Genomic DNA, 68,749 nt, shown 5'->3' with positions numbered 1-68,749 from the left:
TGTTGTCGCTTTCCCTACTCAAATTAGTAGTAGCAACAACTTTTGCATCTAGGATACCATGCACAACATTAAAGATACGAAGGTACGCCGAATCGGCGGCCTCCCAGCGCGTTCACATAAGCTTCATTTGAGTGGTACGTTGGATAAAAACTGCACAGCCTAGATGCATCACCATGTTATCCATCCATGCAGAACCAACTCAAGTAGGTGCATGCACATTGAATGCAACAGGTGAATAAATGAACAGCATGTACTTAAGCCATCTACTAGTCTGTAAGCGGTCATGTCACTAATTTCTACCCCCACTGTCCACCCGGCACTGACATTGAATGAAGCAAGTGGACAGATAAATGAACAATAGGTATTTACATGCAGAAATTTACTACCAGTAAATTTGAAAATAGGACGCCACGTCTAAAACATGCAATGCCATTTTCCCATTACATACAAGAATTGACTATCAGCCTTTTCGCTTTACATACAAGAATTTACTATCAGTAAATAAGTGCATACATAAATGAACAGAAGGTATTCGCATGCAGAACTTCACTCACTAAATTTGAAAACATATCGCCACGTCCAGGACCATAGTATTAACAACACGTGTGGATAGATCAATGGACAACAGTTATTTACATATAGAAATTCACTGCCAGTAAATTTGGAGACATGATGCCACATCCAGAACCATAGTATTAGCAACACATGTAATGCCTTATTCTCTTTATATACAAGAGTTTACTATCAGTAAGCAAGTGGACAGATAAATGAACAAAAGGTATTTACATGCAGAAATTCACTTAGTAAATTTGAAACCTGCTAGCTCGAAAGCAGGTGGGCACATTTAATGCCCCTCCTCCTTACTATCATCACATCAAAACAAGTTGGGCAAGTGGACACATTTAATGCCTCTCGGCCTTACTACTCTCTCCATGTATGGACGGCGCACATTTCTCTATCCAAAAACAATTTGCCACTTCCAGGACCATGCATGGATGGTGGACATTTGTACTTGCACGTAAAGAACTTGCAAAGTGTTGCTTCAGACAAGAACTCGATTAAAAAACTTCACATGCGCCGCGTAGGTCAAAAGTAGGTGGATGCATTTAGTGTCTCTCCTAGATGAAAAATAGCTCCCACTTCAAGGAACATGCATGGTCATTTGTACTCTCACATGCATCCATGCGTGCAGGTTGCTTAGGTTGGGCCCCATTGCCATTAATGAGCTACTTGCACCCAGTCCATTGATGAGGTCTGAAAGCATCTAGGCCCCTAGTTGGGTTTCGGTGATTAATGACAATATATGATTACTGTGACTAACGTGTGTTTTGTAGAGGCAATTAAGTTAGGTCACGGTAATGGAGATCGATTGGGCTATCATGATGGTCATGCCCCTACGATGGAAATCGTTTTGGTTTTCAAATGATGGACAACAAGGTTAAGGATGGACTAGTTCTAAGTGTCGATCGGAGTTGGAGTGACACTTAGAGTAGTTTAGGACTTTGTTTTTTCTTTGGCCGTACTATTAAGGGGGGTACGGACGGGTAGCTTGACCTAGGTGAGTCTAGTGGGTTAGGTGTGGTGCACACTTGCTAAAACTAGCGCTAGGTAGCTCCAAAATAGTCCTTAGATCCAATGGAGCAAACTTCATTCACATATGATCGAAAGTTGGAAGTGAATGGAGGGTCAAATACTGACCGGACGCTGGCTTCAGTGTGACCGGACGCTGGCTCAGAGTCCGGTCAGTTCATTTGATCAAGGTGAAGTCGTTTGGATGTGACCGGACGCTGGGAGGTCAAGTGACCGGACGCTAAGGGCCAGCGTCCGGTCGACTCCAGTAAGGTCCCAGAGAGGGAGAATCCTGATCGGACACGTCCGGTCAGTGCTGACCGGACGCTGGTCAGGTGCCGGCTACTGACCGGACGCTGCTCAGCAAGTGACCGGGTGCTAGAGGTCCAGCGTCCGGTCGACATCAGTAAGGTTCCAGTGAGGGAAAATTGCGACCGAACGCTGGCCAACGTCCGGTCACACTGTAAACACTGGAGTTTGGGGTAAGCTGACCGGCGCGTCCGGTCAACATGACCGGAGCGTCCGGTCACCCCGCAGAGGCACATAACGGTCGTTTTTTAGCCCATGTTATAAATACCACCTCCATTCATATGTGGGGGTACTTTTGCTTATTCCAACAACTGAGAAACACCTTAGAGAGTGCCAAGAAGAGCAAGGTCCTAGTGAGGTGATTGAGATTTGAGAATCCCAAAGAGAGCCCTCATTAGTGAGATCAAGAGTAGCAAAGTGTGCATCCACCCTTCTCATTAGGCTTATTGTGGTCAAGTGAGAGTTCGTGCTTATTACTCTTGGTGATCGCCATCACCTAGACGGCTTGGTGGTGATTGAAGAGCTTGGTGATCATCCGACGGAGCTTGTGGATGACCCAACTCAAGTTGTGAGCGGTTGTGGGTGATTCACCGCGACGGAGTGTCGAAGAATCAACCCGTAGAGAGCACTTGATCCTTGCATGGATCAAGGGGGAGCTACACCCTTGCGCGGGTGCTCCAACGAGGACTAGTGGGGAGTGGCGACTCTCCGATACCTTGACAAAACATCGCCGTGTTCCTTCTCCTCTCTTTACTTTAAGCATTTACTTTGAGCAATTCATTACTTGTCATTTATATTCCTAGAATTGCCATGCTAGAGTAGGATTAGAACTTAGGGTGTTAAACTTTTGTGCGTTAGATCAATAGAAACACTTTCTAGACACAAGGGGTTAATTGGGCTAACCATAGGATTTGATTATTGCAAAAAAATTTGTAATTAGCCCAATTCACCCCCCCTCTTGGGCATCTTGATCCTTTCAAGGTCGTTGCACCTGGTGGTGGCAGAGGCACCCATGCCTCGTCCAAGCCTCCAGCTCTTCCCTATATAAGCATGTGGTGTGTTGCCTGGTGCTTCATCGCTTCCTACCGTTGCTTGCAAGTGCCCTCCTTGTAGTTCATATAATTCACCCCTACAGTAGCTTCTATTGTTGTTACTAGCCTTTGTTACACTCAAACAACCAGCATAGATACCGTGGCATTTCTCAGGCACGGATAATGGCGTAACCAGAGCAGACCGCATAGGAAGCACGCCACACTAGGTCTGTGCTATGAAACTGTCCTAATGAAAGATTTTATAAAATTAACGCCTAGCTATGAACATAGCGAGTGGCTAGACAGACCTTTGAATTTGAGCTAACTTAGTTAGCCTATGTATATGAACATAACAGGCACACTTTGTGCATATACACGTGTCTTGATGATGTTCGACCAAATCGTCCCGCTGTGCCTACATGTGTTTAGCGCGTGATCTCGATCCTAGGAAGTGGCGTCTATAGCCTTGTTCATGCCCTTGCTGCTATATAGCTGACTGCCTATTCTGTTATTTTCTTTTCCTTTTGTTTGCGTCAGTCATCTCCTCTCCTAACCTTCGTCTCGTCAGTATGTAATTTTTCTGGTGCTCTGAACGTGTACAGGCACACATTGATGGCACATGGAAGGAGTTTCCTCTAGCCGGCGAAGGAAGAGGCAGCGTGGGGAGAGTGCAGCTTCAATTCTAGGTGTTGATTGTTTACCTTGTGCAGATTCCTGGGTGTTGATAAAATAGATTCCTAGGTTGTCTGATAGCTTGTGCCTTGTGCTAATTGCCTTTCCACTGAGACTTCATATTATGGGCCTACCAAAATTTACCAAGCATCAGAGTGAGATGTCTAGTACGTATGATGGTTGCGCTTTAGCAGTCTCACCACTACCTACATTTAGTTGATGCCAGATCTTATTATTTAGTATGGTCATCAGGAGATCCATTCTAGTTGCACCACCAACAACGGTCAGTGCTACTAGCAGTTCAAAGGCAATGATTTTTTACTAATACCGGGTGGTTCGTACAGCTCCTACCATGTGGAGGACGATCCACCCACTTATTGTCCAACATATATGTTTCCTATCCAAAAGTGGCAACATGAGAGCGTTGCTTTCCCCGTTCCCACACCACCGTGGTGGCTGTGTGGCCTGTGTCCCCGTTGCCACCTCCCCTTCTCCTATGTTCATCCGCCTCAATTCAGCTCTTCGGACATGGTGGGAGAGATCTGGGAATCGAGTCCTCGAAAGCGTGGCCTGTTTATTTCCTTGGTGTGTCTTTGTTCATGGGCTTTAAAAGTTTTTTATATTGGAACATCAGTGGGGAAACAATTAGGCACGTACTACAAAGGAAAGGATGCAGCAGATTAGTCCACCTGTGCTGTGCCATAAATAGATTGTGCCATAAATGTACTGGGCAAGCCATAAATGTACTGGGCAGCCTATACTGTGCACAGATATGGACACAGGGGAGTTATGGCCTACCTAACCGTACTTTGTCCTATTTCTCACAGCCGCCTGCATGTTGTGCTCCTATTTCTCGTTTTGTCTACCTCATGCAAGGCATTAGATGCTGCATGCAGGGGAGTAGCTGGCATTTTTTTTTGCATGCGAATGAATACAGTAGCTCATAGTAGGTTTCCTACGTGCAAAGGAGTAGCTGATAGTAAATTTATATATAAGGGAAGAAGACACATGTGGTGTAAATTTCTACTACCGTAGTAACTATCCTACCTGGGAAGGGCAGCTAAATTTTTTTGTCCTTTTATGCATGTCCCATCAATTGTTCATTCACTTCATTGGATGCTGCTTTTTTGTAGTCCTCAGACCCTCTACAGGGACACATTAATTGCATGTGGGGCTTCCTCTCGCCGACCAAGAAAGAGGCAGCATGGCCTATCGATGGAGCTAGGTCGTAATTGGTGAACCCAATTCCTCACCCATTCTACCCATTTAGCTCTATGGATAGGCCATGATGATGGCTTCTAAATATCACATCCATCAAACTCTGATGCAAGGGTTTACAAGGTACATTAATGTATTGCTATATATGTTTCTTTGTGTGTGTGTGTGCAGGTCATGCATCTTGCCAAATGAGTGTGGGCCTGCAAGATAGGGTCCTGTTAACTGCTGTCATTTTTTGTGTCCAAGGCTTCCACCATTCACTATTAAGTTAGTACACGAGCTGGTCAATCAAAGTAATAGAGCAACTAGGTAAGTGAGATATGGCCATGCATCTGCATTGCTATCAGCAAGGTGAAAGGTCTAATACACAAGGGTGACCTAATGTGTGTTTTGTCATGGGGTGGATGGATGCATGTAGCCGGCCAAAATGTAGTTCTCTGTGCACGCGTGCACATAGTGAAACCAACACAACCTCCTAAAAACCTATCTAGGGTAGCCACCCAAACCTATCTACGGTATTGGACAGCTGAGGTGCACATACTACACACAGACACAGATTCCTAAAAGCCTATGTAGGGTAGGAGGCGGCGCCTAGAAGGTTCCTCACGTGACCCTACCAGTGGACAAAAGGTACAACTCGTGTAATCGCAATCACGCATGCAACACTTGGGCCTAACGTGTTCGTAGCAATGCACTGCATCCAGCACCTGCCAGATTGGTGGTGTGCCTGAGGTGCATCTCATTGAAGGTACCTATAGTTAACAGTACCAATATTTACTCAAGTTGCCCATCCTTATCGTGCATATAGTTCACCTGCCCATGGATTCATGTCCACCGGCAATACTACACCTGCGTAGGCTTCTCTATTTATATGGCGGGTTCCATGTCTAGGACTGCACTAGCAGTCTACAAGCAGGCATAGGTCAGCAATAGGTAATTCAGCCTTCCAAATTTCTGCTTGCGAGTTGCGATAGGTTACTAGCTACGAAAATAGCACTTGTTGTGGTCCATGTGCCAGGCGGTGGTCGAGTAGATAAATTACAAGAACATACATTGTCAGGCCATTAATGTTACTTTCAGCAACCTTATTTTATTTGGTCCTCTTTTCAGAGCTTAGCATGTGCCGGTGTGAATTTTTATTTGAAACAAATATACCTATAAACATGAAGTCATAACTATATTTGCTTCTGTTTTAAACCTAAAAGCTACGTCGCCTATGTATGCACTAGTGTATGTTATATGTCTCACAAAGTAGTTTCCCACTCATCTAGCAGGAACATGGATAAGGGTCAGAGCATCATCATCAACATGGATAAGGGTAAGAGCGTCATCGAGGAACCAATGCCGCCACTTCCATCAGATGGCTTGGATGCCCATGACCCAATGCCACCACTTCCATTGGGAGGTTTGGGTGCCCATGTCCCCGTGCCACCACTTCCATCGGGTGGCTTGGGTGCCCATGTCCCCGTGCCACCACTTCCATCGAGAGGGACCATCCCTTCGATTTGTAGTTTCCTTTGTGGTGAGAAATAGTTCTTCGTATGTTACACCCAATATCCATTCTTGTGTTATGTACAATGAGAATTAGGTTTGTGTGTGGTGTTAAGTCCAATCAATCTATTTGTTGGCTGTAATTGTGATCATGCCTGGCGCTGCCAATTCAATCCCTACCATAAACACCTATTGGAATGGTAGATACAGATATGCGCACTGACAAAATTCACCCAACACCTACTAACATGGGGAACGAAGATAACTATGTAAATCATATTTTCTATGTTTATGCATTGTTAAACAGAGCGAATCAATGTGAGGGGTCAGGAAGCTCACCCAAATAAGGCGATTTTTATGATAGATATTAAATCCCTGGACGCTAATAGTTGGGGCACCCTTTAAGAATCCAGTAATTGTAAAGACCTCAGCCTGAGTCAACCAAAGAGAGTGCATGCAAAAATTAGAAACAAAAAAAAATAGTATGAAACTCTTAATTCACACAGTACAAAGAGTAAACCAACAAGTTATGTGGTGAGGCTAAGAAAAGATAAACCACGGCAAACCTCTTTTATTCCGCAACTTTTGGGTTTATAACTGATGCATTCAGGATATATTAGGTCAGCGGCAATGCGATTACGCTTAACTTCTTGCCCTCGAAGTATGATCCTAAAGTAATCTGGTACCTATAGATGCAACTCAGAAGCATAGACCTGCAGAATGCTATGTCAGCAACCAGCTCACTGGTATTGTGCAGGAGTGTTAAACTATATGATACTCACCCTAAGAGAATAGCGTAGTCGATTTGCCAAATGCTTCTCATTAGCTCTTTTTACAGTGTTACTAATTTCTTCTGGATTTGGCGCTCCGCTTATCATAATATTCTGAAATGCAAACAAACAACATGACCTATGATGAGCAACCCAGCAGGGAACACCAAAAAAAATATTTCCCAATAGTATTCCAATAAATTCAACAGGTACTATGATACGCACTCTGACAATATATGTGACATCCGGCCCAATTTGGAATTTGGCCCATAGTGGCCCATATGCAAGTTAATGAGATATTGTGGAGAGTTTAGTCCCACCTTGGTTGTTAAAGGTGGGATAGACCAACATATAAGGCTTCTAGAGTCCATCTCACCATCCCCGGGTTAATCCTTTTATGCGAAGTGAGGACGAAAGCGTAAGTGGGATGGTGGTAGGTGTGGTTCGCTCAAAAAAATAAATCCCTACTTATTGAAAAACAATCAACAAAATACAACAAATTTTATAAGATGGGTTGACATTGTTAGTAGCGGTATTCCAATTGATGCAATCATCAGAGTTGCAGATGTTACTTTAACAATAAAAACAATTGTTACGTTAAATCATTGAAGTGGTATATTTGATGGTTAACTCCAGATTCGTGCCAAACTCGAGCTCCAAATTACCATCACCGTTGTACCATACATTGAACGCTATAATGTTGGTGCCATGTGTACCAGTACCACAGAGCTGTTCACCAACAATAGTTTGGATCAACCATTACCATTTTAAATAACCTATATATTACTAACAAATACTAGATGAGTTTGTAGTAGCTACATCAACCTGTTGAGTTGTACTATTTTATTTAAATGGTCTTTTGAACACAGTTGGCATGTATTTATATTGAAAACAATTTATCTAGCTTATACCATACATTCTGCATAACCTCTTCTTCTGTTGTAAAAGGGGACCATTTCAACAACACTGACAAATTTGAGGAGAATTGCTCCCAACCATGATGCTCCAATCGTTGAGTTTGTCCTTTTATTAGATTGCATTTATAATCCACCTAAGAAGAGAAAATGTATCATCAGAAACAAGGGAAATTGTGCCAATGCCAACCAAATAAAAAAACACACGGCATACCATAGGAATTACAACATCTGTATGTCCTGTTTCCAACAAGAAAGTATAACAAGCCTGATGCCAATGAGAAAATTTTATAGCAATAGCATCATAAAATTATTGGCTCCAAAGACTGAACAGACCAACTTCCCCATGTAATAGTGACTATGCCAATGTGGCTTCGATGCTTAACAGTCATGACATGGAACAAAGAGATAGTGCCATTATATGCCTAAATGGTACAAATGTTGTAGGCATGGATTGGAAGACTGAAAAGGTGCAAAAAGAAGCAACTTTACTCTCTCTCTCTCTCTCTTAATTTTTGTGCAAAACAGCGCATAAAAGAATGACAGCTAGGAAGGGGGTATTTGTATCCCCCCAGTTTCAGCTCTAGCCCCTCTTAATCCTATTAGATATCATACTAATAAACACAGATGTAAAAAAAGAAACAATGGATCAGACATGATCACAATATGAATCTAGTCAGGCTACTAGATGTTTCTACAAATCAAAATAGCCAAAAAGGTCAGTTGATTGTTCATTGGTCTATGTTAACTCATGGCTAATTGGCAAAAAAGCTCCATCTTGTAATAACTATATTATCAGTAGTCAAAACTTAAAAATACACTTGATGATTTGATAGCATAAAAAATATCAATTTTAGAAACATCCATTTAGTAGCATCTAGGCATCTAGCATATAACACAAGTAACGATAGCAACAAAGCGTTTTAGTAGGCCAACAATCTGCATCATACAACATAGCAGGTCAATGTCCATGGCCGTTGTATTTGATTCTATGGCTAACATCTTCATCGATAGCCTCATCTCTTATTTTCATCGTCTCATTGATACCGCCATCTCTCAGTAGCATAAATTCCAAAACATCGAAAGGTATCTGATCCACGCTAAAACATGTGTCGTAGCATAAAATGATCCTACCATCAAGCTTGTTTTGTTTCATCATAGGTTCAACTTGCCATCACATGATTTTAATGGCTTGATCATGGCCCTCATTTCTTATCTACATTTTGGTCATGAGGAATAACTACTACCCCACTCCATTCTGTAAACGAAAGAGGATTAGGAAAAGATTATCTTGATTGGCTTCCAATACATGAAAGAATGGGTTGGTCTATCACCATGGCATTCCATATGATACCTTGCCAATCAAAGAGTGATTCATCATAGAAAATGGTAGGATGCTACCGAGGTGGACAAGATCATAATAAGATAAGATCATTCTCCATATGGTATCAAACAGGCCAAAGTAGCTATGTACTATCATAGAGTAGATGCTTAGCTAATGGATGAGTTCGAGTTTTAACCAAAAGATGATCAACCGCAGCAAACAATCTTGTAAAAACACATACATTGATGCCACGAGTTCACCTATCAAATCCTCCCAGAATTGACCTGAATCTGCCTTTTTGAATCTACTTATCCACTTGCCACCATTCTGATTTGCAGGATCCTGGGCAATTGAAAACCATTAACCACTAGGCACAGGGACAGGCATACAACACGTAGACATAGAGAACAGAGAATGACACGTCCTGAATAATACCTCCCAGAGGGGATGAATGCCATCCTTGAAGAGATGAAGGTCAGTGGGACTCGGCAGGGAAGAGGGACATGCAGGGTGGTAGTAGAAAACCCATAACGATTCAACCTTCAAGTATAAAAAAAGGAAACAGCGGCCAACTGAACTGAGATTAGGAATCCCCCACAACAACTACAACCATCTGAAAGACATACTATGCTGAAATCAATGGTCTTCTTGATGTTGTCGTCCTACGCCTGCGACCACGCACCAGGCGTTCGACGCGTGTACTAGAGCACGATCTTGCGCTGCAGACACGTAGCCAAAATTCAGTGAGTCCAAACCCGCTTGTACAGCCTCACCAAACAATCTACCATGCACAACGGTGATGTGAGGTGCAAAGCCTCCAATTAGTTGGGGCATGCGACAGATCTAGCTATGGGGGGATATTACCCTAGGGGGTGGAGCCCGGCCTTGAGGCCGCGGTTGTGGCGCTCGGTCTCCTCCAAATCTACTTCGTCTTCATTGGTGGCTACGAGCGCGTCATCCTTCCACGCGTGTGGTACCTACTGCTCCTCCTGCTCGGTCTCCTTCTTCTCCACCACCGCCTCCATGGTGCGCCCTTCCATAGCGATTTGGTCGGCTAGATGTAGTAGGTTTGGTCAGAACTCTCAAGCAGGAAGAAGGCTCATGACGACTGGAGGAGAGGAACGGGAAAGGTGCCAAAGAGAGTGTAAGGTCTTGGGCCTTTTTCTCTTTTTCTCTTGGGTCTGTCGTGAGAAGCAGCGTCCTGGATAAAATCCTTTGGTGGACCGTCTCAAGATGAAGTTGTGTCAAAATCTTCTCTCGGTTTGCTCAAAAAAACAAATCTTCTCTCCCTACAATGATGTCCAGTCAACATTCTCAAAATGAAAAATAGGAATCTATATTCACAGAATTTCAAGCAGTATTTTCCTTGGAATAACCCTGCTCACACAGGTAACCAACCTATGGCGTGTCACGGTCTGAAGTTTCAAAGTTCAAATCGTGAATCCAGATATAAAGTGACTACCAAAATGAAATCACGTGTAGGTTTTTAAGATGAAGAAATCGTGTGTAGGTAACTAGGTGTTATGTTCAAACCTGGAAGCTTCAACTTCAAAGGACGCGTTATACCTGCAAATCATAGCGTACTCCATTCAAAAGGGAATTCGACAGCACATGTCATAAAAAGTGGAACTCTTCGCTGGTTTCAGTGTTTTATTGAGTGGTAGTTCCTACAAACTCCATAAAAAACTGTAAAGTTGATAACTTTGTATTTTGGTTTTTTAATCCAATCAAATATCATTTACAATAATGCTATCGCATTAATTATAGTATACCAATCAGAACCTTGGATTAGTAAACCTAGTGATCCATGTCGTTTGTCGATGCCTTTGGCCAACAATGTTGCTGTAGCATCACCAATTCCTATCTGTTTGACACAAAAAACCAGTCACACATTTACCTATGAATAATCAGTATGGCTCAGCAATAAATCTATTGAAAGTTTTAGAAACCAATAATTATGTTTAATTACCTCATCCTCCGCATTGCCCAACAACTCTGCCACGGTTGTAACAAGGCAAAGAATGTAAGACACAATGCAGCAATAACAATGATTGTAGTCTAAAAAAGAAGTCTGAAACCACATATAAGCATACCTTCGAACAACCATTTATGTGAAGTTGCGTTGGGCTAGAGAAATTTGGGGTGGACGCACATACGATTCTGAAGACCTACAAGCAAGCACATTGAACAACATCAAGTGTAAGACGTATGCTACGAAGAACTAATAGAATTCACATGCAAACCTTCAACATTATGACATACTCGGAGGCTGTCGCGCAGACCTCCCCTTCGCTGCATCAGAATCGCCAACGCCCCAGAACTTCCTACTTAACCGTGGTGGTCGCGCCCCAGCCAATATGATTGATGCCACCATAGTAGGAATTAGGATAGCAAAGATGGTCATGGTGACCTCATCTTCATCTAAGCACATCTTGAGACTATCAGCTTCTTGCTTCTGATAGTGTACTCTGGCTCCTGCTTGATGTTTTCTTCGATAGTCTCCAGCTTGCAACACTTATCTCAGGCTTTTTCTTAAAATGTTGAAATAGGTTGGCATTTGAATAGGGGGCTTATGCGGGTGATTAGTGTTGAGTGTGGAGTGTCTTGCTGTGAAGTGTGGAGTATCTTAGCACTTATCTCAAGCATTCAGATGCAAGCGGTGGGGTCACTGACCACGAAACTAACAATGGATTGTAAGGGAAGATTCAGACAACAAGGGTTCCTTTCGCGGCAAGGGGCCAGGAAATCAAATCCTACAACGGATTTAATTTTAAGGAAATTCAAGTGTTCTGCTGGGACACCCACCAATAGCTGATACAATGTTCTATGTCAACCAACCATAGCTGGCCTGCTTGCATCTGAATGGTTGCTTTTCTTGTAAATTGTTTGTTTTTTTTGCCTCGATAGCCCTAAGTAAGTCTAACGAGGTCTAAGGGTAAATCGACATAGCAAACACAACGGATAAAGCAAAATGCACGTCCCAAACGCCCTTATACGGATACAACATACAAGCACTCACTCTCCCATTCTGGACACATCGTTTATCTCCTATGACTCAATGATGCTTAACATCTATAGATGAAATACAACGGAAAGATTACAACACTAGAGAATGGTGATGAAAAGCACTACTAACTACGGGTACATGTCCCCTAGGACAACTCATCTACTTTGTTGGACCAAACGGCTTCATTCCTGACCTCGGTTGGTTCTTCTTCTGCACTGGCTAAGGATCTGCCTCATCTCGTCGTGGTGACTGAGTGAGGGGAAGTAAGGACTCTACTTCTGATACCTCTGAGGGTGGAGGTGCTGGTGGTACTGCAACACCGGTTCTCCTTCTTTCTGGTGGGTGGATAGACATTCCCTCTAAGACCAAGGGTTCTTGCCTTTCTGTGTCAAGTGTCCTACGCTTGGTCCTTGTGACCAGATAAGCATCCTCTAGTTGCTGGGTGCTCCGATCTTCAGCCTCCTTCAGGGCTTCCACCATGGCAGTCTCACGACTTTCTACGGCTGCCACATTAGCGTGCGTCTCAGCGAGTTGCACTTCGAGCATCCTAGAAAAGATCTCAGCTTCCTCAGCTCGGCGGAGGCACTTCCTTAGCTCCGAGGCCTGCTGGTCATACTGCTCATCTAGAGCAATCAAATACCTAGCCAGATATACCACAGTTGGGCGGTTTTCTTGTGCATCCCCCACTTGCAAAGCCTCCATGCGATCCCTCCATACACGTTGATTCTTTTCCAAAGGTGGAAAGAACTTCATGGGGGTACAAGCAATTGGCTCTTCATAGATCTGGCAAAGATACCGCAAGGCTTTGTGGGCCACAGCTTGGTAGGTGTCGACAAAGCAGAACTTGGTTGCAGTCACATTCTAGGCTTCAGTGATATCGAGGAACTCCTCACTCTTTCCAATGTAGACAGTGACCTCACATTGCTTAGTGCCATGTTTCTCATACTCATGACCCTCATACTCAGGCGATCCTTGACTCTGAGTTTTTGCAAGATGGCATACAGGATTTTAGGAAAACCCTCAGTGTTCAGGCAATAGCTGCTAACCCAGGCTCCTACCATCCTTGGTGGATGATGGTTACAAGGAAGGCTCAAGCGAGAAGCTTGCTCAGGAAAAAGGCTAGGTGAGCTGAGACTCACCGAGTGGTGGTACCAAGTGGCTAGGCTAGTCTTTTTGTAATGGTGGAGCGGTCATTGGTACTGGCACAGTCCACTATTTAGTCTAGCGCGGAGACCAATAAAAGGAAAGCGGTAGGATTTTTACGCGCACAAAACGAGCAGTGTCCGAAGCCATTCTCTAAGGTATCCAGAAATTCACTAAGTTTGAAAGCACTGGACATCTTCACCTACGCAGGGTGGGTCAACAGCAGGTGGACACATTTGATGCCTCCTCTTCATGTTACCATCAGATAAAAACAAGTCAGGCATGTGGACACATTTAATGCCTCTCCTCCTTACCATCAGATAAAAATGATTCACCGACCATGTAGGACCATTTGTACTTACACATGCATCCATGCATCTAAGACATGGCTTGGGTTATGTGCACATTGCTCCCGAGATGGCCGGTGGTTGGGGTTGGTCGCCATTACTATAGCTACCATAATTGCATCTGCATCCATGCTTGCAGAGGCTCTCGTTCCTTGTGGCTTTGTGCATTGCGTCGCCTGTGGTTACACCTACCATGACCCAAGTCTCCCCGCACTCTTTTTTGGGCCCTTGTCCGAACCTAGGCTTGCAGCCGTATTAGTCATTAGTGGCCTCAGACATCGCTCACCTCGAATGCATAGGATGTGCATTCATGCATATCCTGTTTATGCATGTGCCGTATTGCTAGCAGATACGCCATCCATAGGTGTCACGCGTGTTGTAGTGTGCACGGCCTACTCATTCTTGTTACAGAGTTAGGTCTGCACTATGGCTTTGTGCTCCGTGTTCACCCGTGAGTCACGTCAGTAGTGATCCATGTCTCCTTGTACCCCTTTTCTGCGCTCTTGTCGGACCCTTGCCCTGTAGTTGTACTACTCAGTAATGGCACCACATGTCACTCGCCTCGAACACGTGGAATTTGGTCGATTCGTTCATAGTGATCCAGTGCAGGAACCCTAGTGAACCACGCCAGGACCATAGACCGCTCCGCCTTTATAAGCAGAGCCTGGCTTAGCCATTGGTACCACCACTCGACGCACTTTAGCTCACTTAGGTTTTCCCTTTGAGCAAGCTTTTTGCTCAGCCCTTCTTTGTAGCCACCGCCAGAAATGGTAGGAGCCTGGGTTAGTAGTTACTGCCTAAATGTTGAGGGTTTTCCTAGAATCCTACATGCCACCCTGCAAAAGCTCAAAGTCAAAGATCGTCCCGAGTATGAGGGCCGTGAGTATGAGAAGCATGGCACCGATCGGTGTGAGGTTACCGTCTACATTAGGAAAAGTGAAGAGTTCTCTGACATCACCGAAACCTAGAGTGTGACCGCAACCGGGTTTAGCTTCACCAACACCTACCAGGTTGTGGCCCACAAAGCCTTGCGGCACCTTTGCTAGCTCTATGAAGAGCCCATTGTCTGTACCTCCATGAGGTTCTTTCCACCCTTGGATAGGAATCAACGGCATGGAGGGCTCGCATGGAGGCTTTGCAAGGGCAGGATGCGCAAGAAGATAGTCCTACCGTGGTGCACTTGACCACGTACCTGCTTGCTCTGGATGAGCAGTATGATCGGCAAGCCTTGGAGCTGAGGGCATGCCTCCGGCACACCAAAGAAGCCAAGATCTTCACTCAGATGCTCCAGGTGCAGCTCGCCGAAGCGCATGCCAGTGCTACAGCTGCTGAGAGCCGGGAGATTACAATGTCAGAAGCTCTGAAGGAGGTTGAAGATTGGCATGTTCATCAGCTAGGTGAGGCCTATCTATTCACTAGGGCCAAGCGAAGGACGCTGGTTGATGAAAGGCAGGATGCCTTGATCTTGGAGGGGATCTCTATCTGAAAGCTCTAGTTTGGTTTTGGTTAATTGATGAAACCCTAAGTGCTAACCTAGTTTATCAAAGTGATCATGAGATAGGTAGCACTATTCCAAGTGATGAAGCAATGACAAAAATCATGACAATGGTGATGGCATGGTTATGATCAAAGGCTTGAACATGGAAAAGAAGAAAGAGAAAAACAAAAGGCTCAAGGCAAAGGTATAAAATGTAGGAGCCATTTTGTTTTAGTGATCAAGACACTTAGTGAGTGTCATCACATTTAGGATAGATAGTCGTACTATTAAGAGGAGTGAAACCCGTATCAAAATGCAGTTATCAAAGTGCCACTAGATGCTCTAATTCATTGCACATGCATTTAGGGTCTAGTGGAGTGCTAATACCATTGGAAATATTTGTGAAAATATGCTAACATATGTGCACAAGGTGATACACTTGGTGGTTGGCACATTTGAGCAAGGGTGAAAGAGATGATAGAAGGTTAGTCCTCGCTGATTCTACAACTGACCGGACGCTGGTCTCAGGGGGACCAGTGCGTCCGGTCAGGCGTGGTAGTGATAACCTGGCGTCGGTCATGCGACCGGATGTTGGCCTCTGACTAACCGGACGCTGGAAGGCTACGTCTGGGCAGAGCTAATGTAGCTGCATAGAAGTCAGGGTAACTGACCGGACACTGGCTGTGTCAGGTCAAGTGCGATCGGACATGTTCGGTCAAAGAAATGCGTCTCTAGGAGCTTACTAGAAACGACCGACGATGTGGTCCAGCGTCTGGTCACTTTCTAACTGACGGGTCTAGTCAAGTCTTGACTCGTTGAGACTATTGGCTCCTATTGAATGAAGAATGCCACGTGGCCACCATCGGGCGACCAGGACACTGAGCCCTGCGTCCAGTCAGTAGGACCGGAGTGTCCGATCACCTCGATCAGTGCCCAGTGAAGGGGTACAACGGCTCTATTTCGTGGGGGCTTCTATTTAAGCCCCATGGCCAGCTCAAGCTCACTCTCTTGCACATTTCCATTGATATAGCAACCTTGTAGAGCTTAGCCAAAGTACTCCCACTCATTCTCATCATTGATCCATCATCTTTGTGAGATTGGGAGAGAATCCAAGTGCATTGCTTGAGTGATTGCATCTAGAGGCACTTGGTATTCGTGTTGCGCTATGGATTTCGCTTGTTACTCTTGGTGGTTGCCACCACCTAGATGGCTTGGTGCAACGGTGGAGGATCGGCACTGAGTTGGTGATTGTTCGTGGCCACCTCCGGTGATTGTGAGGGGAGTTGTACCTTCCCCGGTGGAGTGCCGAAAGGTAACTCTAGTAAATTGCTCATGTCATTGAGTTACCTCACTTGTGGGTAGGTTCTTGCAGTGTCCAATCATAGTGGACGAGGTTTGTGAAACACCTCTTAGCCACCGAACCACCAAGTGTTGGTCGACACAACGGGGACTAGCGTGTTGGCAAGCACGTGAACCTCGGGAGAAAATCGGTTGTCTCTTGTCATTTGTATTCTCCCGGTGATTGGCGTAATCTTCATCTTGTGATTGGTTCATTCCTCTACACAGCGGTATAATCATCCTACTCACTCACTTACATTCTTGCAAACTAGTTGTAGCAAGCTCTTTAGTGTAATTAGAATTGAGAGCTTGTATTGTTATTCTAGTTCATCTAGCTAGTAGGATTGCAAGTGGTGTGTCAAGTGATCATTGCTACTAGAATTGTTGGATAGGTGGCTTGCAACCCTTGTAGAGCTAGAGCAAGTTTGCATTTCGCCATTTGTCATACTAATCAAATTGCTCTAGTTGATTTGTAGAATTTAAATAGGCTATTCACCCCCCTCTAGCCATATTAGGACCTTTCAAGTGGTATCAGGAGCCAGTGGTCACCGTTTGATTGAAGGCTTAACAACCTCGGTGTCAAATTATGGCTCAAGTTGTGTTCAACCATGTGGGGGGCAAACCACCGTTCTTTGATGGCACATGCTATGATTATTGGAAGAGAAAGATGAGGATGTATCTTGGTTCAATCAATGATCAAGTATGGGAAGTGACCGAGAATGATTATGCTATCATCGATCCCGATGATCCCACCAACCAAGATAAGATCAACAAGCAATGCAATACAATGGCTCTCAACACAATATACAATGCCATTGATTCCAAGGTGTTTGAGCAAATCAAGGATTGTGAAAGAGCAAATGAGGTGTGGAAAAGATTGGAAGAAACATATGAGGGCACACCAGCGGTGAAGAGTGCCAAGTTGTACATCCTCAAGGACAAGTTGACAAGTTTCAAGATGAAGGATGATGAGAGCATTCCGAGATGTTCCATCGATTGCAAGTCATTGTCAATGACTTGAAGGCATTGGGAGAGAAGATCAAGGATGATGATGTCTCTCATCGATTCTTGATGTGCTTACCTCCAAGATTTGAGATGTTGAGATTGCTCATCATAAGAGGAGGATTGAAGGACATTACCCCCAACCAAGTACTAGGTGATGTCATGACACAAGAGACATACCGTGTGGAAAGGGAGGGGGATGACAAGGAGGACAAGAAGGAAGAAGAGGACAAGAAGAAGAAGAGTGTAGCCTTTAAGGCTAGCTCATCATCATCCAAGAACAAGGGCAAGTCCAAGAAAGAATCAAGTGATGATGATGATCTTAGTGACATTGATGATGAAGCCATGGCTCTATTTGTGCGCAAGATGGGTAAATTCATGAAGAAGAAGGGCTATGGTGCAAGAAAGAGAAGAGATCACACCAAAAGCAAAGAGTATGTGAGAAGATGCTACAATTGCAAGAGCCCCGATCATGTTGTAGCAAATTGTCCCTACAATAGTGATAATGATGAAGATGAGAAGAAGAAGCACAAGAAAGATAAAAATGAAAAGAAGGAGAAAAGGAGAAGAGAATGACCTTCCAAAAGAAGAAGGGTGGAGGCTATGTAGTCACTTGGGATAGTGATGGCTCATCGGATAGTGATGACTCTAGTGATGATGGCAAGAAATCTATCAAGAAAGCACTAGCAAGCATCGCCATCAACAACAAGCCCTCCATCTTCGACACTCCATCGACATGTCTCATGGCAAAGCCTACCAAGGTAAAATATGATGAGAGTGATGATGATGAATGTGAAAGTGACTCTTGTAGGAATGATAATGATGATGATGATGAGGATGAGGAGTACACCAAGGAGGAGCTCTTGGACATGTGTGAGCAAGTGCACGCTTGCAATGAGATGAAGAGAAAGGAGTGCAAAGAATTGCGCAAGAAAGTAAAATTTCTTGAGCAATCCTTTGATGAGCTCAATACTACTCATGAGAGGCTAATGGAAGCCCATGAGAAGCTTGGCAAAGCTCACACTAAGCTTGAAAAGGCTCACTCCTCTCTCATTGAGCAAGTCAAAGTGGAGGAAGCCAAGAAGGAGCAAGTGATCATATCATGTGATGTGGGACTAACATGTGATCTTATTGATGAATCTATTTTTGTTGCTCCCACTAACACTTCTTGTAGCACTACCACTTCTACTTCACCTTTGAGTGATGGTCTCACTTGTGAAACCTCACTAATGGTGGAAAATAAGACCCTCAAGAAGGAGGTGAATGAGCTCACTCGTGCCTTAGGCAATGCCTATGGTGGAGAAGCCCGCTTGCTAAAGTGCTTGGGTAGCCAAAGGTTTTCTCTCAACAAAGAGGGATTAGGCTATACCCCCAAGAAAGGCAAGGTGACCTTTGTCACTCCCAAAGCTAGCTTTGTGAAGGGCAATGGTCGGTTTTGCAATAGATGCAAGCAAGTTGGGCATATAGAGCAAAATTGCAAGACTAACAAGAACAAGCTACCTAATGTATCCTCAATTAAATTTGATTCTTGTTACATGCTTTATAAGGGTGCCAATGGTGTGAATGCTAAGTTCATTGGTACACCAATTGTAGGCCCAAAGAAGAAGGCCATTTGGGTACCAAAGACCTTGGTAACTAACCTACAAGGACCCAAGCAAATTTGGGTACCTAAAAAGAATTGATCTTTTTTTGTAGGTAAATTATAAAGCCAGAGGAAGGCATTGGGTGCTTGATAGTGGGTGCACACAACACATGACCGGTGATCCAAGAATGTTCAATTCAATCAATGAAAACAAGAGCAATGGATTTGATAGTATCACATTTGGTGACAATGGAAAAGGCAAGGTCAAAGGGCTTGGTAAGATTGCAATATCCTAATGACTTGAGCATTTCCAATGTGCTACTAGTAGAGAGCTTGAACTTCAACCTTTTGTCGGTAGCTCAATTGTGTGATCTTGGTTTCAAGTGCATATTTGGTGTGGATGATGTAGAGATCATAAGTGTAGATGGCTCTAACTTGATATTCAAAGGATTTAGATATGAGAATCTATACTTGGTTGATTTCAATGCTAGAGAAGCTCAATTGTCAACATGTTTGATCACTAAATCTAGCATGGGTTGGTTATGGCATAGAAGGCTTGGTCATGTTGGAATGAAATAATTAAACAAGTTAATCAAGCATGACTTAGTTAGAGGCTTGAAAGATGTCACTTTTGAGAAAGATAAGCTATGTAGTGCATGTCAAGCCGGAAAGCAAGTTGGTAACACACATCCTAAGAAGAGTATGATGAGCACATCTAAGGCATTTGAGTTGATGCACATGGACTTGTTTGGACCAACCACATACACTAGCATTGGTGGAAACAAATATGGATTTGTGATTGTGGATGATTTCACTAGATATACATGGGTCTTCTTTCTTGTTGACAAGAGTGATGTGTTTGCAACATTCAAATCTTTTGTCAAGGGTATTCACAATGAGTTTGAAACAACAATCAAGAAAGTTAGAAGTGACAATGGAAGTGAGTTCAAGAACACAAGAATTGATGAGTTGTGTGATGAATTTGGAATTAGACATCAATTTTCGGCCAAGTATACTCCTCAATCAAATGGGTTAGTTGAAAGAAAGAATAGAACCTTAATTGATATGGCAAGATCAATGTTGAGTGAGTACAATGTGAGTCATTCATTTTGGGCCAAAGCAATCAACATGGCTTGCTACTATAGCAACCGACTCTATTGTCACCCCATGATGGAGAAGACACCTTATGAGCTATTGAATGGAAGAAAGCCAAACATAGCATACTTTCGGGTATTTGGTTGTAAATGCTATATATTGAAGAAAGGCACTAGATTGAGCAAGTTTGAAAAGAAATGTGATGAAGGTTTCTTGCTTGGTTACTCCACTACTAGCAAGGCTTATAGAGTTTGGAATTTGGCTAGTGGTACTCTTGAGGAGGTTCATGATGTGGAGTTCGATGAAACAAATGGCTCCCAAGAGGAAGATGAGAATCTAGATGATGTGAAAGGCACTCAATTGGTCAAGGCAATGAGAAATATGGACATTGGTGAGTTAAGGCCTAGAGTGGTGATTGATGTTGAAGATGACAAGAATCAAGTGCTCTCTAACTCAAATGTGCAAGCTAGTGGTTCTCATGATCAAATCCAAGCAAGCACTAGTGATGACAATGTGCAAGATCAACAAATGGCTAGTTCATCATCTCAACCAAGTGATCAATCAAATGCTAGCAATCAAGTGCAAGTGCTTCAACCAACCAATGTTGCAAGAGATCATCCATTAGACACTATCATTGGTGATATTTCAAGAGGAGTGCAAACTAGATCAAGATTGGCTTCATTTTGTGAGCATTTCTCATTTGTGTCATCCATTGAACCTAAGAAGATAGATGAAGCTTTGAAGGATGTTGATTGGGTCAATGCTATGCATGAAGAGCTAAACAACTTTACAAGAAACCAAGTATGGGAGTTAGTTGAGAGGCCTAAGGATCATAATGTGATTGGAACCAAGTAGGTCTTTCAGAACAAGCAAGATCAAGATGGGATAGTAATAAGGAACAAAGCAAGATTAGTGGCTCAAGGTTACACTCAAGTTGAAGGTCTTGACTTTGGAGAAACATATGCCCCGGTTGCAAGATTGGAAGCAATTAGGATCTTGTTAGCCTATGCTTGTGCCCACAACATCAAGTTGTATCAAATGGATGTGAAGAGTGCATTTCTCAATGGGTACATCAATGAGCTTGTGTATGTTGAGCAACCTCCCGGTTTTGAAGATGGAAAGAAACCCAACCATGTTTACAAGTTGAGAAAGGCTTTGTATGGATTGAAACAAGCACCAAGAGCATGGTACTGAGAGATTGAGGGATTTCCTACTCTCTAAGGGATTCAAGATGGGAAAGGTTGACACCACTCTCTTCACCAAGAAGCTTGGAAATGACTTGTTTGTGATGCAAATCTATGTTGATGATATCATATTTGGGTCAACAAATCAAGATTTTTGTGAGGAGTTTGGCAAGATGATGGCAAGTGAGTTTGAGATGTCTATGATTGGAGAGCTTAGCTACTTCCTTGGTCTTCAAATCAAGCAAATGAAGAATGGCACATTTGTGAGTCAAGGCAAGTATATCAAGGACATGCTCAAGAAGTTTGGAATGGATGATGCTAAAGCTATTAGTACACCAATGGGGACAAGTGGAAGCTTGGATAGTGATGCTAGTGGCAACATGGTGGATCAAAAGATGTATCAGGTCTATGATTGGAAGCCTACTCTATGTGACCGCATCAAGACCGGATGTGATGTTTAGTGTATGCATGTGTGCTAGATTTCAAGCCTCACCAAGAGAAAGTCACTTGAAAGCGATAAAAAGGATATTGAGATACTTGAAGCATACACAAAATGTTGGATTGTGGTATCCCAAAAGGAGCAAGGTTTGAGTTGATTGGATATTCGGACTCTGATTATGCGGGATGCAAAGTTGAGAGAAAGAGCACATAGGGCACATGTCAACTATTGGGAAGATCACTTGTATCTTGGTCATTAAAGAAGCAAAATAGTGTAGCACTTTCAACCGCCGAAGCGGAGTACATTTCAGTCAGTAGTTGTTGTGCTCAATTACTTTGGATGAATGCTACTTTGAGTGATTTTGGAATTAGGATCAAGCAAGTCCCATTGCTATGTGACAATGAGAGTACCGTAAAGCTCACCAACAACCCGGTTCAACATTCAAGAACAAAGCATATTGATGTCTGCCATCATTTTATAAGAGATCACCAACAAAAAGGGGACATTTGCATTGAGAGTGTGGGCACCGAAGATCAACTTGCTGATATCTTCACCAAGCCACTCGATGAGAAGAGGTTTTGCAAGCTAAGGAATGAATTGAACATACTTGACTTCTCCAATATGTGTTGATGCAACCCCACTTATATGACATGCCTCTCCTTCGAGCAATCCAAGGTAAAAGTTGATTGGCATGACATACATCCTTGCTAAGGACATGTTTAGTGCATCTAGACATATTTCACATTTGGAATAGACTCATTCATGAAAATCAAATGAATTTGATGCTTGTATGGTACCACTATTGCTTGTATGCTTGAAATGATCTAGTGGTAGCATATGACATGTTTGTGGACTTGTAAACCTAGTGTTTGATCTAGAAAATAAGCTATAAGTGTTTAACTCAACATGGTACAAGATAACCCTTATTTGGAGGTGTGAAGAAGCTTGTCCTTGGATCAAACCGAGTTAAATATCTTTTGCAAGTGATCTAGATTGAACCAAATTGGGAAAATGATCCTCATTTCACATGGTTTCACCCCAACCTATCTAAAATTTGAGCCCTCCTTTTGTGCTAATTGTTGACATTAATAATCCTAACCTATCTATACTTTAAACCTTTGTGGTCATTGATAACAATGGGGGAGAGAAACAAAGATAAGTAATAGGGGGAGAAATAACAAAGATATTAGTACATGGGGAGAAACACAGAAGATATATTAGTGTACTAAGATGGTGAAAATACAACAAAGGAGGAGGGATATGACAAAGGAAAGGGATAAATTAAAATCTTGAGCACACAAGTAGGGGGAGCAAGCTCATGAACTTGTATGGTGCATTTGAATGTGCACTTCATATGTTTGCTTGCATGGCACAAGTGTTAAATTTCAATGTCCATGTTTGTGTGGTGTATGATAGTTGTAGATTTGAATGATGAAATGAAAATCTAGCATGCATAGGTCATCTAATGATTTCATTCCCATGTATTTACAAGTGGTAGCTAGCTATCAAGTGGTATCTAGCTAAAGTAACTAGACTTATGTTCATCATATGGAAATTAGACCCTTACTTGTAATATTGATCTCATGGGGTACTCTAGTTTTTTGTATGTCTAGTTACTAATGGTGCTAAGGATGGTATAATGGTGCACTCCGATTGGTATCACGCTTCAAAGGTCCATCTCTTATACCTTAGTATCATTTGGTAGAAATTGTCTCCTATATTTCCTATCTAAGCATATGTGCAAAGCTACAATCCAAACTCTTAGCATATATGTAGGGGGAGCAATTGCTACCATATGGAGTTCATGAAACTTGTCCATATCCTTTACACATGGTAAATATGCTTGGGCAAACAACATGGATTCAAATGAACTTTAATTCATATCTTTGTATAAGGGTTGTCATCAATTACCAAAAAGGGGGAGATTGAAAGCTCTAGTTTGGTTTTGGTTAATTGATGAAACCCTAAGTGCTAACCTAGTTTATCAAAGTGATCATGAGATAGGTAGCACTATTCCAAGTGATGAAGCAATGACGAAAATCATGATAATGGTGATGGCATGGTTATGATCAAAGGCTTGAACTTGGAAAAGAAGAAAGAGAAAAACAAAAGGCTCAAGGCAAAGGTATAAAATATAGGAGCTATTTTGTTTTAGTGATCAAGACACTTAGTGAGTGTGCATCACATTTAGGATAGATAGCCGTACTATTAAGAGGAGTGAAACTCGTATCGAAATGCGATTATCAAAGTGCCACTAGATGCTCTAATTCATTGCACATGCATTTAGGATCTAGTGGAGTGCTAACACCATTGATAATATTTGTGAAGATATGCTAACACATGTGCACAAGGTGATACACTTGGTGGTTGGCACATTTGAGCAAGGGTGAAAGAGATGATAGAAGGTTAGTCTCGTTGTTTTACAACTGACCGGACGCTGGTCTCAGGGGGACCGACGCGTCTGGTCAGGCTTGGCAGTGATAACCTGGCGTCGGTCATGCGACCGGACGCTGGGCCTCTGACTGACCGGACGCTGGAAGGCTACGTCCAGTCAGAGCTGACGTAGCTGCACATAATTTAGGGTAACTGACTGGACGCTGGCTGAGCCCGGTCAAGTGCGACCGGACGTGTCCGGTCGAAGAAATGTGTCTCTAGGAGCTTACTGGAAATGACCGGACGCTGTGGTCTAGTGTCCAATCACTTTCTAACTGACACGTCCGGTCAAGTCTTGACTGTTGAGATCCGTTGGCTCCTGTTGAACGAAGAATGACACGTGGCCGCCATCGGGCGACCGAACGCTGAGCCCCGCGTCCGGTTAGTAGGACCGGAGTGTCCGATCACCCCAATCAGTGCCCAGTGAAGGGGTACAACGGCTCTATTTTGTGAGGGCTTCTATTTAAGCCCCATGGCCGGCTCAAGCTCACTCTCTTGCACATTTCCATTGATTTAGCAACCTTGTGAGCTTAGCCAAAGTACTCCCACTCATCTCCATCATTGATCCATCATCTTTGTGAGATTGGGAGAGAATCCAAGTGCATTGCTTGAGTGATTGCATCTAGAGGCACTTGGTATTTGTTTTGCGCTATGGATTTCGCTTATTACTCTTGGTGGTTGCCACCACCTAGATGGCTTGGTGCAACGGTGGAGGATCGGCACGTGTTGGTGATTGTTTGTGGCCGCCTTCGGTGATTGTGAGGGGAGTTGTACCTTCCCCGGTGGAGTGCTGAAAGGTAACTCTAGTAAATTGCTCATGTCATTGAGTTACCTCACTTATGGGTAGGTTCTTACGGTGTCCAATCGTGTGGACAAGGTTTGTGAAACACCTCTTAGCCGCCGAACCACCAAGTGTTGGTCGACACAACGGGGACTAGCATGTTGGCAAGCACGTGAACCTCGAGAGAAAATCAGTTGTCTCTTGTCATTTGTATTCTCTCGGTGATTGGCATAATCTTCATCTTGTGATTGGTTCATTCCTATACACAGCGGTATAATCATCCTACTCACTCACTTACATTCTTGCAAACTAGTTATAGCAAGCTCTTTAGTGTACTTAGAATTGAGAGCTTATATTGTTATTCTAGTTCATCTAGCTAGTAGGATTGCAAGTGGTGTGTCAAGTGATCATTGCTACTAGAATTGTTGGATAGGTGGCTTGCAACCCTTGTAGAGCTAGAGCAAGTTTGCATTTCGCCATTTATCATACTAATCAAATTGCTCTAGTTGATTTGTAGAATTTAAATAGGCTATTCACCCCCCCTCTAGCCATATTAGGACCTTTCACTATCCACCCGCTTGAAAGAAGGAGAACCGGTGATGCAGAACCGCCAGCACCTCCACCTTCGGAAGTGTTAGAAGCAGAACCCTTGGTTCCTCTCACGCAGCCATTGCCACGAGAAGATGCAGATCCATATCCAGGGCGGTAGAAGAATCCGCCGAGCACAGGAATAAAGATGCATGGTTCCAAGGTAGATTAGTTGCCTTGGGATGCTGTACCCATAGTAGTAGTGCTTTTCATCGCTGTCCTCCTGTATTGTACTCTTGTTGTTGTTGTCGTCCATAGTTGTTGGATGTGTGTTGTAATTTCGCCTAAGGGGAGTGGATCCTAATTCGCTTTTTTGTAAACCCTCGCGTTAGGAGAAGTACTTGTGTTGTAGTTTTCGCTATTTCCACCTATAATGTAATCCTACCCAATGTTGTGCTTTAAATCTATGTGTGTTAGTTTCTTGAGCCCAACTCCATCAAATACTTCTTTCCACTAACATGTCATTGATTTGCTGGCCTAGAATAGACACAATGTAATGACAACGAACCTCTATGTTCGTTTACAATATTGAGACCAACCTTCCGTACCGACACGATGAGAAAACATATTAGACATATGAGCCATATTTCTCAAAAAATTTCTTATACCAAGCACATCACCCGCAGCGAAGCGCGGGCAACAGTGGCTAGTTTAGATGATGGCTTGCGGTGATTTCTTCTTGCTAATGAGATCAATACCATCACTTGCATAGATGTATGGCATTTCTAACATATGCAAATGCAAGCTCAGTAGTACCAATAATAATAGCAAAATAGGAAGACAACTATTAGCAATTTCCAAATAGGGATGGTAATTACAAAGCAACTAGAGAAATATACAAGGGCAATGGAATGCTATGCCTCCATCTTGAGAACCGATATCACCCGACAGCACCGCCAACACAATATGTAGCGGTATTAGTTGCACTCATGTTGTAGTTGTTTAAGATATATTGGTACTACTCATGGAGCCACAACAGGTACTTATGGAGGGGTCGTCACATCTAAGGCAACAATGTTTCCACTCATATTGTTCCTAAACAACCCTAGACTAATGTGCATGTACGTCATTAGTGGTATTATTCCACCTCACAATGGGTCAGGGCATGGTTATGATTGGTTTCAACCGCTACGCTTGTGGTGGTGTAAATATCAAGGGCAAAGGCATTTAACAAACACATGTTAGTGGTAAAGGAGGAGAATGACAAACAAAGGGACAATATTGGGAAAGTTGGAGATTAAATTGTTGCATAGGGTATTTCTCATAAGGAGGTTGACTGGGTTTCAATGGCTAATCTATCACCTATCATGGTGCTTCTTGGCAGGCCTCAAGTGAGGAGGAGAGTTCTACTCCGCTTTGATGTGTGCATATGACATCATTTAGAAAATCATAGGACTCAAAGGAGACTTAGTAATACCAGAGTCCATCATATCAATAGATTTCTAGTGGTTCACACAAGGCCCTAAGGTCCCGGTAGCTCGAGAATACAAATTGCACTCATTCATTGCCATATCACTAGTTTAATCCAGCTTAATATGACTCTTAATCCTTTCTCACAAAGTGCTAATATCACTTGGTTGAACAACTTTGGATGGCTTGGAGGCCGTCACTACTGTCTACACCTTTGTTTGGTCTCTAGCCTCCCCAAACCATAAGAGTTAATGATCATATCGTGTAGTTAGGTGATTTTAGTGGCCACAATTTATATCAATATCAATATCTTTATATCTTACATTCATAAGTCCCACTAGCATGCCTATCTCTCCATACATGCTATCCGCATTGGAAGCCTACTAGCATGTGCAATTATAATAGTTATCTCTTCATTTAAGCTATCAACATTAGCGAACCATAGCATCCACTAACATACACTTAGTTGTTCACATCTATGTGCCACACTATCCACTAGTATTCATTTACGATAGTTTATCCTTTCATATAAGTAAATATAAGTACTCTAATTTTATTTCAAATCATACATAGCAATACGCGAGATATCCTTCTAGTTTTCTAAAAGTATGACGGCAAAATTGGAAGTTGTCACACCCAAATTTAAGGATAAAATTGAATGCACAAAACTCGTGTGTGCCCAGGGGTCAATCACAAACACAAGCTGACAAATTACATAAAGTATCATCACGGTGTCTCTTACATCAGATTCATAATATAACATAGTCTTACATCACACAGCGGAATATAAAAAGATAACTCTCTCGTGGGGCTTCATCACAGGGAAGGTCAACTGGTTGACCACAAGCCTAAAAATCCTCAGGGAATTCCTCATACCCGTTGTCAACTATTATCCATCCGGGATTTTTATCCAAATAAAGAAATAAACAAGTGTAAGTACATCCCGTACTTAACAAGTTAACATGGGGTTATGAAGCTCAACAAGGTTGACACTGGTTTATTGCATTTAGCATTTTTAGTAAGTCAAGCTTTTATTATCCGGTATTATCAAATTATGCTTAAGCTCCCATTTAATCCCATATGAACAGATATCCGGGTCAAGTGTATCATATATCATCATAGAACAACTTAAATGATCATCAACAAGTATCCAGTTATTCTATGAGTTTTCCGGGCCGCTCGTGACCATGAGCACGGCTGTTATAATAGTTTGTTACCCTCTGCAGAGGTGGTGCACATTCACCGCGAGTCGTGATTCCCATATGCCCGGGTTAATTACTCCCATGTCACTGCCAAGGTGAACGGGCAGGGTACACTATGAAGCCATTTCATAGGTTTCTCTAACAAGTTAGGGCCGCTAGGTTTCCTCGGCAGGCAGATGTAGGAACCCCCTCTTTCCTATGGCACATATTCATCATGGCTATACACATAGGAACAGAGGCAGCCCTATACCCAACATGGCAAGCCCCATTTGTGCCAAAAAGGTAACCTCTAACTAGCTAGAAAAGGTCCTATTACTGAGCTAAAGTCAGAGCCATATGACTCTCCCGGTTGCACTATCAGTCCCAGCTTTTGCCGATAGATAAGTCCTTATGGAGGGCCGGGAGCAACATGATCAAAAGTCATTTGCAACTTCGCCCTATGGAATAGTTGTTATAACTCATGTTATACTTTTAGTTCCATAGAATCATTCATCATCGTATAGATCATGTTCAGTTAGAGCACTAGCAATCTACCCATATGCAAATAACCCATAGGAGACAAGGAACAGGATAATCAATCACAAGGATGTCCTTACGGGTATCAAAATTAGACACATGTAAATGAGTAATTAATAATGGTGAATATGACATCAAGTAGGCCCATGCTATACTTGCCTTGGTTCACAAACTCTTGCTGGTCCTGCTGGTCGTCGAAGAATTCTTGGTCTCTAACGTTCTTCTCACCGTCTGAACGCGACCAACACGGCAACATACAACATTCTAAAGGCATTCATGCAAAGCAAACATTCCTATAATTAGAATAGTACACCAACAGTATAGAAAACAAGATAAAATGTTTGTGAAAATAATCTACATCTCGCTACGATCATGTCAACGTGAAGTTCACGAAAAACGGAGCTAAAATGCGAAAGTTATGATTTAAACGGGATTTCCTATAGCAATATATTTAATTAAAACTAATCATGAAATTTAAAAGTTCCAAACTTAACTAACAGTGGTTCTAACATGTAGATTATGAAATTACGAAGCTAACGCAATTTGAACGGATCAATTTGGAGCTAAAACGACGATTTTATAAGCAAAACAGTTCAAATGGCATTTCTGTAAATACTGAAAACGTACTTTGAACTAAAACAGTTAACTTTACGCTTTCAAAACGAGAAAGCGTACACGGGGAAATACGCTAAGGACGGCGGGTTCTATTTTGGAAAAAGGGAGGGTCTCTTTAATAAATTTGCCACGGCGAAAGGGTATCGGCCAACCAGGGCCTTTGATCTCGCGATGGACGGCTAGGATTATTTCGGAGGAGAGAACAAGGGGGGGGGCCTGGCCAGAACAGTGTTCTAGGCGGCCAGGCACCATGGCCGACAGCGAGGACTCGCCGGCGAGCTCGGTTAGGGGGCCACGGTCCATGGAAAGCGTATCCGAAGGCACCGGGAAGATGCGGAGGAGCAGGGGATCATGGCTAGGCCAAAAAGGTGGCCGGAGGGGAAGGCCAAGGCGGCGGTCACCATGGCCAACGGCCAAGAGCTTCCCTGCCGCACGTGAAATGGCCATACAAGTCACCAAACGCCAAAGGAAAAGGACAGGGAGAGAGAGAGGGGAGCATGGGGTCTCACCGCGGGGAAGAAAGGGGTCAGAGATGGCTCAGGGAAGGCGGGTCACAGCGAACGGCGGACGGCGATCTTCAGTGTTCTCCGTGCGCCGGTTGCGGCCTCTGAGGCGTGAGCGGGGGCGAAAACTGGAGCGGGGAGAGGCAGCATGGGGGCAGCTCAGGTGTGGGCTCCGTTTTGTAGAGGCCGGGGCGTGGGGAGGGGGCGCTCCCACGACGTGCGTGGAGCGAGCGCGGTTGCGGCCGCGGCTTGACCGGGGCTGCGGTTGCGGGAGGAAGGTGGGGGAGCTGACAGGCGGGGCCGGGCGTCAGCGGCTAGGCGCGACAGTTGCTGAGGCAAGCAGCGCGGCTGCGGTTGGCTGACGCGGAGCTAGGCCGGCGCGGTTGCTGGGCTGGCGTGGGGTTGGGCCGGCACGGGGCGCCAGGGGGAGGCCGAGTCGGGCTAGCGCGGCTGCTCGGGCTGAAAACAGAGGAGGGGAGAAAGGAAAGAAATTTCTTTTTTTTTCTTTTTCCAAACAAATTTTTCAAAAGCATTTTCAATTGAAATTTTAATTCTCTTTGAAATTTTTGATAAATACCAAACATTCACAAAATAATATGCATCGACATGAATGCACATACATGTTACTATTTTATGATAAATTTTAATTTCATGAGAAATTTATTTATTTCTACATTTCACGAGCACAAAATACAGAATTAAATCCTTTTCAACCTATTTTCCAAAAGAGGAAATTTTGGGTGTTACAATTCTACCCCCCTTAAGATGAATCTCGTCCTCGAGATTCAGGTGATTGCTTACTCAAACAGTTGTGGGTAAGACTTTCTCAGATCCTCTTCTCTTTCCCAAGTAGCTTCATCCTCTGTATACCGATTCCACTGCACCTTGCACATCTTTATGGTTCGGCTTCTTGTAACTCTTTTGGCAGTTTCCAAGATCTTTATCGGATACTCTTCATAAGTAAGATCTTTCTTAATAGCAAGTTCTTCCAAAGGAATCTGCTCTTCTGGTACCCTCAAACACTTTTTCAATTGGGAAACATGGAACACGTCGTGCACACCTGACAAACTCTCAGGCAGTTCCAACTGATAAGCTATTTCTCCATGTCTCTCTAGGATCTTAAAAGGTCCAATATACCTTGGTGCTAACTTTCCCTTCATATTGAATCTTTTCACACTTCTCATTGGCGACACCTTCAAATACACATAATCACCAACTTCGAAAGTCAGCTCTCTTCTGCGAGTATCAGCGTAACTCTTCTGTCGGGACTGAGCCACTCTCAAATTGTCTCTAATCATTCTCACTTGTTCTTCTGTGTCTCTAAGGACATCGGGTCCAAACACTTGAGTTTCACCAGTTTGATTCCAGAACAAAGGCGTTCTACATTTTCATCCATACAATGCCTCGAAAGGTGCCATCTTGAGACTCTTCTGATAACTATTGTTGTACGAGAACTCTGCATATGGTAGACTCTTATCCCAACTATCACCATACTGTAGTGCATAAGCTCTCAACATATCTTCCAAAATCTGGTTGATCATTTTAGTTTGTCCATCAGTTTGAGGGTGGTAAGCAGAACTAAAATTCAACTTTGTCCCCAAAGACCTATGTACTTTATGCTAGAATTGTGATGTAAACTGAGTGCCTCTATCCGACACAATTTTCTTGGGAACACCATGTAAGAACACTATTCTTTCTATGTACAATTTTGCTAGTCTTGCACCTGTATAGGTAGTCTTGACTGGTAAAAAGTGGGCAACCTTGGTGAGTCAATCCACTATTACTCATATTGAATCATAACCTCTTTGAGTGTGGGGCAATCCTATGATAAAATCCATACCAACTTCTTCCCATTTCCATTCAGGAATCTTCATTGGTTGTAGCAACCCTGTAGGTCTTTGATGCTCAGCTTTCACTCTTTGACAAGTGTCACACAAAGCCACATACTCTGCCATATCTCTCTTCAAACCATACCACCAATACTTCTCCTTGAGATCCAAATACATCTTGGTACTTCCGGGATGTATAGAATAAGCAGACTCATGGGCCTCTTATAGAATTGCATCATGGACAACCTTCACTTCAGGTACACATATCCTTTTTCTGAACCAAAGAGTGCCATTCTCATCTATTCTGAATCCGGGTGCCTTTCCAAGCACTACATTCTCTGCTATCTCCTTAAGTTTTTCATCCTCCAATTGACCTTTGCGTATCTCTTGCTCCAATGTAGGCTCTATCACCAATTCTATTGCATTAGTGACAAGGCTCAAGTTGAGATACTCCATTTCAGCACACAACTCTGCTGACATAGATGTCATCTAAAGTCCATTGGCATAGCTCTTTTTGCTAAGTGCATCAGCTACGATGTTTGCCTTTCCTGGGTGATAATGCACTTCCAACATCATAGTCTTTGATCAATTCCAACCAACGACGTTGTCTTAGATTCAGATCTGATTGGGTAAAGATATACTTCAAACTCTTATGATCAGTATAGATATCACTCTTATGTCCAATTAGATAATGTCTCTAGATCTTCAAAGCATGAACCACAGCTGCCAATTCTAAGTCATGAGTAGGGTAATTCAACTCATGCTTCCTCAATTGTCTAGATGCATATGCCACCACTCTTCCTTCTTGCATAAGCACACATCCAAGGCCCAAACGGGATGCATCACAATATATAGAGAAGTTCTTGCTTAAATCAGGCAGAATTAATACTGGAGCTGTAGTCAATCTCTTCTTTAGCTCATCAAAGTTTGCCTGGCATTTATCCGACCATGCATACTTAGCATTCTTTTCCAACAAAGCTGTCATAGGCTTGGCTAGCTTGGAAAAACCTTCAATGAACCTTCTGTAGTATCCAGCCAATCCCAAAAAGCTATGAATCTCACTTACAGTGGTTGGTGGTTTCCAATTCAATACATCTTGCACTTTGCCTGGATCCACTGCTATTCCACCATTGGAGACAACATGACCTAGAAAAGAGACTTCCTTCAACCAAAACTCACACTTGCTCCGCTTAGCATACAACTTATGTTCTCTAAGCTTTTGCAAGACTAACCTTATATGTTCAGCATGTTCTTCTTCAGTCTTGGAGAATATTAGTATGTCATCTATGAATACCACCACAAATTTATCCAGAAACTCCATGAACACCTTATTCATCAGATACATGAAGTATGCAGGTGCATTGGTCAATCCAAAAGACATAACGGTGTACTCATATAATCCATACCGTGTAGTGAATGTTGTCTTGGGTATGTTCGAGTTTTGAATCTTTAGCTGATGGTACCCTGAGCGGAGATCAATCTTGGAGAACACATGGGCTCCTCTCAACTGATTGAACAAATCATCAATCCTAGGCAAAGGGTATTTATTCTTGATTGTAACCTCATTAAGTGAATGGTAATCCACACACATCCGTTGACTACCATCCTTCTTATCCACAAAGATCATAGGTGCCCCCCACGGGGAAGAACTGGGGCGTATGAAACCTTTTTCTTGCAACTCTTTTAGTTGTTTCTTAAGCTCTTCTAATTTATTAACCCCCATTCTATATGGACATTTAGCTATTGGTGCAGTTCCAGGTAATAATTCAATAATGAATTCAATGTCTCGGTCAGGTGGCATACCTAGCAAGTCATCGGGGAAGACATCCAGAAACTCCTCCATGACACGATCTTGTTTATTAGCTTCACCATCTAGCTGATTCACTGTGGCTATAGGCTGAGCTTGCACTACCACTTCTACACAGATTCTATCTCCATTGAGTGATGTCACAACCACAGATTTCTCCTAACACTGAATCACTGCCCGGTGTTGTTTCATCCAATCCATTCCCAGGATAAGATCAATTCCCGCTGTTCTCAAGACAATTGGTTTCACTTTGAAGTCTACCCCCTTAAGGAAATGCTAGTTGAGGGACTCCAATATGAAGCGGGCATACTACCTCCTGGTGAATTTACTAGTATGGGGTTTTTCATGGCACACAAAGGTATGCTATGCATTCTAACAAAAGCTTGGGAAATAAAAGAATGCGAAGCACCAGAATCAAAAAGTATTGTAGCAGAGATAGAGTTGACGCTGAATGTACCCAACATGACCTCTGATGTCTCTTGAGCTGCATCAGATGACACATAGTTCACCTTCGTAGTGTGAGGTGGTCGGGCGTTGAACTTCTGATTGCCAGTCTGGTTCTGAGGTGCTTGTTGGTTCTGCTTCTTAGGGCACTGATGAGCATAGTGACCTACTTCTCCACAGCGGTAGCAGGCATTGGGGTTATTGGGTGCACCACTCTTTATAGGAGCATTGTTGGATGGTCCCTGGCGTGTTGCCGAATTGCCAGTCTGTTGCGGGGGATGCTGATTACCATACTGTTGCTGGTACTGAGGGCGTTGCTGGAACTGATTCTGTTGAGGATACTGACCACGGTTTCCCTGGTTAGATGGTCCTTGATTCCTTTGTTGGAAACCATGCTGGGGATAGGCACGTGGGTGAGTGTTACTTCCAGAAGCTTGCCCTTGAAGCCTCCTCTTCTTGGCTTCCATCTCTTTGCGCTTATCGTCAATCACAATAGCGTGGTTCACTAATGACTGAAAGTTGGGGTAGGTGTTGGACATCAGTTGAAGCTATAGTCCATCATAGAGTCCCTTGAGGAAATGGCGTTGCTTATCCTTGTCCTCAGCCACATCATTTGGAGCATAGCGTGACAGTTGAGCAAACTTATCATGATACTCCACCACAGTCATGGATCCTTGTTTGAGGGACCTGAATTCCTCCTGCTTTAATTCCACGAGTCCATCAGGGATATAATAAGATCGGAAATTGTCCTTGAATTCCTGCTAGGTGATAGTAGGAGCATTGTTGGGACGTCCATACTGGAAAGAATCCCACCAATCCTGAGCTGCTCCCTGGAGTTGACCAGAAGCATACAACACCTTCTCCAGATTGTTGCATTGTGCTATATTAAGTTGCTTCTCTACAGCACGCAACCAATCATCTGCCTCCATAGGGTCTGAGGCATGAGTGAACACTGGTGGATGACCCTTCATAAACTCTCCACGCTTATCTCTGACCTGAATAGGCGATGGTCCTCTTGCAGGTTCATTGTCCAAGCGCTGCATCATAGCTTGTATCAACTACGCTTGCATTCCCAATATTTGTTCCATGGTCACAGGTGGTGGTGGTGGTGGATTTATGAGAGCATCACATCCATGACCATGGCCTCTGCCTCTTCCTCCTCTTGTGGCCATCTGTTTTCCAACAAATGCGCAAAATTTAGAGATTTTCCAATTATAGAGAGCTTACAAAAGATAAGAAACAATGCTGAGAATTTTCTGGACAAGATTCAAATTCAGCAGTTCAGTAAAACTGTTATAACTCGAGTTTCAGAGATCCAACAGAGGTGTACTAAGAATTGTTAGAAAGCTTAGGAGATCAGCTACAACTTTTATGTAGATCACTTTTACAGATTCTGACACACACATGGTCAAAAGTAGAGCTAAACCGAATCTGTTCTGGGTTCTAGACAGCGCAGGAACATCAACTTGTGACAGCTAGATCTCACAAACCTGAATAGCTATTGATGTGATTCTAGAGATATTTGAAAGATACAGAAGTCTAGTTATCTCCACAAAAATTTCAGAATTTTTGACAGCCCAGATTTCGAGATACCAGATAAGAACACAGGCTGCTCCAGAAATCAGCACAGCAGAGATAATATAAAGCGAAACATCTGTATTAAGATTTCATTCTAAACTTAAGGTTCCAATCTAAGGAAGTTGTGGATATGCCCACAAACTTCCAGCAATCAAACAAATACCAAATCAACCAAGTTCACAAATTAAAACATCTAATCATCCAAGTTCACAAGACCAAACAAGACTAAATATGAAACATGAACTAACGACGTGGTAGTCTAAATCAAGGCACCTAACACCTATGGAGCGGTGTCAATCATGGTGAAGGACCAGCGCTTCTTCTTATAGATTGATGGCTACCCAAGTTGAGCTTGAAGTTCATCCACTTGCTTCTGGAGACGTCTCTCAGCCCTCTGAGATGCACGCAGTTCTCCTTTGACTTCCTCATCCACCCCCTGCATGGCATGGACATGCTGCACTATCGCTTCTAGAGTTGGGTTACCCTCTGGTGGAGCCAAGACCTGCCAAACACCCTCATGATCATTGCGAGGAAGGAACCTGAAGCGACCCTCTCTCATGGCCTCAAAGCGACGACCATGGTAGTAGATGTAGGCATCCTGCACTGCATCTTCCATGCCATCCAAGGCATGGGCCCTCCTGGCAGTGGCTCGGTGGATAGTCTCCACCTCATGTCCATTCTTGATGTCGTTCCACGCGGTGACCACCAGCTCTACCTTTCAGAAGGTAGCCTCCAATGGATGCTGGTACTCTACAAAGTGGTAGCTGATGGAGGCGTGCAGGTCGGGGTAGTAGTCGTCCAGCACGTGAGTGAGGAGGGTGTGGTAGTAGGCCGTCTCTGGGGCTAGCTTGAAGTAGTACTTGCACTTCTAGCCTATCTCCTCATCCACCACGGGGATAGCTGGGGATGGTGCAGGTGTAGGGGAAGTAGCCGTCGACTCCTCAGGTGTAGCTACGACAGGATAGACCGGTGCAACAGCTGGTGTAGGAGCAGGTGCAGGTGTTGGGGTAGCCATCTCCTCATCGTCGGAGATGATCACAATCTCCTTCTCCGCCTGTGGAGCACATGGGGTGAACAGGGCACGATAGCCAGCAGTGCTGAGGCGAGCAGTCTTCGGGTTATGAGACATCTATAGATTTAAAGTGAGATAGAATTAGAATCAACAATTTTACATAATAGATTAAGGTATGAAAAGCATAAATGTTTGAATAAAATAACAAGAATAAGACAGTAAGCAAGAAACCAGAGGAGCAAAGATGCTAAAACGACCGTTTTCTAACTAGGCTTGCGTCCTATAGTCAACACGACTCTGATACCAATTTGTCACATCCAATTTTAAGGATAAAATTGAATGTACAAAACTCATGTGTGCCCAGGGGTCAATCACAAACACAAGCTGACAAATTACATAAAGTATCATCACGGTGTCTCTTATATCAGATTCATAATATAACATAGTCTTACATCACACAGCGGAATATAAAAAGATAACTCTCTCGTGGGGCTTCATCACAGGGAAGGTCAACTGGTTGACCACAAGCCTAAAAATCCTCAGGGAATTCCTCATACCCGTTGTCATCTGTTACCCATCCGGGATTTTTATCCAAATAAAGAAATAAACAAGTGTAAGTAGATCCCGTACTTAACAAGTTAACATGGGGTTATGAAGCTCAAAAAGGTTGACACTGGTTTACTGCAGTTAGCATTTTTAGTAAGTCAAGCTTTTATTATCCGGTATTATCAAATTATGCTTAAGCTCCCATTTAATCCCATATGAACAGATATCCGGGTCAAGTGTATCATATATCATCATAGAACAACTTAAATGATCATCAACAAGTATCCAGTTATTCTGTGAGTTTTCCGGGCCGCTCGTGACCATGAGCACGGCTGTTATAACAGTTTGTTACCCTCTGCAGAGGTGGTGCACATTCACCGCGAGTCGTGATTCCCATATGCCTGGGTTAATTACTCCCATGTCACTGCCAAGGTGAGCGGGCAGGGTATACTATGAAGCCATTTCATAGGTTTCTCTAACAAGTTAGGGCCGCTAGGTTTCCTCGGCTGGCAGATGTAGGAACCTCCTTTCCTATGGCACATATCCATCGCGGCTATACACATAGGAACAGAGGTAGCCTTATACCCAACATGGCAAGCCCCATTTGCGCCAAAAAGGTAACCTCTAACTAGCTAGAAAAGGTCCTATTACTGAGCTAAAGTCAGAGCCATATGACTCTCCCGGTTGCACTGTCAGTCCCAGCCTTTACTGAGCTAAAGTCAGAGCCATATGACTCTCCCGGTTGCACTGTCAGTCCCAGCCTTTGCTGACAGATAAGTCCTTATGGAGGGCCGGGAGCAACATGATCAAAACTCATTTGCAACTTCGCCCTATGGAACAGTTGTTATAACTCATGTTATACTTTTAGTTCCATAGAATCATTCATCATCGTATAGATCATGTTCAGTTAGAGCACTAGCAATCTACCCATATGCAAATAACCCATAGGAGACAAGGAACAGGATAATCAATCACTAGGATGTCCTTACGAGTATCAAAATTAGACACATGTAAATGAGTAATTAATAATGATGAATATGATATCAAGGTAGGCCCATGCTATACTTGCCTTGGTTCATAAACTCTTGCTGGTCCTGCTGGTCGTCGAAGAATTCTTGGTCTCCAACGTTCTCCTCACCGTCTGAACGCAACCAACACGGCAACATACAACATTCCAAAGGCATTCATGCAAAGCAAACATTCCTATAATTAGAACAGTACACCAACAGTATAGAAAACAAGATAAAATGTTTGTGAAAATAATCTACGTCTCACTACGATCACGTCAACGCGAAGTTCACGAAAAACGGAGCTAAGATGCGAAAGTTATGATTTAAACGGGATTTTCTATAGCAATATATTTAATTAAAACTAATCATGAAATTTAAAAGTTCCAAACTTAACTAACAATGGTTCTAACATGTAGATTATGAAATTACGAAGCTAACGCAATTTGAACGGATAAATTTGGAGCTAAAACGACGATTTTATAAGCAAAACAGTTCAAATGGTATTTCTGTAAATACTGAAAACGTACTTTGAACTAAAACAGTTAACTTTACGCTTTCAAAACGAGAAAGCGTACACGGGGAAATACGCTAAGGACGGCGGGTTCTATTTCGGAAAAAGGGAGGGGCTCTTTAACAAATTTGCCACGACGAAAGGGTATCGGCCAACCAGGGCCTTTGATCTCGTGATGGACGGCTAGGATTATTTCGGAGGAGAGAGAACAAGGGGGGGGGCTGGCCAGAACAGTGTTCCAGGCGGCCAGGCGCCTTGGCCGACGGCGAGGACTCGCCGGCGAGCTCGGTTAGGGGGCCACGGTCCATGGAAAGCGTATTCGAAGGCACCGGGAAGATGCGGAGGAGCAGGGGATCACGGCTAGGCCAAAAAGGTGGCCGGAGGGGAAGGCCGAGGCGGCGGTCGCCATGGCCGGCGGCCAAGAGCTTCCCGGCCGCAAGCGAACGGCCATACAAGTCACCAAACGCCAAAGGAAAAGGTCGGGGAGAGAGAGGGGAACATGGGGGTCTCACCGCGGGGAAGAAAGGGGTCGAAGACGGCTCGGGGAAGGCGCGTCACGGCGGACGGCGGATGGCGGTCTTCGGTGTTCTCCGTGCGCCGGTTGCGGCCTCCGAGGCGTGAGCGAGGGCGAAAACTAGAGCGGGGAGAGGCAGCAGGGGGGCGGCTCGGGCGTGGGCTCCGTTTTGTAGAGGCCAGGGCGCGGGGAGGGGGCGCTCCCACAACGCGCGTGGAGCGGGCGCGGTTGTGGCCGCGGCTTGACCGGGGCTGCGGTTGCGGGAGGAAGGTGGGGGAGCTGACAGGCGGGGCCGGGCGTCAGCGGCTGGACGCGACAGTTGCTGAGGCGAGCAGCGCGGCTGCGGTTGGCTGGCGCGGAGCTGGGCCGGCGCGGTTGCTGGGCCGGCGCGGGGCGCCAGGGGGAGGCCGAGCCGGGCTGGCGCGGCTGCTCGGGCTGAAAACAGAGGAGGGGAGAAAGGAAAGAAATTTCTTTTTTTCTTTTTTCCAAACAAATTTTTCAAAAGCATTTTCAATTCAAATTTCAATTCTCTTTGAAATTTTTGATAAATACCAAACATTCACAAAATAATATGCATCGACATGAATGCACATACATGTTACTATTTTATGATAAATTTTAATTTCATGAGAAATTTATTTATTTCTACATTTCATGAGCACAAAATACAGAATTAAATCCTTTTAAACCTATTTTCCAAAAGAGGAAATTTTGGGTGTTACAGAAGTACTCATTCCTTTCCAAGTTATATTCACTTAAACTTTGTGTAAAGTCAAACTTCTTTAACTCGAACTAATTTTATAGAAAAATGAATCAACATAGACAAAATCAAATTAGTTTCATAAAATTCTCCACGAGATATGTTCTGGATTTGGATAATGCATTTATTTGAATTTATTGATGTTGATACATTTTTTTTAGAAAATTAGCCAAATTTGGAAAAAAATGAATTAGAAAAAAAAACAAAATTAAGTTTTTCTTTTTATCCCTTTTCAAGAAACTACCAAACATACGTGTGCATTGCAATGGGAGGTACATTTTGTTCCGTGGTGCTCGTGACATGATAATAAGCTAGCTATTTAGTTGAATTTAACTGGGTTTATCTCAACCTTAAATAAAAATAAATTATAAGTTTTAAATGCTAGTGTAATAAAGGATGAATCTCGTATATGAAATTGGCTCATCTAAATAGGTGCTATTGTATGCACCTGTCCTGAAGTTCAAGAAAGCTAAAAAGCTAGTCACATGCTGACATGGGTACCGCAGCGAGAACGGGCTCAAACGACCAGCCGTCGTATGAGTGGTGCAATCCCAAGAAAAATGAAATCTCGGTTTCAAGAAGCCAAATAATTGTTGACCGTTGCAAGTGATCCGAATCAAATATTAATAGGGGGACGCCCGGGCCGCTACGGACCAAAGAACGCAGTGAGGATGTCACTCTTTTGTGGTGAAGAACGGAGAGGTTTACAAGCAAACCATCGAAGGATAACCAACGTGCTTACGTGACGAAGAACCGACTAGTTTTCAGGCAAACTAGCAAAGAAACCGTCGAAGCTCTCGCCCAGGAGGGACCCCGTCAGGGTAAGGACGTCGCCAGGTTGCCCTAGGTCGGCCGGCAAGCCTAGGGCACCATCCTTGGTCGTCGGATCAAAGGATGAACAGCATGGGGGTTGGAGAAGAGGGTAAAAGAGTTAAGGCAGAGGTAATAGATTGGTTTGTATGACGATTGGATAGATGGATACTCAATCGGCCATGATCCTCTCATATATATAGATGGGGTGGTCTTATCCCAGTAGAAAACCTCTCCAAGCCTTATTTTCCAAATTTCCCACGAGTTTGGAACAGTTCGGATCGGAATCCAAAAGGCCAAATCCGAACAGGATTTTCTATCAGGTATGTCGGAAGTCTAGTCGGAAGTCCCGACTTGGGTCGGAACTCCTGACAGTCGGAACTTCCGACTTTTGTCGGAACTCCCGACGTATGGATAACCCCAGACACCCGAGCAGATTTCTTTAGGCTTTCCGGAAGTCCCGACACACGTCGGAACTTTCGACAGTCGGAAGTCTCGACTTGGGTCGGAACTCCCGACAACGAGGCATTTTTCCGAGGGCATAACTTCTTCATCCGGACTCCGAATTAGACATTCCATATATGTTTCTTGTCTCGACGAGAGGAACGCAATGGTAAAGTCCGTTTCACATTTTGACAACTTCACAAAATAAACAATTTTGGTTGTCAACGATAATCTTAAATTTAGCTAGATTCAAATAATATCAACATTTATATCTTTAAATAGATTTATTATAGAACATATTATTATATTATTTAATGGTATTCATTATATATCATAGATATTAGTAATTTTTTATTTTATATATGGTTAAACTTTACATTATTTGACTTTGAGGCTTTTTTTTTTCTGGGAGGGAGGATGTAGATGCACACAAAACCTATGTTGAGCCCTTGTTTAGTTCCAAAATTTTTTCTCAAAAAGTGCTACAGTATCCATCATATCGAATCTTGCGATACGTGCATGGAACATTAAATATAGACGGAAAAAAAAAACTAATTGTACAGTTTGGTTGGAAATTACGAGACGAATGTTTTGAGCCTAATTAGTCCATAATTGAACACTAATTGCCAAATAAAAATGAAAGTGCTACATTAACCCAAATTCCAAAATGCAACCAACTAAACACGCGCTGAGCTTCTGAGCTAGTTTTATTTTTTTTAATAGAGAAAGCTGCTGAGTGTTTTTTTAGGGGAAGCTGCTGAGTTGGCTGGAGTTAGAAGAAGACGACCAGAAAGCGCAAAGGCGACGGCGACCCAGGCCCAACTGCCCAAGTGCGGAGGTGCCCATCCATCCATCGGTCTAGCCCACCGCCACAGGGCACAGAGGCAAATAAAAATTCCCCATTCCAACACACAGATCTCGCACCCCGGCAGTGGCGACGAATCTCGCGGGGGCGGAGGCGCGACAGAGGCGGTGCCGACTCCGACGAACTCGCAGCCACCGGTGGAGACGCACCACCGGCGCACGCACTCCTCCAACGTACGTTCTTGCCCTCGGTCTCCCTTCCCTCTCCCCTTCACCATTTTCTTGCTCGATTTCGATCACCAACGGTCCAGCCGCTTGGAGCACTGGTTTGTAGTTCCATTTAGCTTATCTGAGATGATTCGCCAAGTCTCCGCCGGGCCCTTTGCCGGCGACGAGCATAAAACTGGCAAGGCCGCCCCTTAGCTTCCCTTACGGCCATGCGCAACCGAGCACGCCAATTCTGGCCAGATCCAGGCGTCCTTTCGCCGCTCTGTTATGCCAAATCCTTTTTTTTTCTTTCATTCATGGCGACCACCACACGTCATGGTTAGCTTTGCTCCTCTAGATCCGGCCGCCTCTGCCAATTTTCTTCTCGGTGTACTCTCCTAGATCCGGGATGCCTTTGTCAGTTCTCCTTTAGGTTCAGGTGCAATGCGCGTCCATACGCTTTTCCGGCCCATTTACAATGTGCTACCCTGAATCTGAATGATGTCAAGGGTAGTGTTGTTTTGGATGACTCCTTTTTTGATCTTTCTTTACTTTCATTGACCTCGAACGATGTGATGCCTGTAGTATACTGGTAATCACATCACCTTTGCACCAGTGCTATGCGGTAGATATGTGTCCCTGATAATGTGTTAATAACACAGTTGAACGGAATACGATGCAACAAATGGCTGTTTGAGCACCTTGATCTGTTTGCATATACGTGTTGTTGGGTAACTAAATTGAAAACCATTATGGTCCTCTTCTAATCGTTCCCTGCATCATGTGATACAGCAGATTGATACCCTGTTTAGTGTTGATTTATGTGCAAAACTTTAAGTGGCATATTTAATTTGAGATCGCATCACAGGGGCAAATCAGTTGCCTTGTTCATGTCTTTGATAGCTCCTGTTGATTGCTGAAATAAATTACTTTAAGTGACTGCAATTGCCCCTTCATTTTTCCCAGTTCTGACAGTCATTAGTCATGTTGTATTCTCGTTGTGATTACTTTGTTGATTGTGTAATTGTTTTCATGTGACAGGTTCATAGTTTAACGGCTTGGTTTGAATAATTGTGGTCAGCAACAAAGGCGATAAAAAATGGTATGGCTAGTTGGTTTCATTGTCTTTTTACTTTTAATCCTCTTGCTAGTCGCTAGGTAGTGCTAATAAACTTATTTAATCTTCTGATTTCAAGGAATCTTTATACATTTATTCCCTTGCTATCATTGAGTTACTGTATATTGTTTCTGATAGGTCTGTTTTTTTTTATCGTTTGTGTACCCCTAGGTGGTTCTTGCAGCTTCAATCGTTTCAAAGTCGGGAAAAGGTGTGGTGCTTCAGTTAATCAGATCCTTCATTATTGCCGATTCGCAAAGGAATTGATTTTATAACTTATTTATCTGCTATAATGACTCTAGTCACCATCTATTATAATACTCTATAACAAATTTGGTGCAATATCTGGTATCATGTTGCTAACTACTCGGTTCTTTTCTTATATGACAAGTCTCTGGATTCACATAATATGAAACTACTATGTGTTTAAGTTTATCTAGCTTTCCCCCTAATTATCCTTTTAAAGAAGTGAACGGACTTGGCTGAGGGCTGTTCTTTTTTCTGTTTTCAATTGCAGCACTTGTTTCAAGACAGTTTGTTGACATGTCTCGCATAAGAATTGAAGGATTACTTGCCGCGTTCCCGAAACTGGTTGGAACTGGGAAACAACACACTTATGTTGAAACTGAAAATGTGCGTTATGTTTATCAACCTATTGAAGGTTTATATCTTCTACTCATCACAAACAAGCAGAGCAATATTCTTGAAGATCTGGACACTTTGAGGCTCCTCTCGAAGCTTGTATCCTACTGACATATATTAATCTTCTCACTCATTGGAATTTACCTTATTTATATAATCCTATTTAATCTATGAATCAAAAATAGAACCTAGGGGTTGGGGATTGGGAAAAGGTTTGTCTTGATCTTTTCCTTGATAATGATAAGTACAAGATAACTGTACTGTCTATTCTTGTGGAGAAAATTGAACTTTTAGGTTTACATTACATCCAAGCTAATCTAGATTCTTACATATTACTGAGGGGGTAAACATACAATGTAGCAACCACTTTAAACACTGATGCTATCTATGCAAAACCTTTACCAATATGAATCTCATTTTTGAGTGCTGTGTATATATGAACTCTTTTACTATTCTGTGGTGTGTTCTTTCACAACTGTCTCCTTAACATTTGAAAAGGTGCCTGAATACTCCCCTTCCCTGGATGAGGAGGGTATTTGTAAAACAGCATTCGAGATTATATTTGCTTTCGATGAAGCCATCTCTCTTGGGAACAAGGAAAATGTAACAGTGCAACAAGTCAAACAATATTGTGAGATGGAGAGCCATGAAGAGAAGGCACACAAGCTGATGATGCAAACCAAAATCAATGAAACCAAGGATCTCATGAAGAAGAGGGCTAATGAGCTTGACAAAATGAAGGTCTGACTATTTTTTACCAGATTTAAAATACATCAAAATTCGGTTTAATTTAGGGTTATGGGTATTTATCTGTCAATTTAGTCTTATTTGGCTATGCTTCAAGCAATGCCACAGTAAAGTTAAAGCATCCAATTATAATATATTTTGGCAATATATGTTTCTCATAAAATAATTTTTTACTTCTGCAAAAGCATAAAGAAAAGATGAATTGCTGACCCCTTCAGATATGATTAGTAGAATGAAAATTTCATCAGATGAGAGCGAAACACAAGCTATTTAGAGAAAAAAAAAATAGTTAGGTTCCATCACCAAGATGTATAAATTGAAATCTCATGTCAGGCTATTTTGGGTATGAATTACTGCAATCATGTTTTTTGGCTTTAATTCATTATTGTCTAAGGTTGTATATTTTTTGGGTGGTGTTCATTGCAGATGGAAAGAGGCAAACTTGACAAAGGAGGATACTCATCAATATCTGGTCCACGCGTGATTGAAAAAACTTTCAGTGACATGGGCATCAGTGGTTCTGGATTTGGTAGTGGTTCTGGATTAGGTGGACTGAGCACTGACATGGACTCATTTGCCAGCAAGCCCAAAGGTAAGGAGGCTCCTCTTGCATTTCTTGATAAATATTTTATTTTAGAAAAACCAAACTTATTGCATCAGTGATCAGTTTATGTTGATGATTTAAATTTGTTCTTTCTTTTGGTATTTGCATTTACATTTTTTTTTGTTTTTTGGTCAACCATGAATTTTTTATTTCATGGAAATGTATTGAGATATTTTATTATTTCTAGTTCTTGTATAACTGGATGTTTGAATCATGTATAGTACATATATTACACCTTAATTTTTTTATTATAACTCTGCAGTCACATCATATCTTGGGAGCATGCAGCCTCTCAGATTGTTAGGCTTATCAATCCGTTGAACTTTGTAACTCGGACTTAGTTTACAAAACAAGTTGATGAGGAGTTATTGTTTAAATAGCAAATGAACTTATGTACCACTGCACTTTGTCTCTTTCATGATACATTTATAATCTTTTTGTGGTAAACTATTTAATTTAATCATATAGTGGGTACGAGTTAGATTCAAGTTAGCTAAACAAAAACTGGAGGGTCATATAGTAAATACAAATAAGTCTTCTGTTGTCGTGTTCCATTGTTGGTTAGTGATAGCTCAATCTTGTCTTTATTTTGTTCATTATGTAATTAAGTTCTACTCAGATCTTTCATGACTTGTATTTGGGCAACAGGACTACATTACCTTATTTCCAGTCAATGCTAGAGACAGTACAGGGCTAGCATATGACCCATTTGATTCTAACTGCAAGCAATATTTCTACAGGTCGTCCATCTACAGCAGCTACTGCACCTGGTAAAGGTTTCGGTATGAAATTAGGCAAGACACAGAAGACGAATCAATTCCTCGAATCTTTGAAAGCTGAAGGAGAAGTCATTTTGGAGGATGTACAACCAAGTGCAGTTTCTACAAGATCTGCTCTTCCACCAAGTGACCCTGTCACAGTGACTATAGAAGAGAAGCTCAATGTTGTTGTTAAAAGAGATGGTGGTATTAATAACTTTGATGTTCAAGGAACACTTGCTCTTCAGGTTCTTAATGATACTGATGGGTTCATCCAATTGCAGGTAACGCCCTTTCCTAAATTCTAGCATTTTACATTTGTACTTCCCCTTTACATTTGTGAATGGAAAGCTTTAACTGTAGAAAGTTCATAATAGTATAAAACTTGATTTTATTTTATTTTATTTTCTTCGTCACGTGAACCTGGTAAGAACATTACCTTCTGTTGTGGTCACCTTCCAACTAAAATAATTCCTCTACTGCTCTTTTTCCCCATGGAAAGACCATTATTTTATATTAGTATGACATTCACCTTCATTAAGCTTATGCTATTTTTTAATTGCCGATAATCAAATTCATTGCACAGCAGTATATCATCGTATGAATTAGTTTATGAGCTGATTTCTCTAATAATATGGTTTGTTGTAGATTGAAAGCCAAGATATTCCTGGTCTTAGCTTCAAAACACACCCAAATATCAACAAGGATTTGTTTAACGGTCAGCAAATTTTGGGAGCAAAAGATCCAAACAGGCCCTTTCCGAGTGGTCAAAATGAAACTCCTCTGGTGAAATGGAGAATCCAGGGGATGGATGAGTCATCTTTACCTCTGTCAGGTGGAAATCTCTTTGTTTTCTTCTGTCTAACAGTTTACCAATTTGGACTTTTGGTAACATGCTATTTCTGATGCAGTCAATTGCTGGCCGTCGGTGTCTGGAAATGAAACCTATGTGAACATTGAATATGAAGCTTCTGAGATGTTTGATCTGCACAATGTTGTCATATCTTTACCTCTGCCAGCACTTCGGGAGCCTCCAAGTGTCAGACAGATAGATGGAGAGTGGAAGTACAATTTTCTTTCCTTTTCAATTTATTCATGCTTATGTTTTACTGAAGTATATTGCATAAACTTTGTGACTAGTGCATGACCTTATGCCACTTTGTTGCTGTCCTTTTTTATGTGAGTCATTTTTGTTGTTAATGCTAACAAGTCAAATTTGTTGTTAATGTTAACAAGTCAAATGTGATATCCCCAAGACTTCTGCTGTTATAACTGGTATATCAAACTGTTACAGTGGACTTTGTGTATATAACTTGACTGCTGTATCCTAGTAGATGGTAGTACACCAGGTCTGAGTAAGCTGTGCAATATAGATCTGAATAAGCTCTGCACTGTAGATCTGAATAAGCTATGTTACTGCATTACTTCATTTCTTCGTGGCATTACACAATACCTTCTTTGTTTTATAGAATTGAGCACTTCAGCTTGTGCTTGTTGTCTTAATTTTTTTTTCCTTGTGCAATCAGGTTGGACTCAAGAAACTCTGTGTTGGAATGGTCTATTCTCCTTATTGACCAGTCGAATCGCAGGTCTGAAATATTTGAATATTTAGCTTGTGATTATCGTCCAATTTTGTAGATTGACTGCTTGTAACTATTCCCTTCTGTACCGTTTGCAGTGGTTCCATGGAATTTGTTGTTCCCCCAGCTGACCCATCATCATTTTTCCCCATCTCTGTTGGATTTTCTGCATCGAGTACTTTCACTGATCTGAAGGTTGGTTCCCACATAATGGTCTAATGAGCCCCACCTATGCTTGCTGTATCCCTATTCATTCCTTGTTAATTTTGTCTACCTGTAACTTTTCAGGTCACTGGAATCATTCCTCTGAAGGAAGGCAACCCTCCGAAGTTTTCTCAGCAGGCTCGTTTGCTCACTGCTAACTATCAAGTTGTTTAATGCTTTGTACTTCTGTCTGAGTGTTGATCCACTTAAATACTTCCAATAGCAGATATTTGTGATGACATGTTATTGCCATGGACTTTTGCAAGCCATGGCACGGAAGATAATTTTGCGTTTGGAAAATCTTTACTATGTGCTTCTTATTGTTAGCATGTTGACAAATGTTGTTCTGATGTATTGCTACCAAAGAAATAAGTCATGTTCTTGCATTTCGTTTGCCAGGATTTTGTACCCGTCCGTTACTCATTTCCCCCACTTTAGAATCTTGTCAGGACAGCGTTATTGCTTTGGCTCTGCAGGTGTAGAGAAAATTCCTTGTATGTCGATGTAATCTATATATTCTATGCGCATCCGTTTCCCTTCTCATGCCATCGATAAATATAACTTCACGATTGGTGGTTTTAGTTTTTTTTCCTCCCATCTGCCATTTAAGTGGGTGCCGTTACTTCACCGTTATTGTATGCTCTCTTTGCTGTCCTCGCGTTTGAACTTTGAAGAGATGAGGGGTGGAATCGGGCTTGTTAGGTATAGCTCAACTTCACCAGTGAAGTGATTTTTTAGCTTTAGTTTCATAAAGCAGCTCATCAGTAAAACTAAAGCTATTTTCAGAAAACATTTGGTAAAACAGTTTTTAGGGAAAATAACAGAGAGAATGCTGGAAGAAGTATTTTGAGCTTCACCTCGTTTTTTGTGCTGTGAGAAGAGCTGGAAAATAGCTCATAGGAAGAAGCTTTTTTATCTTAACATGTTTAGTAAGAGAAGCTGAAAAACAGTTTTGTAAAGCTGGGGCAAAAGGTCCTACAAATAGGCCCTAGGTGTGCAGTCTGTCAACGGTTCGACGAAGATGGGGCACACCTTTTTTTTTCTTCTCAAATGTAAGCTAGGTACCGTTTAGTTCCCTTCCATTTTGTAAAATTTTTCAAGATTTTCCGTCATATCGAATCTTTAGACGCATGCATGAAGCATTAAATATAAATAAAAAATAAAACTAATTATACAGTTTAGACGAAATTCACGAGACGAATCTTTTAAGTCTAATTAGACTATGATTGGACACTAATTGCCAAATAACAACGAAAGTGTTATAGTACCATTTTGCCAAAAATTTCGCCAACTAAACAAGGCCCTAGCCGAGAACGTACGGTGTCAGCTGGAGATGACTCGAGAAAGATATCTTGTTGGCTCAACCGTCTGCCCCAGGTGTCGTCGCAGCAGTCATGGCAATGAAGGAGGAGCTGAAACTGAAGCGCTGCCTAGTTCTATGGTTATGCTGGGCTGAGAGAAATCGCGTTAGGGAAGGGGAGCACTGCCGAGGCCCGGCCTGGATCATTCATGGTGTGCAGGTGCGCTTGGCAGAGAAGGGCAGGGGGAGAGAGCCGGGACCGGCGCTGGTTTGCAGAGAACGCATATAGAGAGGAGAAACCAACTGGAGATCATGTGAAGGTGAATTGTGATGCGGTTTTGATCCCGGCACTTGGAACGGCAGATGGGGCTGTATACTCCGAGATCCGGACGGTGATGTGGTTGCGGCTTGTCAAGGAAGAATTGACGTCCTGTTTACTTAGAACTTATCAGCCACAACAAAACAGCATGAACCGGCTTATCAGCCGCAAAAACCATCAGCCGAACAGCTCGTGAAGCGCTACTGAACCGCTGCAAGGCGAGCTTATTGCTTTTATTCAAGGCGTTCAAGCGGCGATTAACGCGGGAGTGGGACATGTGGTCGTTGAATTGGATGCCGTGGCGGTCGTCCAAGCGGTATACTCGAGCGATTACGATCTCAGTGTTGTTACTCGTCTTGTTGAGGAGCTTCGCAGTTTGCTGTCCATGAACTCATCTTGTTACGGAGCTTCGCAGCAGTCCATGAACTTCATTTCCTAGGTTATCCACAGAGACCACGCTCTTGTAATCCAGTAGCTCACGAATTGGCTTCTTTAGAGAGTTTGTGTGATCCGGCTGAGGAACCAATGTTGGTGTCCATCTCGGCGCATATCATGTACTTGATTGCTGATGATTCAACACCGTATCAGAAATGGAAATTGTGATTCCCTCTAAAAAAACACGCGCTCGTGTGCCTGAACAGACGGATTCACAATATAAATAGCCAGACCTCGTGCACGGGTACGGCCGTGGCCTAGAGTAGATGAATTAGAGGCTTAGAGCATTTCCAATGCATAGTTTTTACAAGAAATTTTCAAGAGCAAATTTCAATACCTAACCGGCCTCGATGCCTAGTTTCTTATAGCAACTTATATGGGCGTATCCAGTGCAGAGAGCTCCCGCTCTGTGCGAGGTTTGGGGAAGGATGTCAGTGACAAGTCTTACCCTCGCTTGTGCACTGCGAGGAGACCGCGACTCAAACACGGAAGAATAACATTTAATGAGAAGTTAATGAAAAGATACATGTATTAAAAATTGAGAACAATCAGTTATTGCAAGCATCCATGTAGGACCCTCCTATGCCCCTGCACAGTTGCCTGCGCTCCGGATGTCGTCCGTCGCCATCCTCGACACCGGGCTCCCTCCGCCACGGGCCCCCATGCCGGCCATCCGCCGCACACCCCCGTGGCCCCTGCTCTGTTTCTGTTCTTCCATTTGTAAATTTGTAAGTTTACGTACAATTTGATGACATTTATAAACAATTTAATATATATATTTCTTTGGTATCTGGAATCCATAGAAAAAAATTATTTTTTTTTTTGAAAATTTGACATATATTTGTCCAAGACTTATGTTATCCCTAAATTATATTAATCTGTCCAATAAATTACACTAAATAAATCATTGTAAATATAGTAATAAAGCGGTGTAAATATAGCTAGAAGATGGTGTAAGTGTATGAAAAAAATTCAGTTGTTGGGAGGGGCTAAAACAACCGGTTGTTAACTAGACAGATCCATAAATTTATTCTTTGCAGAGATGCGGCATCTGTACAGTTCCATTTGACAGCTATACGGAGGTAGCAAAAAAATAAATAAATTGACAAGGGCCACGGTGCCTCGTGAGTCCACGAGTCCGCTCCCAACCCTAGCGACCCGACCCCTGGCGGGCCCTCCCGCCGCCGCCGGTGGCAGTGCCGGCACCCGTCCCTCCCTCCTTCCCCTCCCCTCCCCGCATTCTCCGCCCCTTCCTCTCCCAGCAGCGCGTGGGGGCTTGCGCTGGCGCGCCCGCTGCGTGGCTGTCCGCCCGACCTCTAGCGGCTGCTTCGTTAGCGCCGGCGGCTGCGCTGGCCAGTTCGGCCGCCGCGGCCGCCCAGCCATGCTTGGAGGTCTTCCCATCCCTGCCTCCTGGCGGCCTCGACGAAGTGACAGCCGGTGACGGCCCCGATTCCGAACGGATCTCCGGCAAGATGCACCTCGCTGAGCTCGACCTCGACCCCCACCCATCGCGCGGCCAGGCATCGACGACGGAGGCGGCCATGCGCGGTCGGGTGGCCGGGTCTCCAGCGTGCCCTGGAACACGCGGAGGCCGCTGGGCCGGGAGCCGGCGCCTCGGTCGCTCGCGAGGAGGCAAGGAAGGGACAGCTGGACATGCTCGCGAGCGGCGTGTACTGGCTCAGATGCGGCTTGGTCCGTGCTGCGGCGCTCTCCAGCGCATCTCGACTCCGTGGCGTGGGGTCTTGTCGCAGGGGTCGTCATGCGGCGCCAATGGGCACACCCCGCTCGCACTGCATCTTCGGCAAACCAGCGGCCCCCTACCCGCTATCCAGCGGACCTACACGAAAAGTGCTTCAACTGTCTCTCCTCCACGCACAGGGTGGCAACCTGCAAGCTACCTCCATGCTGCCTTCGATGCAAGGGGTTCCGACACATCCCGCGGGACTGCAAGTGGCATTGGACGATGCTTCCTAGCTCTGGCACATCTGATGCCACGGAAGGCCGGTCACGACAACCTGATCGAGAGCCTACATCGGGCACCTAGCCGCCTAGTCGGCACTCTACCTCGGGTCGCTGTGACCCCTCGCACACTCTGGGCGACACGCTGAGCTCGACTGGAGCTGTGCGGGGTGCGGCTACGTGTGACGGTGGTGGGCGCCGACGTCGAAGACGTCGGAGGCGTCGACAACGTCTGAAGGGGGAAGACACCGCTGCGGCAAAGGTCTCTAGTGTCACCACCTGTGATGGTCATGGCGGGCTGACCAGCGAGACGCGCCATATTTGGGGCCTCTCCGACCTTGACCCGTTGTTGCTCTCACCATGCCCGGATGCGATGCTCGCCACACACGAAGTCTCAGAGGACCCAATGCTGGAGGAGGTTGCAGCCTTGTTCGTGGCCACCAGTGCGTGCACCTACGCCACTTCAACGATGGTCTCTTACCCCGCTCAGCTGGCAACGAACTTGGTTCCACCGTCACTTGAGCACGGTCAGTCTCAAGTCACGCCACCACAAGCGGCGCAGACCACCACCTCAGGAGCTGACGCGCCTACGGATGACGAGGTGGGCGGTCCGCCTGGCTTCTGTCCGACCGAGCCCACGGTGGATGCAGACATGTTCAGTATGCCGCCTCAGGAGGACCACTCGGTCGATGTCAGCGACAGCTCCGCTGCACGCCGCCTCAAGAGCTTCACTCCGCTTATTCGTGAGCCTCCCAAGCAGGCTCCTGCTAAGCCGGTGCTGTCGTGGCAGAGCAGGCAGTTGGCGGCCCAGGGCCTCTCTCGAGTACCTGCTTCCAAGAGAGGTGAGGTGTTGATCATGCAGCGTATGGGCTACACTAAGGGTCCATCAGCGCCATCCGCATCGGAGCTGGAGGCCTTTGACAAGATCTTCGACGGCAATCTGACTGCGTCCATCGTCGAAGCACTAGACGTGCTCTTTCCGGACAATGGAAAGGGATCGTCTAGGTAGTCACGAAGGCGCAAGGCCACCTCCTAGGTCACACCGCTGTGTCAGTTTTGGTTGTTTTATATTTATGTAATATCGAAATTAGAGGTCTTTCGCTAGGATGGTCCAGCTATGGCTATTTTAGGTCGACCAACGTCGGCGCTCAATAGAAGCGCGTTATCAGTGCCGGTCCTATGATTTTAAGGGCCCTCTGGCGATCTCGTCGTAACAGTCCCTCTTGAACAAGTATAAAATCTTATAATATATATATATATATATATATATGCTAATTTTACTTGCAAAACGAAAGCAAATTCAATAACATATTTTTAATTTAATGTGTCTGATAATTATCGAGGAACAATATAGATTAAGGAATATATTTGTAGATGTATGATAATTATCGAGAAACAATATAAATTAAGGAATATATTTGTAGATGTATGATAATTATCGAGGAATAATGAATAATATAGATTAAAAAAATAATATATTCGTTTTCTTTTCTCACCCATGACAGATGTTTCTTAGGTAACATTATAAAATTCTAACATGTAAATTAAAAGAAAAATATGACTATATGAATACAAAATACTAGAAGTCTGGAATATTATACAAATAATTAATTTAGATTATAAATAAAAAGGAAAAAAAATACCTTGGGCCTAAACAACTAATCGGTGATCACAATTCATAAGAAGCAAAGAATCAAGATGTCGTCGTCATGGAGCCCTGCCTGGTCCTCGTGCGTCGTGTCCGTGTCTCCGGTAGTCTAGCTCTTCGCGGCGGCGCGGCTCGCCAGCTCCGCGCGTATAAGGCGCACATCCCGAACTCACGATCAGAGTGTGTTGTGTGCAGCGTGACTTCTCGCCTCCTCTCTACCCGAGGGCCGTGGGGAAAGGAAACTAGGAAAGAAATGTCAATGTTGTCTTTTTGGACCGTCTAGCCAGTTCTATGTCTCTCTTCTTATTAGTTTGCTAATGCCTAATGGACTATAGGACCTGAGGGTTTGTATACCTGGGCTTAGGCCCCTCCTCCGCTTGGGCCCTCGGCCGTCGCACCTCGTGGCCTACCCTCAGGGCCGGCACTGCGCGTTATCTGTATATTTAAACTATTCTATTTAATACAATGATACACAAATCTTTTACGTATTCGAGAAAAAATACAAGGGCCGTGGGATGGATCCTCCTGCCCTGCATCACATCTAGCAGCAATCAGGTTGTGGGCATCGTGAGAGGGTAGAGCCGAGGAAACAGAGTTTGTTGAGAGTCGAGAGATCAGCCATGTAGATGAAAATCCAGGCGTGTGATCGATTGGTTGGAAACCGATTGAGACCAAAACAACAACCATGGTCTTTCAGTTTCTATAATTCTCTTTCTTCAGTAAATAAATTCCTTGACTTGCACCAAAAAACCAGGGGTCTACATTCAAATCCATTTACACAGCAGGCGAAATCAATTGATCTTCCTTTTATGCGTTGCACGGATACTTGAGGTCGGGTGTCCTCCTATCCCGTATCGGATATGTATTATTCAACCCTAGCAATTTTGAAGTATGCGGGCCGATACTCTTATCTACAGCTTGGATACGGCCCAGCCAGCCAACAAGCGGCAGCCGGCACGTTTTAACCTTGCTCACCCCTGATACCATTTTTACTATAGTGGTTTGCATGTGCATGCAGGGAAGGGATGCAGAAGAGACGCTTGTACGCCACTAGCCTCGTGATGATGTGGGTGTACCAGAGGCTAGTAAAGTCGTGAAGCGCGGGAGAGGTCTCCTGTTTAGGCAGGGAAGGAGCCAGGATTTTACCAGAGGGGGGGGGGGGGGGGGGGGGGGGGTTGTGGCCTTTTGTTGTTTTGGTATACCAATGATAACCACATATGATAAAATAGGCGCGCGTACATGCACATATATATATATTGAGTTAGCAAGAGTATAAATAATAACCAAATCGATACTTGTAATTAAGGGGTTAACCGTATATGTATATTGAGTTAGCAAGAATATAATTAAGAGTATAAATAATAACCAAATCAACATAAATCACATAATTATCAATAAAGACTAACACAAAGAAGAGATGATTGAGTTAGCAAGAGTATAAATAATAATCAAATCAACATAAATCACATAGTTATCAATAAAGACTAACACAAAGAAGAGATGATAAATAAATACAACACGAATTAGTAATTTTTATTAGCTGATTAAGGGGTTATATAGTGGGCTACTAGGAAGGTTGGGGGGGGGGGGGGTGTGGCCCCCTGGCCCCCCCTTCCCTCCGTCCCTGTATTTAGGGCCTATATATATGGAACATGGAAAATATTCTTTGTTCTTATGTTTTTTCTGAAATTAAACTGATTCTTATGAAATTCTTGCAAGAATCCTGTAAAATTCAGAAAGAAAGCATATGAACACATGCGCACAGTTGGTTCTCAAAACTTGAGTATTGCGTCACTGGGGTAATCACACGGCATTTCATTGAGCACGAAGTGAGCACACACATGAAGCTTTTATTACAGCGTTGCAAAGCAAGAACAGCTGCAAGTGCAACGACGATACAGAAGTACAGCGGCAACACGAAAACTAACAAATCAAACCAAACCAAACCAGACGAAACCGAAAGAGAAAGTAAGAAGGCAAGCACCACAAGCCAAACCAGGATGCTCTCGTCGAATTAACTTCATATATTTCTTCTCAGACATTATTGTCATCCCCGGCCAGCAGCAGGAGCATAAGCAGCAGCTACAACTGCTTCTTTCCTCCCGAATTTCTGGTCCATGAATATGCTCGGCCGAGTTCTCAGATCCAGCTTTGCGACGACGACGGAGCACCTTGGTTCCTGAAATCCGATCTATGCTGCCTCTCTGCCACGCTCTCCAGACCCATGTACCACAGGAGGAGCCAGACGTAGGAGAGGTACTCCCCGCCCATGCCTAGGCTCTTGGCGTGCAGGTACCCCCTGCACCTGCTCGCGGAGAAGCAGAGCATCTCCACCCACACACCTTGCATCACCTTCCACCTCCTGTCACCATCCATGGCTAGAAGCTGACTTGCAAGATTGGATGCGCGGAGAACGAATGCTTTTGTCGTTGCAGTAGCACCAGCACCTTGCATGGCTTGAGCCGTCTTGTGTATCTCCTCTGCCAGGTCTCCTTCTTCACCAGGCGGTAGCATGTCATCCTTGAACATGTTCTGAAGCTCCTCGCATGCCTCGGAGAGGATAGTCACTCTGGTGCCCGCCATTAGCATTTCCGGATTGGTCACCAATAGGTACACCAGATAGTTGGTGATCTCTCTGCAGCGAGTGGCGGCATCGCGATGACGACCAGCTGCTGCTGCTTCATCACCGGAGGAGGCACCCTGGACCTGGACCTGGACCTGCTGGTAGTAGCATACTATGTCGGTGGCGATGTGCCAGACCAGGATGCTCTCGTCGAAGGGTACCTCCAAGGTGCTACACAGCTCGTCGTTGCACCCCTCCTGCTGGATGGTCAGCTGGCCTCTGCGATCGTTGAATGCCCAGTAGGTGGAGACGCCTTGTATGTAGTCCTTCCACCCATCTTTGACCTGCTGAATGACAAGCTCTGTGATGGGGAAGGACGACGAGCAGTGGTCCACGTACCAGTGCTGGTCCACGTAGTCCTTGCATCCACAGAACCCCGCCAGCTTGAGCAGCTTGCTGGGATTTCTGCCACGGCGTCGACCGAAGGATGCTATGAGGTTGTACTGGGCAACCCTGTTGGTCCATGTGAAGAAGTCATACTTGTTGTTGAAAAGGGCGTGCACCTCCAGAGCGGCGGCGCCCCACAGCAAGGCATACGTCACCTTGACATCGCTGCCGTCGTAGCCTTGTTTAGGGCTCTGGTGGAAGAGCGCGACGGCGGAGATCGTCAGGCACACCGCTAACACCCTGTTGAGGTAGGCATAAGCAGTTATGAGACCCATTCTGGGGCTCTTTGCTCAGAGGAAACTGAGAAGCATGCTGTGCTTGGTGTAGAGACGGACGAAGGCGCCGCAGAGCCCAGACTGCAGCAGGTCGTCTGCGGCGTTGTTGTCAAAAACCAAGAACATATGCAGGACTTTGAGACGGTGGCATAAGGTGGATGCAAGGTCTACGAATAGCCAGTGCGGGATAACCCGGAGTTGCTTGGTCGCGGCTTCTATCAACTCGACGACGGTATCGCCGACCTCTGCGGTCGCGAAATAAACCTTGGCTTCTCCTACGTAGTCTTCAAGAGATATCTTGCTTTCAACATCAATTGCTACGTTGTCGTACTTGAAGGGAGATGAAGATACCAGGGTGTAAATGCTAGCGCTTTTGAGAGCCATTGGCTTCTCGGCGCATTTGAGGGTCGCGGCGAATGAAGAGAAGAACGGCCGCTGTCAGAAGCTTGCTCTCGCCCGACCAAGACTGGTAAAACACATAGATGGCTCCCGTCACCTTGTAAATCACGGTCATGATGTGCCGCCTCCACAGCTCGTTGTCCTCAATGTTGTAGGCGGTGCATGATGGAGTCCGGGCCGGCAAGGTGGAGGAGCAGAACAGGCGCCCAGAAGATTTGGAGGCCGCCGTTCTTCCCACCAGCTGTTGCGCTCATCGGGGTGGCGAGGACGACACGACTGAGGTCGTCGTCCCCGCCTGTCGTCTTCTTCTGAAAAGTGAGGAGGGCGGTGGCAAGGGCGGATATCGCCAGAGCATCGCTGCCAAGGAAAGCTAGCCAGATGAAGAATCTCAAGGACGATGGGATGGAACGCCTACGGTGGATTGCAGCGAACGCAAGGAAGTACTGCAGCAAGAGGCTGCCGAGGACGAGGAGGCGGAGCTGCCACTCTTCCCACCACATCGCAACACTTGAGAAGTCCATCCTTCACCCCTCCAGTGCAAGCTAGGTTCGTGGTCGTGGCTCTCAAGTCTCAACCTGCTAGCTCTTCTCAGTCTCACACGGCATATGGATGGATATACACTGGCGGGTTATTGTATATGTAACCATCGTGGATGGATACTTAATTTATCTTAATGTGTAGTGGAGACATGAAAGTGGTGCACATGATGGTAGCGGTTACGTAAATTCCGTAGAGGCGGTATGCAAAAGGGCTCCGGTGAAGACCTGCGCCTGATTGGCTCGCATCGATCGGCTCTGCTCAATCGCTCGGGCATTGTGAATTCCCACATAAGATATGTTTTGACGGTAATTATCATTCATCATAAATTATCAACATAACTTAAATAAGGGTATGAAAATGACCACTAACATAGATTTAGGGGTTTAAACTGATAAATTTCACGAGTTTTGGTGAATCTGTGTTTTCACTAGGGTTTATTCAGAAATCCGTCAAGGTGGACCCAATCGTCAGAATTAAACGCAATTATCCGCGACGGGAATAGCACTAGAAGGTTCAGAGATCACCAGAAGCCATCCCCCCGAAGCAGACTGTGGGACCTGCAGGCTGGCCGCCCCCCTGGCCCCACATGTCAGCCCTAACTTCAAACGTCGGTTCTGCACCGCCTTCTAGATTGCATCTACGCCATTCTTTCAAGTCGGTTTGATCCAAGGGTCCAGAATTTATGCTCCGGCCTATATATACCAGCCGCTACCCCCTCTCTGATGCATTCGATCATAAATCAAGATCAGATCAGAAATTAGGGTTTCCAGAGAGAAGAAAATAGAGCTCCAATTCCTCAAAGTTCTAGTATAAGCTAGCTAGCAAGATTCAAATAGAGTTGGGCTATTGCTCAGGATTCCGGATTCGTTGTCTGGAGGCTGGTAAAGCCATTGTATCTCTATATATTTGTGACTTTGTGCTACTTTAATACTATGTTTCTATTTATTATGTTCCTAGTTTGCTTTAGTATTATTCTTGATATAGTCGTGGTTGATGATGAATTTATGCATATGTTCGTAAAGCACTTAGCTCAGTACTCGAGTGAGTTAAGTGATCGACATTATGTAAGCGTGGTGCTTAAATATTGTTTACCTATGGATGCACTCTGCACTCTGGGTCATGTGGTAGATCGCGAGTGTGACACTCTCGTTGAGTCCTTTGTAGTCCACTCCCCGTTTGTAGAACTAGTAGAACCTGGTTGCGAAGGGAGTCAAGCTCTATTCTTGATATTCCTTACTAATGTTTCTTATGCATAGATACAAAGTTAGTTATGCTATAGATGAGAGTGTGTATACTAGAGTGTTCAAAAGACTTAGTAAATAAGGAATGACTTGGGAATCTTTTCTCTTAATTAATCTCCTGCCTAGCCATACTACATTTATGAGTATCTATTCCTATCTCTGGATTACTATCAATGCCTTACACTAATCATTTATTTATCATTTGGCTTACCCCTGTTAAAGCACGAGAGTTGATGATTTTATCATAAGTATTCATATTTGTCAATATCTCTAGCCACCCTATCGCTCCTTCCAGTAGAAAAATATAAATAACGATATCTGGTATATTCCCAGGTGAAATGCTACAATGGTATATTATCTGTGCGCTTTGCGGATTACTCAATATACATAAATTTACAAGTGTTCTCAATAATTACCAACAAAGCATTTCTGGCGTCATTGTTAGGGAGGACAACTTAGTAAAGAGTTATGCTAAGAAATACCAATAATATGCTTCAGGACCAGACCCTCCATCGAACTTGGACATGATGAATTTTAGCTTGCCAAATCTCTCCTAACTCATTGGACTGGTTACGCCCACAATTCCCTCCGTGACGACGGTCTTTGTTAGGGGTCAGTTCAACCTCTTCTTCTTCATTCTCTTCTTTAGTCCTACTTTCCTCTAGTCCAAGACCTCTCCCATGATTACGACCAACACCAACTCGCTCTCTGCGTCTTTGCTATTCTCGTGCAAGTCAAGCAGCCGCAACTTCTTTAGTTTCATTAACTTCATCTTCACGATGACTTGCATTTGCATTATCACCAGGAGGATTTTGCGAATGAGCCATAATTTCTTGGACACTATTTGTCAACTCTGCATGCTTTGCTTCATCGCGTTCAATTGTGCATGGTTACACACTTTTCAACCTCAGATATTTCAGACATTCCTGTGTGATTAGTGAGGACAAAGCCATAAATATATATGGAATAGGATAATATATGTGGAAACTCACAACCTCATCTCTCTTACCAATCGAAGCTCTTATGAATTCCTGTGGATTATAGAAGGGCAATGCGTGGTGGTAACAAAAAAAAAGTGATGGTTAAGCGAATACATATTTTCTGGCCTCGATCCAGGGCCATTCAACGTGAGTTGGGACCTCGTGTCAAAGTTTAAAATAGACCATACAAACTCTTAACTCCAACGCTCACTGACAAGGTCGTCTTCGTCGCTTGGTGGGAAAAAGAGGCAGCAGTAGAGCCGTCTCTAGGGAGACGGCAGGAGGTGCAACCAATAGAGGGCCCAAGACGCTATGGGGGGCATCAGTATATATGTATGTAGTAGATACATATAGCCATTATAATAAAGTGTTTAAAGCTCATATATTTAGCACATGAACCGATGTGTGATACTGATCTGCAAGTGTTGTACTGCTTTTGTAGAATCATTGCATCATCTGTGCACTAGCTTTGTATTTACTTGTTCTTACTTATGCAAGTGTTTAGTGTTGCTCTTGGTTAGCTAGTTAGCTTGTGTAGCTAACTAGTTGTCCTCTTAACTTGTGTAGCTAAGTAGCGTTGCTTAGCTTAGCTTGTGTTGCTAAGTAGTTGTAGCTCTCTAGTTGTGCTTGTGTAGCCCTCTAGTTGAGTAGTGCTAGTGTAGCTTGCTTTGTGCTTGAGCTCACTAGTATGTGTAGGAGGTCTCTTGTGCTTGCGTCACTAATTGCATAGGTTTATGCGACCTTGCTAACTAGAATTGTTTAGGTGAGCTGCACTAACTCAGCACCTTAGTGATAACTTGCATGTAGGATCTTTTGTAAGGTGCTTGTGATAAATTGAGGGTTGTAGTTGAGGCTAGACCGATGTGTTTAAGTTCACATTTGTTTCGGTTAGCCATAGTGATTAGAATTGAGAACAACTATTCAACACCCTCTAATTGGCTCCTTGTTCGTAACAGGCGGCAGCCGCCCTAGCTACTAGCGACGAGGTTCAGACCAACTAATGAGGACATCTCTTCCATTGATACAACCATGTCTATTGCATAGCAAGAATCAATGACTTGAGATCGAGTATGACAACTCAATTATCAGGTAAAGTTATTCCTCGCTGTCCAAAGAAGTTATTCAGTGAATGGGGTGCTACTAAATTAAAGCCTTGTGATGATGTTCTTATGACTAGGAATAGAGGGAAGAACAAGCTCATCGTAAGAGTGATCAAAATAATCATTGAGTGGATGTTGCTGTGAACAAGAGGAAAATTGGACCAATGTTCAGACTGCACGTTTGGAACTCCAGGCAGCACCATTTGGAATCAGTCAGTAACTTTTGACTCCGAGTATTGCTGAAAGTCCATGAGTATTTGTTGAAAACATCTTGAATTCTACTTTCGGATGAATCCAATCTCGTGGCCAAATTTCATTGGAGTCAAACAGAATCAACCATAAGACGTTCAAACCTCCTGTTATTGCACCTCCCACGCCCCTGGTTGTGTTCTACTTATAAATACCACTGGTAGCCACTAGGAAAGGGTTGGGTTTTGTTTAAATGAAAGTTTACCTTCCAGCTACTTCCTTGTAACACATGCGTTGATTCAGACCACCCGGTTGCTTGTATTCAGAACCCCAAATTCTTGATTGCAGATTTAATCCCTTGGATAAGATCTGCGCGCTGTTTGCTTGTCCACTTGTTCTTGCTTGTTCTTCGATATGCTTGCAGGTTCAAGGTTATTCTTGGCACGGCAAGAACATCAACAAATTGGAGCCAGTGTAACTATCGTTAAGGCGCAAAGCCCATATTGGTTGTTGTAGTTGGGGCACGACGTCGAATTTACCTAAAATCGAGTTTATCCCCACTCACCGAAAGATCTGGGACGCCGCCTTGTCATATCATGACGCCTTCTTTTTCCCCCTCCTCTTCCTCATCTCTATGGCCGGTGAAGTAGTTGCGGTCTTGTAGAGCGCTCGAGGCTGGAGCCAAAGAGTTATCACTTGTTGGAGGTTAGAGAAGATGGAAGAAAGGCTGCGATAGCTAGTTGTTTGCTCATCTTTTTTAATGGCGCTGCTAGGACACCCTCCTCCCAGCGACGGTAGCTCTTCTTCCCCACGCCCGGCGTCCCCCTCCCCCACCCTCCATCGCCGGTCACTGCTAACTGCCGCGGCGCGGTAGGGTCTCGCCAAAGCTCCGTCACCGCGGCCACGGCCGCGGAGCTATGGTGAGACCCTAACACGCCCGCGACAGCCTCGTCCTTCCCCTCCCTCCTACCCCACTATCGCCATCTTCTCCAACTCCGGCGAGCTCGGCCATCGCGATCTTCTCCAACTCCGGTGAGACTCCGCCGCCTCGACCTAGCAGCTCAGTCGCCACTACATCCACCAGGGTCCCTAAACCATCCGGCCACCATCCTCACCGCCTGGCCTGCCTGTCTCCCTCTGGCCCTCCCCTTCTATAGGCGCCAGAGTTGGAGAAGAAAGAGGGCGAGAGGCTCGCCGAAACCTTAGCCACTGTTGCCGCCGTCTTCATCTACGGTGGGCACAGATCCAAGAGGAGGAGGAGGAGGAGGAGGAGGAGGAGGAGGAGGAGGAGGAGAAATCAGCCTACTTCGTCAGAGTCGCCACAGTCACCGCCACTGTTGTTGTCGTCTTCATCTCCGATGGGCGAGCGGGAGCACTTGGAGCGAGGCCCCGGGGGAGCTCGCGGAGGTGCGGCCTACTCGGGCAACGCCTGAGTCCAAGCATTACCGCTTTTTTAGTCGGGCCACGACAAATGCGTCCATGCCTCCCAGGCCAAAGCCCACACGCACGGGCGGAGGCCGTCGAAGTTCAAACACGATAATTGTCTCTTTCCTTATTCGCAATAATAAAAGTCTCACTCGGCATTTCGGTAGTGCAGCTTTATTTACCTCCTGTTGCCGGCTCTTCTGATGTTGGGCATGCCTTGGTCGTGGCATAGAGGCTCAGGCTTTGGTGCCAAGAACTTGAAGATGCCTATATAGAGAAATTAAACGTGCCTAATGCTTTACTGGAGGCACATCTATTTTTGTTCTTTTTGTCAATGCTCAAGCTATGCGATAACACAATTATCGCTCACTAATTAATCTTTGTATAAATTTTCAGATTGATCATTTTTTTTATATTTTTAGTTTCAATGGTTTGATCGAAGGACAATATTTATCTTTGAATTAAAGTTATCATCTTAAGTCTTAGTTTCGCTCATTGTTTTTATATGGACCTACAAGTTCTTTTTTTTTCTCCTTTTGGTCAAGCTCATGCTAGAGTTTTGCCCCACCTAAATATTTTTTCTGGGTCCACCACTGCAAGAAGAGCAGGAGGGAAGAAGAACAGTAGATGAGAAAGAGATTCCCAAGGAAGAAGATAACCTGTTTTGTTTCACAATAATCTTGGATATCTCATTTGGCTTGCAGTTTGGACTCTTTGTATCAATGATTTGACCTTGATTTTTTCTCAGCCCAACAACCCGAGCACATGCAACATATTCTTACACACGTCCCTAACAAAACGCTGCGTGAGAAATAAATTCCCTGCCTGAGCATCTTTAAATCTCATCTTAATCCTTGTTTTTTAGCGAGATGAGAAAAAACTCATTTATAACAACTTCTAATCTACCCTCTTAATCTTTTATAACTTGGGAAAGTCACTCTGTTCCGCGTAAAGTTACGCGCTTCTGAGTGACGCGTATCTTCTCTCCCACGCGTGTTTGTCGATCAATCTAAAGGTGAAAGGGCACGGAAAGAATAAAGAGCAGGAAAGGGTTCCCGATGCAATGTACAAGAAAAATATATAAAACTGGTTAGGATAATTTAGAAATAGTATACGATTACTGATGTAAAATTATATTCTATATTTTATATTTTATGAGTGAATTATTAAAAATTATTGGAGATTGACTTTTTTTCTCTCAATATATTTTTTGGAGTTAGAAAACATAAATTTTTTGGGAGAAATATTTAGAATATTCTTGGAGACGCTCGAAAACAAAATAAAACGCTGTGAGCGGGCATTTTTTTTATTCATTGCGAGCGGGCATCTTTTGGAGCCAAGCTCTGCGACGAGCATGAGAAGCCGAGATCACTTCACGACGAGTCGACGGGCATGCCTGCTTGAGGAACCGGGAGCACTTGCCGTCGGATTGCAGCGCCGCGAGCAGCACATGGTAGAGACATTGGTAATCGCCGTCTCGGTATGCACAGACGCGTCCGTGCATACCGGATGCACCGATTTTTTCGAATTAATAAATGATCTTGGTCTATGAGGTCCTTAGTAATGGGTAGTACTAGGTGGTATAGTACTGACACCGCCCGGAACTGCGAATCTAATAGTCAAAACAATGCAATTATATCTGTTTTAGTCGATTGAGTTTAAGTTTAATTAAGTTATAGTAAATAGTATTAGCATTTATATCGGTATATAAATTTATTATAAAAATATATTTTATAACTAATCTAATAGTACTTTTTTTATCAAGATTGTTTGAATTTTTTTATATAAATTTAGTTAAAGCTTAGACTATTTTTTTATATAAATAGTGTTGCAACAGTAATTTTGTCGGCCCCTAGTCTGGCAAACTAAACGAGGGCGAGGTAGGACATGGATGGCTCCACCGAGTTGACTGACCTCGCTTCGTCAATGTTTTATGTTTTTCCTAAATTATTACCTGTCTCGCTCTTAGTGCGGACGGGGATTAATATTAGCACAAGAATATAGAAATGATGACTGTCGCATAAAGATATCGATTGCTCCACAGTGTTGACAGACCTCGCTTCGTCATTGTTTTATGTTTTTCCTAAATTACTTGTCTCGTTCTTAGTGCGGACGGGGGGATTTATATTAGCGCAAGAATACTATAAGAAATGATGCCGGTCACTTAGAGATCTTTATAATCACCCTTCTGACACCTTTGGTGCTACATGCACCTTTGGGAAAATATACAGCCTGTTCGTTTGCTCGTAAACGATCGTAAATTTCCAGTCGGGAACAGTGTTTTTCTCTCACAACAAACCAGCCAGCAGTAAATAATCCACGATACGATACGGCCTCCCGAATAGGCTGATAATAGGTAGCGCCACCTCGATGACAAGGGCTCCAGCTATAAAGGCGTTGCGAGTTGCGACAAGCCGACGACACATCCTCTGCCACACCCGATTTCAAACAAAAAATAGGATGTAAAATCTTATATGTGTTTAGAGATCAGTCACATACATAACCCGATAAATTATAGATAGTACCATTCACAAGTGTTTATTACATCATAAATAATAAGACATAGTCTTCACATAAATGTAGCGGAAGTTTAAAGAAAAATCTCTCGCGGAAGCTCTATATCACAGGGACGTCAACTGGTTGACCACAAGTCTAGTAATCCTCATGAAAGTCGTCAATGCCATAGTCATCTGTTACTCATCCGGGATTTTTATCCAAATAATAAAAAGAAACAAGCGTAAATACGTGTCGTACTCAACAAGTGTAATATGAGGTTCATGAGGCTCCAAAGGCTTTGACACAGGTTTAACAACATTCAGCTTTTAATTGTCACAATTTTAGCACAAGAGTAGCAACAAGTTGTTTTAATCCCAAAGTAAAACACATGATCAATATAAACATGAATAATGAATAGCATAAATAGATAATTCTTAGTGATCATCTATTTCATAAATGTTCTAAGGCCGCTTGTGACCGTGAGCACGGTTGATATACCAGTTTTACACCCTGCAAAGGTTATACACTTTTACTGTGAGTCATGATACCCATATGCCCGGGTTAATTACTCTCAAAACACTTCTAAGGTAAGCAGGCATGGGTCATTTTGAAGCCTTTCAAAGGTTCGTCTAACAAGTTAGGGTCGTTAGGTTTCTGTGCCCTGCGAATGTAGGACTCCCCTTCCGACAGGCACAATGACACACAGCCTATACACTGACGGACAGAGACCGCACTATATCCAACCCAAAACATATCTCTCTTGTGCCATAAAGGTAACCTCTAACAAGCTAGAAAATGTCCTTGTACTGAGCTAAAACCAGAGTCATGTGGCCCTCACAGCTGTACTATAAGTCTCGGATGATCACTTGCAGATAAGTCCTTAGGGAGAGGAATCTAGAGCATTTAGAAAGCAGCTAAACACTCCAGCCCTCTATTTCTATGTTGCTAAAAAGTCATGTTTTAACGTTTATTACATATACCATTAGTTAAATTACAAGATCATGGTCTTTAATTGAGCACTAGCAAAGCTACCCAATGCATATCTCATAGGAGACAAGGTATAAGTTCAATTATAGGGAATCCCTATAAAGATGACACATGCAACATGAATTAAACGTATTAAAGTTGATAGAAAACAAGGATAATCCCATGCTATATGTCGGCGTTTCGAGTTGCTACCGACTAGTAAATTTCTAATATTGCGTGTCTGGTTCGGATGGTGTGCTAAGAGGACACGAGGTTTATACTAGTTCGGGCAGAATATCCCTATATACAGTTCGTTGCTGCTACTCGTGTTACTAGCACTAGAAGTTCATAGTAGGGGTTACAAACGGTCGAGAGAGGGACGGGTCCCAAGTCTCTGATGAGAGGAGTGAATGGGTGCCGAGAGCTCGGTCGCTTCCCGGCTGTGTGCTTGTGTGTTCTGATCGGTTCGGGGTTCGATGGGTTCTAGTCCTAATCGATGCGATGTGTTGCGATACCCCTTATGGGACATCCTGCCTTCCCTTTTATAGGCCAAGGGAAAACACGGATTACAGTGGAGGAAAAAGAGGAGAAGGAGAAGGAGAAGAAGTCCTCTAGGATCGCCGGGTCCTTCTTTTCCTTCATGTGGGTCCTGCCGACCGTGTAGACATCAATAGGGGCAGCTCCATGTTGTGACCCTGTCTGTCATTGGCGCCATGCGTAGGCGTCGTTTCCCGGTCGTGGCGCTCCACTCCGTCCTAGCGGACGTCGTGGTGAACTGACGTGCCTGTCAGTGCTTGTACGAGGGTTAGGCAGAATAACACCGGTACACCCGACGCTGTTCCTGATGTGAATCCCTAGGTATGGCCCGTCACGGCCACGGGTTATATCAGGGCATGTCGATCACCTCCCTGGTGTCAGAGCTTTGACCCAGGGCCATTCGCTTGGACCTAGAGTCATTGGCGGCGGTATGGGTCTTCCTCGGGCGAGACGGATCCCCCGGCCTCAGGGTCGGTCGAGGCGAAGTCCCCCCCAGAGGCCGGTCATGGCGGAGCCCACCCTTAGAGGTCGGGTGAGGCGAAGCCGTGGCGAAGCCCACCCTTAGAGGTCGGGCAAGGCGGAGCCAGCCCTCAGAGGTTGGGCAAGCTAGAGCCCGCGATCTTGGTGTTGGGCGAGGCGGAGCCTGCCCTCAAAGGTTAGGTGAGTCAGAGCGCAAACCCAAGAGTCGGGCAAGACGAAGCCCGTCCCCAGAGGCCAGGCGAGGCGGAGCCAGCCCTCAAAGGTCGGGCGAGGCAGAGCCCGCCCTCAGAGGTCGGGCGAGGCAGAGCCCGCCCTCAGAGGTCGGGCGAGGCGGAACGCAAACCCAAGGGTCGGGCGAGGCGAAGCTTGCCCCCAGAGGCCAGGCAAGGCGGAGTCAGCCCTCAGAGGTCGGGCGAGGCGGAGCCCACCCCCAGAGGCCGGGCGAGATGGAGCCCACCCCCAGAGGCCGGGCGAGATGGAGCCCGCCCTCAGAGGTCGGGCGAGGCGGGGCCTGCGGCCTCGGTGTCGGGCGAGGCGGAGCTTGCGCACCTAGGGGCGGTTGGAGCAGTAGTCGCGCTCTTGACTACTCGGATGAATCAATGTTGATGGTTATTAGCACCTCCTCTTCGGGTACCTAGTATTGGTCCCCGATAGTTGCCCCCGAGCCTGCGGAGGAGTAGAATACTCCTTCGGAGGCTTTTTCGAACGGAAGGACTCTGAAGGCCTCGGCCTTCTTTTGTTGCCCACAGCGTGACCTAGGGGCGCCGATTCCCTTTCCTCGAGCCCCCTCCCATAGTAGGGGCCCAGTCGAGGATCGGGTCATCTTTGCGATTGTCTTTCCTTAAGCGTTTTTCCTGATAAAAATGGAGGGACCGAGCCATGCCACGATTTTCCTTTAAGGACGAATTATGGCACCCGGTGAGCTGTTAATGGGCTAGTCTGAGTGGGGCCCTCGGCATCCCATTTGCGGGGATTTAGCTTGGGTTAGCTTGGTGACTGACCCTAGATTCTCAGCGGTCAATCCATATAGTTCTCGGGTCCGTTCGATCGGTCCCGGGGGCTAAGTACCTTTTTTTGAAAAAACCATGGATCATAGCCGGCCGAGACTCGAACGTGGGCCGGGATGCCTGCGGCGCTTGTGCGCCCGGGTACTGGCACCTAGCGGGCTCATCCCTTTCCACCTCTCACCCTAAAGGCGCCTAGAGCGGTTGTCGAACCCGTCGATGGGCCGACCTGTGAACTCCTAGGCCAGTCAGGCCATAGAGGCGCTTTTAGATCAGTATTCCTCTTACACGTGACGAGTCTTGGCCCATCTGGAGAGGCGAAACGTTTGGCGAGTTTTTCGAGGGAACGAACAGAGATTGCATGCGCACGTCCCACGGTGGGACGTTGTGGCAGATCGTGGCAGACGCGGAGATCTAGGCAGGCGGTTGGTTTCCTTGCATCTGTAGCCCCTATAAAACCAAACGGTTCACCTCCTGGATTCCATACCTTGCATCCTTGCCTCCGCATCCACGACTGTCGCCGCCAATCGCTCAGGTTTCTGTCTCCTCATCCCCGCC

The 68,749-nt window shown here is 44.3% G+C and overlaps 1 protein-coding gene and 1 pseudogene across 1 annotated transcript; one reads left to right on the top strand and one right to left on the bottom strand.

Moving 5' to 3' along the window:
• The first annotated feature begins 42,046 nt into the window (after positions 1-42,046).
• LOC136504243 (coatomer subunit delta-2-like) lies at positions 42,047-48,286 on the top strand. Its single transcript, XM_066499099.1, has 12 exons — positions 42,047-42,263; positions 43,278-43,338; positions 43,525-43,564; positions 43,871-44,094; positions 44,494-44,736; positions 45,169-45,334; positions 46,087-46,388; positions 46,753-46,939; positions 47,016-47,169; positions 47,631-47,693; positions 47,783-47,879; positions 47,973-48,286. The coding sequence occupies exons 2-12, from the start codon at positions 43,336-43,338 to the stop codon at positions 48,060-48,062; spliced, it is 1,569 nt and encodes a 522-aa protein (XP_066355196.1). The 5' UTR covers positions 42,047-42,263; positions 43,278-43,335; the 3' UTR covers positions 48,063-48,286.
• A 7,282-nt stretch (positions 48,287-55,568) lies between these two features.
• On the bottom strand, positions 55,569-57,763 carry LOC136502658 (uncharacterized; annotated as a pseudogene).
• Between the last annotated feature and the right edge of the window lie 10,986 nt (positions 57,764-68,749).

This window comes from Miscanthus floridulus, chromosome 14 (genome assembly GCF_019320115.1).
Source record: "Miscanthus floridulus cultivar M001 chromosome 14, ASM1932011v1, whole genome shotgun sequence".
NCBI lineage: Eukaryota > Viridiplantae > Streptophyta > Magnoliopsida > Poales > Poaceae > Miscanthus > Miscanthus floridulus.
This window is presented reverse-complemented; position numbering and strand designations above follow the sequence as displayed.

Excerpts from the sequence above, each read along its gene's own strand:
- LOC136504243 (XM_066499099.1), top strand. Across the intron at positions 46,940-47,015 it reads GTCATCTTTACCTCTGTCAG|TCAATTGCTGGCCGTCGGTG; the intron begins GTGGAAATCTCT and ends TTTCTGATGCAG. Across the intron at positions 47,170-47,630 it reads CAGATAGATGGAGAGTGGAA|GTTGGACTCAAGAAACTCTG; the intron begins GTACAATTTTCT and ends TTGTGCAATCAG.